Below are 72089 nucleotides of genomic sequence, written 5' to 3'. Positions count from 1 at the left end.
TACCAAGGTGCTAGTAATTGATTCTGTTTTGTTCATGTCTATTGTTACCATCATTTCGGTAATGACTAAGAAGATGATTGTTATTCTGATCCTAGTGGTCATATCAAATCGAGTCCGACTAAGATGAGTGTGTTACGTGGTTTAGATAATCAAGTTCGATGTAGTATCCAAATTAAGCCAGAAGATTGAAGGGAAAGATAATCGAAGCAATCAATAGAAGTACCATGATCACCGATAAAGTAAGAAGCTTGTAGCTAGAAGTACTACATGCTAGAATGTGATTATATTACATTAGAACATGAAGGAAGGTATCATTCATTTTGGAATCTGACTCAAACAGACTTAATTCTAAGCAGTGCATCATACGATGAAAGGTCATTAGAACATGACCCATCGGCCTTTTACGATAATCGAAGTAAAGAACTTATCTTAATTTAAGAAGAAGCAGGAATCTCCAATAAGGATCGATTTTGTAACTGAAAGGTTACCATTGAAACTCCAACGCGATATAGAGAGCGGGTGCAATATTGAGCATCACCTGCAGTCAAGAAGTCCTAGAGTTAGATACTCATTTGAAGGGACATAGAAGTTAAGATTATTACCTGGGATAAAGATATATCGTATGGAGTCATTATATAAGCCCTATTTCGTTGATGATTTCGGGATGTAATCATCCGAAGCGGGAGATAATTGTAACGTCTACAGATTCGAACTAGTCAATTTAGAGACAATAAGCATCAAAAATGATTGTTTGATAGAAGATTATTTAGAATGAATAATCTTGACCAAGTTATAGTATATGTTATAAGGGTTCCTTACATATAAAGAACGCTGAAATCCAAGTTATAACGAAGAAGTTATGACATGTCGAAGTTTTACGGCAAAACCGGCACGACACCGGTAATCGTAAAAAGTGAGTTTATGATAAATTACTTTTTAGCCTTAATCTAAATGAATTCCTAGTATATGTTAAACTGAGAACGTACATAAAAAGAACATCTAAATCTAACTTCGTATAAGGAGGTTATTATTTTTCTAAGATTTAGCATAATAGTGTACACCCGGAAATCGAATTTTAGATCGGTCGATTTTTAGCCGACACAACCTAAATGAGAATTGAAGATCTCATTAATAAAAGCTCACAGACATAATGACAATCGAAAACGGACGTCGGATGAAAAATTTATGAATTTTTAACGGACTTTAACTGTCTAATCCTGTTAAAATATAACTTTAAAAATAAGATCAAAATTAGCCGACAGAGTCTAAACGAAAGTTATAGATCATGTTGCTGCCTACGCGTTGAGGTAGGTCATTTCCGAAGATAATTATTTTTTGGAGTAATCTGCGAGTGACACGTGGCATAATCCTGATCATTGCTTCCTCCCCACGCCTTGCCACCAGATGGTGACACTTGGCACTCCAACTCGACGAGTTGGAGGCTCAGAACTCGTTGAGGTAGGTAATTTCCCAACCTATAAATAGAGGCGCAAATCTTCTATTTCCTTCACACCTCTGCTATTCTTTCTCTCTCAAACATCTCTTTAAACCCCTTCCAAGCCTTAGTACCTCCCAAGTGCTAAGAGTTGAATCGTGGAGCGCTAGAAGGCTCCGAGAAGAAGAGCTTTTGGCTCGGAAGTTCTGCCCCCGTAGAGCCCGGTTCCTAGCCAAACCTCCTAATGCTTACCCTACTTTAAGTATAGCTTATGTTTAAGTTCAATATTGTTATTATGAACTTATAAACAATAAATATATTATAAAATATAATATACAAAGTGTTATTATAATATATTTTAACTACTCGCGGTACGGGGAATCTGGTTTGAAGGCCTGCATAGGGTTGTTGGATTACAAAAGTGCTATAATACCAAAATGGTCCTGCCCTCCGATGTTTCATGATTGGCCCCTGTCTATACATTGTGGTTGAAAAGTATTATTTAATACTTATAAAGCAACATCACTTGTAAATAGTCTCAATAAATATTAGACTAAAATCTAACGATAATAATACTAGGTTTCGTCGAAGGAAAATAGAATCATTAAAAGCAAATCGCCGCCCGTGTTGGAATCATCGCTTTAACAAGTGAGTGCATAGTTACTTTCATCTTACACATAGATATGAAGTATTTAATATAAATTACATGCTATGTGTGCATATTATATGTGTTCTTGATATCTATGCAAGTTGAACTAAATATACATTTTTATTTGATTTAAACTGTATATGTATTTTATACCTATGATTACGATGGGTAAATATGGGTAGATTCAAGATGATGATGAGAGGTGAAAGATGATGAGAAGCCTTAACCCAAGCAGTTGCCCAGTCATCTGTTGGATAAGGTGTCTAAGTCCATAACTATTTCCGGTATGTACTTGACCCGGTTTGGCATGGTCCATTTGGGTTGCATGGCATCATGATAATTGGATATACAAAATGAGAAAAATGACACTTATGATTTGTTAATATATTATAAGTTATAATATATTAATATGAAATCATATTATTTAATTACTATTGATCAAGAATTAATTTGGAATCAATTTGGTGATCAAAAAAAGACTAATTAAATATATGGGGATTGATTGTGTAAATCATCCACTCTTATATAGTGGGCTTATGATCTACTGTGTATTGGATTGGGCTAAAACCCATAGGGTGCTCCATGGATGCTCCATGGAGGTTAAAATCCATGGATCATGGAGGAAATAAAAAGCCATGTCAATTAGGGTTTACATGGTGTAACCCTAGTTGTGACACACTATAGAAAGACCCCATAGGTTAGCAAAATCGGCACTAATACAAGAACAAAGAGGGCTAGCCGATTTTGAGTGATAGTGTGCTTCTCTCAAGTTATTCCAAGAGTTGTGGTGTTGTGTGAAACATTTGAGGCATCACATTTGGGGTGTTAGGCTCTCAAAGTTCTTAAGGAATCCAAGCAACAAGAAAGGTATGTTATTCTACTAGCTTTTATATTACAAGTACCCCATGTCATGCAAGTTAGGATAAGAACCTTGGAAAAATCAAATTTGCGTGTACCTTAGTAAACCATAAATCCAAGGTTTCTAGGGTGGCATGTACACCATAGGAGTGTTGGAATGCTCAAAACCATCAGTGGTATTAGAGCCTAGGCTTGTTTTCTTGATATTTGATGCAAACTGCTTGAAAAAATCGATTTTTCTGTTCACTGTGCAGTGGACTCGCCGAGTCCATGGGGGGACTCGACGAGTCCAAGTGTAAATGCATCCTACTCGTCGAGTAGGTTCTTGCACTCGACGAGTAGGAGCCCCTGTATGTAGAATTTCGAGTTTTGCTCTTCGAAATGGACTAGAATCATTACCCTAAACTGTTTTGGACTTGTAAAACCTATTTTTGGTAAGGTAATGATTATGCTAATCCATTTCAATGGTTATTATCAAATTTTCAAGTTTTATATGTGTTTATATGATTCTTGAAATTGTTGATATGAATGTTCATACACTTATGAGTTTGGTAGATCATAAGAATTATTTGCAAATTGTTTGTTTGTTTAATTCTTGATCTAAATGTTTTTAATGGAGTTCTAAATTTGTCCTCAAGTTATGAATTACCAAAAGTCTTTTCTATTAAAGTCCATTGAAGAACTCATAGGTTACATAAAATGAAGAGTCTTCATTTTAATAGGCCATTAACTCATAAGTTATGAAGTTGAAATGTTTCGAATAGTTACAAAACTTTCCCTTAAGTTTTGGAACATGTAAAGTCACCTTAGAAAAATTTAGTTCCAACCCCTAGAATTTTAAAAGTTAAAAAGTTAACCCTTATACTTTATAGTATTATAAGTTAATAATATATATATATATATATATATATATATATATATATATATATATATATATATATAAGATGAAGTCGTTTTACCATTAGTAGGCCTCATTCACGAAGTCGGTCTATAAGGGGGTATAAGGTTGTTGCCTATAAAATGGAAGCTTAATGGGTGTACACTCTCACCCACCGCTTCCTTGACTGCTGGAGGGTTGTTAGCTGAACGGGTAGGACAATGACTTTAATTCTCATTAAAAGTATAATGATAAATTAACTAAATGTTTTATAAATTCCCAATCTTAGTTACTTTAGGAAAATGTGAATTTAGTGCTAACCCATGAAATTACACTTTGCACATTGTTTAAGTCATTAGTGGAGCGTGTTCGGTTAACCGGCACACTAACTTGGAATTAACAAGGTTGGAAAAGGGTAGCTTAAGGTTTATCATAGATCGGTGGAGCGCGTGTGGTTAATCGGCACATCGATTCAGTGATAAAACTTAAGAGTACCAAGTTAATTTGCATGGTTATTCACACCTTGTTTTGTGATCCTCGGCATCCCAGTCACAAAAATTGAAGAGCACAATCGATATTGAAAAATGCCACAGAAAAGTTCAATGAATCTCAAAATAATCTAGGAGTTTCAAAACCAATTAAAACCTAATAATACATTTCGTTTTCATAGTGGAAACTGGTGAATCGTCATTCATCTACCTTCAAATATTTTATAGATTAGATTACGACATCCCTTTTCTAAGTTATAAGATATTGTGTTGGGTCCTAACCTTAATATTACATTTGGGTGTTTTATTAAGGATTACATATTTAATCTAAACTTGTATTTCTTCTTTTTCACATGTCTTCCAACAATGCTGCTTATGGCTCAAACCCAATCGGCTCCTTCTTTCTCACGAAACTTTGTGGGAGAGTCATCTTTGATGGGACTAATTTTAATGATTGGATTAGGAACATAAGGATGGTCACTCGCTATGAGGACAAGGAGTATGTCCTTGACAAGGAGATGAAGGAACTTGATGAGTCTTATGCTACTCCAGAGGAGATCGCTGACTTCAAGACTCATGAGAGAGATGTCACTAAAGTGGCATGTATCATACTGGCCACGATGACTATGGCAACCCGATATTTTGAGACAATAAAATGTAACACCGGTCAAATTTAGGTCAAACTATAACTTTCCTAAAAATCTTATTGGGATAAATAAAGTAGTAGGAATCATATCAAGGTTTTCGTACATAGAAAGAACCCTAAAATCCGAGTTATAACGGAAAAGTTATGACCAACCGAAGATTCTCGGCAAAACCAGGCAACACCGATTAAGCGAAAAACGTGAAGTTTCAATACAATAATTTTTAGCCTTAGGTATCTAAACGAAAGTCGTAGATTTCGTTAAACCGTGATCATGCATAAAAAGAACGCCCAAAACGGACATCGTATGAAGAAGTTACAAATTTTCTAAGTTTCGTAACAGCGGTAGACAGCTAAAACCTCAAATTAAAAATCGAACGGTATTTAGCTAACACAACCTAAACGAAAGTTGAAGACCCCGACAATAGGAGTACAACAGTAAAAAGTCTGACGAAAATGGACACCAGATGAAGGAGTTATGGAATTTAAACGGATTTTTACAGGCCCAACATGTTAAAAATAATATAATAAAAATAAGTTCAAAATTTGCTGACGGAATCTAAACGAAAGTTGTAGAGCACAGTCTCACCTACGCGTGGATACAAAGAACGCGAAAAATGGAGCTCGTACGTGAAAGTTACGGAATTTAGAAGATTGAAGCCGGAATTACGCCCAATGTAATTTAAGAGTACGCCCAGCGTACTCAGGTGCAGAGTCAAGTCCCATCGGCTGCAAACTCTACGCCTAGCTAGACCCGAGTCGTAATCCATGACGCAAAGTTACGCCCAACGTACTCACGCCTTCAACCCTACAAATAGAGGGCATGAGCTCCGGATTTTGGCACACTTTTCTCAAACTCTCACACTTTCACACACTTGCAAGCACCAGAGGCCATCCCGACACCCTTGATTCCACACCCGATCCCCCGATGAAGGTTCTACGCTACCGAGATCCCCAAGAAGCTCGAAGACGCAGCTTTCCGCAGTTGAAGTTCTGCTCGACTCTAGTCTCACTCTCTTCAAACCGAACAAGTGAGTTCATACCCCTATAAACTACATTTTCAAATGTGTTATCAATGCTTTTTATACACTTTTAAGGGTGGAATACAAGTAAACACATGGTTATTATCGTGTGTAACCTAAAGCTTCACTATATACTCTTTTTATCAAGTAAATCATATGTGATTCATAACTACTACATGGAAACTTTCGTATGTAAAATATATCACGATAACATCTTGTCTTTTGAAATTAAATATGTTGTTATATATTTACGAATCAAACACTTTATTTATACTTTAAGTATATGTGTTCATTTATGTCACTACAAAAGTTACACTTTCCATAACAAGTGAGCATTTCACTAGGGTTTACTATACAAACGAAACAAACTTTTGGAAAAACTGTAATAGGTATAGTTTACGACAAACATTTTTACATGTTAAAAAATCTTTATCAAAATGTCTTACATACTTTATGTTTCCTTTCAAACGCTGTTAGAATCGTGTTTCAAACAAAGGTCTTCTTATACTTAAAATTGTTCTTATCAAACAAACTACCTTCAAATCGTTTTATAAACTGACATCAAGTCGTCATTTCTAATTTATTAAACTTTTCAAAGGTTTTACAAAACTTCTTTTATATTTTTATTGTCAAATGCATGCCTATATATGTGTAGTTATATATCATGTATACATATATAGACATAAAAGTTTCCATCAGTTGGTTCAGTACCTTTGGGTAGCAAAGGCATATTTCGGTTATACACGTACAATACTAGAAACTATAATAGGTATAGTTAGGAGATACTACTTACCATTCCAAGTACAAGGAATCACACAAGAGTCAGTTTATTCATAAGTCTATACAAATACATTACATACTATATGAAGAGATACGATTACATACAATTACAAGGCATACAATTTCAAGACATACAAATTACAAGAGATATGATTACATAAGATAGTGTACTACAAGTACCATATCAAAGATACATTTTCATATACAAGAACAAATGGACATTTTCATACGTAAATCTATTTTATACTAGGTTTTGTGAGACATTTCACGTACTTTCAAGTATGCATTATTAAGTCCTGTATTATATACCATAATCCCTTGTAGGGGGAGCGTGATACTTGTGTATAGATCTATACGAGATTGACAATCCCACACCTAAGTTGTTAGCTACAGCTAGGCCGGCAAGCCTGGGGTGACAAACGTCATAACATTCCAACGCCTGAAGAACGTTGTTACAGGCAGTCTGGGTCATTAGCATGGTTATAAAACTCACATGGAGTATTAAAAACACGTTGATTTACGGGATTATCAAATACCTTAGCGATTTTATATGTACACAAATCTACTATTTTAAGCATGAAAAACACCATTGTAGTTCATTTTTGGGACTTTTAAACTACCACCCACTTATGGGCAAATATTGGATTTCTAATAGCAAACATTTAAAACAGTCGGGTCTTGGTAGAAGGCTACTTTTTATACTAGTAGAAAATATGGGATTTTCTAGGGTTTCAAACGTTTACAATTACTTACAAACATGTTCATTAGTACAAACTTTCCTTCAAACATTTACAGGTCTTTCTTAACAGCTTTACAAATCAAAGTCACATAAATACTTATGAATTCACCAGCACTATTGCTGATACTCGCTTTCAAAATAACTTGTATTCCCAGGTCACAAATAGACAGGTATGACTACCAGGTTTTGTGAAGACGGAGCGGTCAAGACTCGTCTTTTATTTTTTTAATATTCATTTTGTAGAATTATACTATGAAAGAACTCACATGTAATTAAAATTATACTATTAATGCAATGGATGATGTTGTTGCTTTTTTACTACTTTGCATTGTTGTGATACATTACATGACGTCCTCCGCACCAGAACATTTCCGTCGTTCTTGGTTTTGGGGTGTGACAATGACAGCCAAGTTCCAAAATTCCTATGAGGACTTTTATCCTTTTGAGATGCACCGGGATTTGATGGAAAGATACGATCATAGTGCTCATCAAGAGCGATATGAAATAATCTCCTCCATGATAACAACCCAAATGAAGGATGGTGAACCCATCACGGGCCACAAGCAGAAAATGCAAAGGTTTGTAGACCATCTGATGAAGTTGAATGTGAACTTCCCCGAGGAGTTGGCTATTGACATCATATTGCACTCCTTACCTACTTGTTATGATCAGTTCCGAATGACCTATCATATGAACAAGGAGAAGGTCACACTCAGCAAACTGTTGGATAAGGTGTCTAAGTCCATAAATTTATTTGGTATATACTTGACCCGACCCGGCATGGTCCATTTAGGTTTCACTTCACCTGAACTATTTGTATGGTTAAACCTTTGAGAGTTGTATGTTTATGATTTGTTAATATATTATAAGTTATAATATATTAATATGAAATCATATTATTTAATTAGTATTGATAATAAATTAATTTAGAATTAATTTGGTGATAAAAAAAGGTGACTACTTAAATATGGGCTCTTTTATTTATATAAGTGTTGGCTAATACTCATTTGGAATGGGCTTGGCATGCATGGAATTCCATGGATAGTCCATGGAGAATTTAACCCGTGGATCCTTGGAAAGGAAGAGTCATGGGTATTAGGTTTTACATGGATGTAACCCTAGTCCTCCACACTATATAAAGGAGCTTATGATGCTTGAAATGGCACTAAGTGTGTGTGTTTGTGTAAGAAGGTGGCCGATTTCTACAAGCAAACATACACTCTCATAGTTTTTCCAAAGTTTGTGGTGATTTGTGAATTCCATTTGAGGCATCCACATTATTGGTGATTGGCTCTCCAACTCCAAGGAATCAACTCATTATTGAAAGGTATGTAATTCTTCTAGCTTTTATGTTTAAAGTTCCTCATGCCATTCTATATAGGTTATGAACCTTGGAAAAACAAATTTACATGTATTCATAGTAAAACATAAATCCAAGGTTTATAGGGTTGCATGTACACCATAGGAGTCTTAGGATGCTCAAAACCCAACACAAACTTCAAGGAGTTTTGAAGACCGCCGAAAGTGGTCTTAAAGGTAAATTGGTTGTTACCACTCCTACTCCTACCACCGCCCTGTTGGGTTTTGAGCATTCTAACACTCCTAAGTGTACATGCAACCCTAAATACCTTGGATCTATGTTTTCTCTATTATACATGCAAATATGAACATCCAAGGTATTATCCTAATCTAGCATACAAAACAATGAATATAACAAGATAGAATACATACCTCTTTGGTGTAGAATGTTCTCAAGAAGCTTGAGTGCCTAGTGCCCCAAGTGTGACACCTCAAATGGTTCACACAACATCATATGCACTTGGAAGACTTAGAGAGAAACACCACACTTCATGAAAATTGGCTAGCCCTTCTCTTCCTAACTTAGTGGCCGATTTTGTCAAAGAATATGATCTTATATAGTTGTTACAATTAGGGTAAACCCTAATTGTCATGGCTTTCCATTTCCTTGGATCCATGGGTTCAAATACACCATGGAGCATCCATGGAGCATCTTATGGGTTTTAGCCCAACTTGATAATCCATGGAGCATTAGCCCACTATACAAGTATGGATGCTTTACACAATCAACCCATATATTTAATTAGTCTTCTATTGATCACTTAATTAATTCTAGATTAATTCTTGATCAATACTAATTAAATAATCTTATTAATATATATTATAACTTATAATATATTAACAAACCTTAAGTGTTATTTCTCTCATTATAGTCTATCCAAATGCATGATGCCATGCAACCCAAATGGACCATGCCGGGTCGGGTCAAGTCTTACCAATTATAGTTATGGACTTAGACATTAATCCAACAAGCCCTTGTTATGGCCATCGAGCAAGGTAAAGGGAAGAAGAGGGAGACCCCTTCAAAGGGTACCAAGGGAAAGTCTCTTGATGGCTCCTCTTCAAGTAGAACCAAAGGTGGTTCTGTCACTCCTTTTGCCAACCGTAAAGAGGCTTAATGCTTTTATTGCCATGAAAAGGCGCACTGGAAGCGAGACTGCTCAAAGTACTTGCAAGATGTTAAGGATGGGAAAGTGAAATTCAACCATGCAGGTATTTACACTATATTGTCTAATAACTCACCATATTCTAATTCTTGGGTCCTTGATATAGGTTGTGGTATTCACATACGTTCTTATTTGCAGGGACTAAAAAGAAATGAGAATGTGGAGCACGAGAAGATAAACTTGATCACGGGGAATAGGAAAGCTTCACATGTCACCAAGATTGGGGTTTATTCTTTGTTGCTAAGTAGTGGGTTAAGGTTAGATTTGAATAAATGTTGTTACTCGTCTGAAATTGCGAGAAATATTATTTCCTTTCACGGTTTGTACAAACAAGGATTTACTTTTTCATTTGATAATGAATGTGGTGGTATTCATGTTTTTTATAATAATGTTCTTTATTTTAAAGCATTACCTTGTGATGGTGTATATGAAACTGTGTCGGTTGTAGATAACCTAGGAAATAATGTGTTGTGTATTGATTCTTCCACTAGCTTGGATAAAGCATCATTATGGCATTGTCGTCTTGGACATGTTAGCAAGAAACACATAGGCCAACTCCAAACGGATGGAGTCCTGGAGTCATTTGACCTAAAGTCGGATGATAATTGTGAATCTTGTTTACTTGGAAAAATAAAAAAGTCACCCTTCACTAGTACATGTGCTAGGGGTGAAGGTTTGTTGGATCTCATACACACAGATGTGTGTTGACCCTTTAGAACTGCCACAAGGGATGCTAACCACTTCTATGTGACTTTTACTAATGATTATAGTAGATATGGTTATGTCTACTTAATCAAGCATAATTCAGACACCTTTGAAAAGTTCAAAGAGTTTAAACAGGAAATGGAGAATCAGTTGGGAAGGAACATTAAGATGCTTCGATCTGATCAAGGTGGTGAGTATCTTAGTACATAGTTCCTTGACTATCTTAAGGAATGTGGAATCGTTTCACATTCGACACCTCCTAGGACACCACAGTTAAATGGTGTGGCTGAGAGGCGCAATCGAACCTTGCTAGACATGGTTCGTTCCATGATGAGTTGAGCTTTGTTACCAATCTCATTCTGGGGGTATGCCTTAGAGACTGTCACCCATATCCTTAATCTAGTCCCTACCAAGAAGGTTGTCAAAACACCTTACGAGATGTGGACTGGGAAAGTTCCCAATTTAGACCATATCAATATTTGGGGTTGCGAGGCTTTCATGAGACGTGAGACATAGGACAAGCTCGAACCTTATATTGAGTTGTGTCTTTTCATCGGCTATCCATAGAAATACTTTGGTTACCTCTTCTGTAGACCCAGTGATAATGTGGTCTTTGTGGCAAGGAGAGGCGTCTTTCGTGAGAGAGAGTTCATAAGCCAAGGAAACAGTGGGAGGAAAATTGACCTTGAATAAATTCAAGAGTCAAGTGGTGAAGGAATCTCAAACCCTAGCAATCAACCTGAGGAGGAAACTCTTGTTGATCCAACTGACGAGTTTGTACCTATGAGGCGTTCCACTAGAGTTAGGAATGAACCTGAGCATTACTATGGTTTCCATATTACTACGGAAGGTGATACACTTATCAGTGACAATACACTGGTAAGTTTGGATGAACCTAACAGCTACACGGAAGCCATGGCAGGCCCTGATTCTGCTAAATGGAAAGAGGCTATGGACAGCGAGATACAGTCCATGTATGACAATCAAGTTTGGAACTTGGTTGACAATGTACCAAGTCGTAAGACAGTCGGGTGCAAATGGATCTTCAAGAAAAAGACCGATATGGATGGGAATGTACACACTTATAAGGTGCGACTGGTTGCAGAGGGATTCTCTCAAACTCCAGGAGTTGACTATGATGATACCTTTTCACCAGTAGTGAATATTAAGTCTATTAGGGTTATGCTAGCCATTGCTGCATTTCATGATTATGAAATATGGAAAATGGAAGTCAAAATTGCTTTCCTTAATGGAAAGTTGGCTGAGGATGTTTACATGAGTCAGCAGAGGGTTTTGTCAGTACAGAGTACCCTAATAGAGTGTGTAAGCTTGAGAAATCCATTTATGGGTTGAAACAAGCACCTCACAGATGGAATCTTTGTTTCGATGAGAAAGTCAAAGATTTTGGTTTTTCGAGGAGCGAAGATGAGTCATGTGTATATGTCAAGGCTAGTGGGAGTATAGTTATCTTTTTGGTATTATATGTGGATGACATACTACTCATAGGAAATGACATCCCAACTCTGCAGGAGGTGAAGTCTTGGCTTGGTAAATGTTTCGCTAGGAAAAACCTTGGAGAAGCTGCCTATATCCTAGGGATAAGGATTTTGAGAGACAGGAGTAAGAGACTAATTGGACTTAATCAAAGTACCTACTTGCATAAGGTGTTGAAAAGGTTTAGCATGCAGGATTCCAAGAAAGGGGAGTTGCCGATCCAGAGTAACGCCAGATTGAGTAAAACTCAAAGGCTGAGATAGATGAGATGAGTCGAGTACCGTATGCTTCCATTGTAGGCTCGATCATGTATGCTATGACTTGTACTCGTCCTGATGTGGCTTTTTCTTTGAGCATGGTCAGCAGATATCAGGGGAGCCCTGGAAAGGCTCACTGGACTGCGGTAAAGAACATTCTCAAGTACCTGCGGAGGACTAAGGATTGGGTCCTTACCCTCGGTGGGAGTGATGAATTGAGAGTATTAGGGTATAGTGATGCTAGCTTCCAGATTGATAGGCATAACTTCCGCTCTCATTCAGGCTGGGTCTTTACCTTAAATGGAGGAGCAGTTACTTGGAAAAGTTCCAAGTAGGAGACAATGGCTGATTCAACTTGCGAATCAGAGTACATAGCAGCAAGCAAGGTAGCAAAGGAGGCGATATGGCTGAAGACCTTCATTGGAGACCTTGGAGTGGTACCAGCTATAAAGGAGCCTATGGAGATTTTCTGTGATAGTGAAAGTGCAGTTGCCTTAGCCAAGGAACCAAGGGATTATGGGAGATCCAGACACATCGACAGAAAATACCATTTCATTAGACATTGAATGGAAGAAGGACTCCTCATGGCAAAGAGGGTATCATCGGATGAGAACCCAGCAGATCCCCTCACGAAGGGACTAAGTAGGGTTAAGCATCTTTAGCATGTGAGGCGCATTGGGCTAAAGGATGATATTAGTTTTAGAAATTAGATAGCCTTTGAAATTTAGCAATCACTCCATTGCAGCAAGACAAAAGTAGCATATGTCACATGGTAGATCATATCCAAGCAGAGGTGCACAAGAACGAGCACAACTTCACTCAGAACTTGTGACAAAGACTTGGTGTGCATCAGAACACGACTGAAAGCCCTTGCTGCTTCTTCATTCCAGGTGAAGCTATCTTTATTCAATTTGTTATTTATTTATAAGTAGAGTGTTACTATCTTCTGTCAATCGTTTACTATCATTTCAATTTTGCATGTTTTGACTTCCAAAATAATTATGTTATGGTATATCATATTATTCAAAGGGGTTGCAGTGTTCATGAGTACTCCTGAAATAATGATTCGAGTATTGGATTCAACCTACGCTTACTTGTATCACTTCATGGAATTTATATCGAGTGATCGTGAGACAGTAATATCATATAAGTCTTCAAACCTAGATATATGAGTTGCTGACTATGAGTTGGTTATACACTGATTGTACGAAAACGCATTGGTAACTCGATGTATAAAATGTGTTTTTGTGTATGTTTCAACAAGTACTTAGTAAAAGCATATGAGTCGAAGTTTATATGTTCCTTCTATTCCATGGAGGATTAGAAGCGATATCTCGGCCCCTCGATGATTTTGTTTTGACCTATGTACCGGGCCCAGTCAGAACTAAATTGATGTGTTCGATTAAGTTCTATGTCAAACAAATCGGAAATCGGGAAACAAATTGTTGGACTATAAGTACGACATTGTTCCATGTATTTGTCCTGCTGATATCTTGAGAGCAAAGGATTATATGATCACTTATCTTAAATGGCAGGTCATCTTAGTTCCGCGAGACTTTGAAAGAGCTACGATTGCTGATCGGTTCCTGAAGTCATACTTGTAGTTATAGTTATTAGAATTATCCAAGTGGGAGACTGTTGGATAAAGTGTCTAAGTCCATAACTATTTCTGGTATGTACTTGACCCAGTTTGGCATGGTCCATTTGGGTTGCATGGCATCATGATAGATGGATAGACAAAATGAGAAAAAGGACACTTATGATTTGTTAATATATTATAAGTTATAATATATTAATATGAAATCATATTATTTAATTACTATTGATCAAGAATTAATTTGGAATCAATTTGGTGATCAAAAAGAGACTAATTAAATATATGGGGATTGATTGTGTAAATCATCCATTCTTATATAGTGGGCTTATGATCCACGGTGTATTGGATTGGGCTAAAAACCATAGGGTGCTCCATGGATGCTCCATGGAGGTTAAAATCCATGGATCATGGAGGAAATGAAAATCCATGTCAATTAGGGTTTACATGGTGTAACCCTAGTTGTGACACACTATAAAAAGACCCCATAGGTTAGCAAAATCGGCACTAATACAAGAAAAAGGAGGGCTAGCCGATTTTGAGTGATAATGTGCTTCTCTCAAGTTATTCCAAGAGTTGTAGTGTTGTGTGAAACATTTGAGGCATCACATTTGGGGTGTTAGGCTCTCAAAGTTCTTAAGGAATCCAAGCAACAAGAAAGGTATGTTATTCTACTAGCTTTTATATTACAAGTACCCCATGCCATGCTAGTTAGGATAAGAACCTTGGAAAAATCAATTTTGCATGTATCTTAGTAAAACATAGATCCAAGGTTTCTAGGGTTGCATGTACACCATAGGAGAGTTAGAATGCTCAAAACCCATCATCATCTAGCTGAGTATAGATGACAACCACAGACTATTCTAGATAGTCCAGTGGATCACTAGCAGGCTCGCAACCTGTAGGTCTTGTGAACGATATGTTCATCAGATGTACTCTAAAAACCCATTGACATGTATTGTGGGTGGATTCCCTAAAATAATATTGTCAATAAAAGTGATAAATCCTGGAAACTATGGTTATAGTGCCTAAAAAATAAACTCGGTAGCTATGGACTTAGTGCTTGCTATACAAACCTTGGCAACGGTGGACTTCATGCCTATTCCTTAGGAGAATCCTTAGCAATGAATGATTTAAAAATAGTTGATTCTTAGGGTAGATCCTTAAGAAATAAAGAAGATAATGGGGATGGGTAATTGGGTTAATTCTTTGATGATGAAACATAATAACTTTATTATTGTGGGTTGGAAATCCTATGTACTCACCAGGTTTCCCAACCCGACCCACTCAGTTTATTTGTATCACAAGTGTCGATACGAAGTTGCATTACACTAAGAGATTAAAGGAGATGTAGATTACTAATGTAAATGAATTTAAGGTCTCTTTATGCTTATGTTTCAATTGTAACAGCCCAAATTTCCAATAAAATTTTTCATTTTTAGTAACAAAATCATTTTCATAAAATATAGCATTCCAATCACATTTGTCTTTCAAAAATCCATGACATCAGATAAATTATTCAAAACATCAGAGTTTCCAACCTAAAATGTCGGAGAGTACACACCGTGTCATCATGTTGGGCCCTTGCCCTTAGATCCTGAAGTAGCTGAAACAACCAACTAACTGTAAGCTAATGCTTAATGAGTTCCCCATAACATACCCCACATAAACCACATAATCACATAACCATATAAACCACATATATATACTACATAACCCATGCATACAAACATATAAGGATGTGGTAGACTCCCTCCAGGGTCTTACTCCAAGATGTCATGGGCTCCCCCAAAGGATCTTATACCTATGTGTCATGGGCTACCCGACATGGTCTTTAATTAGAATGCCATATGGTCCCCCACATGGTCTGACATCCAGCTCCCACAGGCTCCCCCATGGGGTCCGTATATCTAACCAATAAGGTACTAACACATTCACATACATACATACTAGGCATATCCATAATGATTCCACAATAATCATCACAACTAACTGAATGGGTCGGCCTTGGTGCCTTCGACCCATTGGTATGGTGAGGAGACTCACCTCAAATGTGAATTGTATATGAGTAGGTCCGAACTCCGAGTATCAGCTCTGCCACCTCCCTAATCATAAACAAATCCTTAGATACAACTCAATCCTTCAAACCCTTAAAAGTCAATCCTGGTCCAGGTCAATGTCAAAGTCAAAGTCAAGGTCAACGCTCTGAGTTGACCTAACTCATCGAGTCATCCCTTTAACTCGTCGAGTCCACCCCCAAGTCAAAATCGTGATATCGCGGCCCAGCTCATCGAGTTTTCCTATAACTCGTCGAGTTTCTCCGTTTCCTAACAGAATCAGGGTCACTCCAACCCAACTCGTCGAGTTCCCCTGTGAACTCGTCGATTTCTTCAGTCTATCAACCTACTTAATGCATTAAGCCCTTTTTCTTGAATCCAAAGGTTCCAAACTTCAGATCCCCGTCCCTGGAGATGTCTAGAAGGGTAAAGTTTCTAACTTTACCCACTAGGATCATCCAATAAGCTCTAAACTTAAACCCTAGTTCCTTTAAGGAAGATCTTGACTCATTAAGCCCTTAAACTCTCATCCCATCGACCCAAAACACAAATCTGATTTCCAAATGTGGACAAATCAGGTAAAGTTTCTAACTTTACATCCATGCAAGCTTGAAATACTCTCCAAGGTCCATTTTAGGCTTCATAGTGGACATATTGCATGAATGGGACATGGAGGCTATTAAAGTTTGCAACTTTAACCCTTTAGAGATCTTATAGAGGCCAAATCTACACCCTCAACCTCTAGAAACCTCTTTTCATTGGACATCCAAGCCAAAATCCCAAAACCAATCCCTAAACTAAAAAAGATGAGATCTAATAAGCTACATGTCAAGGTTGTCACTTTATACCTCCAAGATGAAACCTTTGATGTAGAGTTTTTGGATCCATTTTCACTCCTCCAATATTGATAATTCTCTCTTCAAAACCTCCTTCAAAGATCTCGCACAATCACTCAAACACTCACAAAACTCAATGAACAAGAAGGAAAACCATTCTAGGGTTTTCTCTTGGCACGAGGGCTGGTAAGGAGGCCAGCCCTAGGAGTTAATGCTCTTTATATATGGTGTCATGCCCGAAAATTAGGGTTTTCATTTCCAGTGTCAACTCGTCGAGTAGGTCCCTTAATCTACGCGGTTGGAAAACTTTCTACTTGTCAAGTTGGATCCTCCCAACTCGTCGAGTTCCTTCCACCATCTCATTCATAGTTTTGCACCCTGAAAAGCTCACGAACTCATGAATATCATCCCTTAGCATGGAATGATACCTCTTCCTCCTTATATCCTCATCCATAGCATACTGCGGAACTAATTGTGCTCGTTCCCGAAACTTAGCGGTGATCTCCGCCACGGTCTCGGTAGTCTGTTGTATCTCCTGAAACTCCCTCACTAACCGTTGCACCTCAATGGATGGTGCAAACTCCAAGTCAAAATGCCTGAAAAACTCCTCCCATGACATCTCAGCCACTCCAGCTGATCCCACCTAGTGGGTCACCTCCTCCCACCAATCCCTGGCTCGGTCCCTCAACATGCATGAAGAAAACCCCACTTTTGTCGCCTCGGGGCAAGAGCTCGTGTGTTGGGCATTCTCCATGTCTGCCACCCAACATTGACTAACTATGGGGTCCCTGAACCCAAAGAACTCAGGCACCCCGCACGCCTTGGACTCCCGGAACGAGGGAGTTTGGGCCCTGATCTGGCCTGCAGCAACCTTTGCTCCCCTCGATTTGCCCCTCGTAACCTCGGCTGCGATAAGCTCGCACAGCCTCTCGTCAATGGGCTCCATAGCATAGCCCACCCCAGATCTAGATCCTGATCCTGATCCTGAACCCCCTGCTCCATGTCGTATCACCACCATTCTTATCTAAAATACCATAAGACATAATGATCAAGATATTCAAAAAGGGGATCCTTCCACGCCGGTCTCCTTAGAGCTTCCAGATCTAACATTAGTTCGGCTACAGGTCCTGTGCTTTCAGTAGTACGGGCTCAATACTACCTTCCACACCTACTTGTACCTTCCCCAAGGCTCTATCTGATAACTCTGATTCGTCCCAGAACAAAACATATCTCACAAACTACCACATAACTCAAATCCTAGGCTATCCTAAGATTTTCTCCATTCCTATCAAACCAGAACTCAAATCAATCATAACAACGTTGCCTTATGCATGCAAATTATACACAGAACGGGATCAAATAAATTGTTGAATAACAGACTCTACCATAGGAACACAAACAAACAAGGAACAGGGAATAAGGCCAAACCAATTATTCTAAGGCTATAAGATCCTAACCGTATACAATTTTTAAAGCATACACATAGCAAAATCCATACGGCTATCACATTCCAAATATCAATATATCTTGGCAAACATATTGGGAAAACACTTACTGATCGGCCGATTACGCATTTCACTCTCCCTTTTTCTTACAAGAAAATGGTTTTAAGAAGCTTTTAACTTTGATTTTTTAGAAAAACAATTTTACTATTTCCTCAGTTTGAGTTCTGACACACTCGAGAGTGTGTCCGAATCCCTCAAACCAAGGCTCTGATACCAATTTGTAACATCCCATATTTCCAATAAAAATTTTCATTTTTAGTAACAAAATCATTTTCATAAAATATAGCATTCCAATCACATTTTTCTTTCAAAAATCCATGACATCAGATAAATTATTCAAAACATCAGAGTTTCCAAACTAAAATGTTGAAGAGTACACGTCGCATTATCATGTCGGGCCCTTGCCCTTAGATCCTGAAGTACCTTAAACAACCAACAAATTGTAAGCTAATGCTTAATGAGTTCACCATAACATACCACACATAAACCACATAATCACATAACCATATAAACCACATATATACTACATAATCCATGCATACAAACATATAAGGATAATGTAGACTCCCTCCAGGATCTTACTCCAGGATGTCGTGGGCTCCCCCAAAGGTCTTATACCTATGTGCCTTGGGCAACCCCACATGGTCTGACATCCAGCTGCCACAGGCTCCCTCCCCCTGGGGTCTTCGCATATCTAACCAATAAGGTACTAACACATTCACATACATACATACTAGGCATACGCATAATGATTCAAAAATAATCATCAAAACTAACTAAATAGGTCGTCCTTGGTGCCTTCGACCCATTGGTATGATGAGGAGACTCACCTCAAATGCGAACAGTAGTTGAGTAGGTCCAAACTCCGAGTATCATCTCTGCCACCTACCTAATCATAAACAACTCCTTATATACAACTCAATCCTTCAAATCCTTAAAAGTCAATCACGGTCCAGGTCAAAGTCAAAGTCAAGTTCAACGCTCCGAGTTGACCTAACTCGTCGAGTCACCCCTTTAACTCGTCGAGTCCACCCCCAAGTCAAAATCGCGATATCGCGGCCCAACTCGTCAAGTTTTCCTATAACTCGTCGAGTTTCTCCGTTTCCCAACAGAATCGGGGTCACCCCAGCCCAACTCGTCGATTTCCCCTGTGAACTCGTCGAGTTCTTCAGCCTATCAACCCACTTAATGCATTAAGCCCTTTTTCTTGAATCCAAAGGTTCCAAACTTCAGATCCTCGTCCTTAGAGATGTCTAGAAGGATAAAGTTTCTAACTTTACCCCCAAGGATCATTCAATAAACTCTAAACTTGAACCATAGTTCCTTTAAGGAAGGTCTTGACTCATTAAGCCCTTAAACTCTCATCCCATCGACCCAAAACACAGATCTGATGTCCAAATGTAGACAAATCACGTAAAGTTTCCATGCATGCTTGAAATACTCTCCAAGGTCCATTTTAGGCTTTATAAGGGACATATTGCATGACTTGGACATGGAGGCTATCAAATTTTGTAACTTTAATCCTATAGAGGTCTTATAGAGGCCAGATCTACACCTTCAACCTCTGGAAACCTCTTTTCTTTGGACATCCAAGCCAAAATCCCAAAACCAAGCCCTAAACTACAAAATATGAGATCTAATAAGCTACATGTCAAGGTTGTGACTTTATACCTCCAAGATGAAGCCTTTGATGTAGAGTTTCTAGATCCATGTTCAATCCTTCAATCTTGATACGTCTCTCTTCAAAACCTCCTTCAAAGATCTCACACGATCACTCAAACACTCACAAAACTCAATGAACAAGAAGGAAAACGATTCTAGCATTTTCTCTGGGCAAGGGGGCTGGTAAGGAGGCCAAGTTAATATTATTTATATAAGGTGCAATGCCCGAAAATTAGGGTTTTCATTTCCAACGTCAACTCGTCGAGTTGGGGCTTGCCAACTCGTCGAGTAGGTCCCTCAATCTACACGGCTGGAAAGCTTTCTACTCGTCGAGTTGGAGCCTCCCAACTAGTCGAGTTCCTTCCAGTATTTAAAAATAATTAGAATAAATTTTTACCTAAACCAAGCATTACATCTGTATTAACGATGACATCCCAAAGTTTTAATATAAATAAAATACATTTTCTTCGGAAATGCTTTGATAATATAAATGCTTTGATAATATATTTATTATGTTTTTCTGGGAACAAATTTCACAATATTAATCTTTAAAAAGGATACTCTGATTTTCAAATAAGCATAAATAAAAATTTTAAAATGACCTTAAAATTGGGGATGTCACAGCCTTTCATCAATCGGTTCTGAGCCAGAGCCAGAACCTAAATTTGGACCAGAGCCAAAACCAGTACCATCCAATCCCGAACGAGTGACCACCTTCCTCAAACTATAACACAAAGATATATACAATCAGCAAACACTCAAGGGAAACTCGAAACACATAGGTACCCTTAGAGTCCCCAGTTATGTTCTTCTTTCATGTACATGTCATGTGTTTCCAGTAGTATGGGCCCAATACTACCTTCCACACCTACCCATGCCTTCCTCAAGGTCAATCCTGATTCCTTTAAGTTACCATACTACATAAATAAACAAAGCTTATGCTACACAGCATACATATCCTAGACTCTTATAAAACTCTCCACCCTCACCCCTCGCAATACCAAGAACCTCTATCCACCCCGTCGGCTGCCTTATGCATGCAAGTTGTACACAAAATATGATCACATAGATTGTCGACTGAAGATTCTACCCTAAGTCCACAACCAAACAACGAACAGGAAATGAGGCCAAATTGATCATTCTAGGGATATACAATCCTAATCATATACAACTTTGAAAGCATACACTTAGCAAATAACTAAGGCAGTACCACTTCTAATTAATACACGGCATCAAGTTCTATTGAGCTATAGGGCATCACACAAAATAGGCAATTCTATCATATGATTCCTAAAGGTATCCTTAGCCCTAATCTAGCATGCGGTTCACATATCAAGCACACTAATCACAATACGTAACTATGGGTAACTTGGGAAACACTTACTTGAGCTCGGCTGATTGCACGCATTGACTCCCCTTCTTATTTAAAAGAATCTCTTACAAAAATTCAATTTCTTATTCTTTTGAAAAGATTATAATTTCCTCAATTTGAGTTCTGACACACTCGAGAGTGTGCTCGAATCCCTCAAACCAAGGCTCTGATACCAACTCGTAACAGCCCAAAAACCAGGATAAAATTTTTCATTTTTGTAAACAAGAGTTACAGTCATCAAATTGTTCCAAAAACCATTGCATAGTAACAATGTCAAATCATCATAGTAACAATATCTAAAAGTGTGAAAATGGTGAGGGAAGAATGTTTTGCCATCACGTCGGGCCCTTTCCCTTAGTACCGGATGTATCTGAAACCATAAATATAAATTATAAGCAAAAGCTTAGTGAGTTTCCCCAAGTGCCACATACCAAACATAAATAAGTTAGTGTTATGGGCCAAAACGTAATCCTACAAGTAATTTCCTGCCGATGGCCAAATCTCGATCTTCCATACAGTTGCCACGTGCCAGATCCTGGTCTTTCATACAGATGTCAAGGGCCATATCTTGGTCTTTTGTACAGTTTCCAGGGACCAAATCTTGGTCTTTCATACACATATCACAAATATAGCTAACATCCTATATCACAAATAATGCGGCCTTAGTGCCTTCGACCCATTGATATAATTAGAAAACTCGCCTCAGTCCGTTGATAAATAACTAGATGCTCGATTGCAGAACTGGAAGATCCCGCACTAACACAAACAGATAACCCTAATCAAAATTAGGTTATAAAGCATATATGTGGGTCTAAATCTATAACGTCCCAAAATTAAGACCAAAAATTTTCTTTTTAAAATTACTAAAATTGTAATCCAAAACATCATCATAAAACCAAAGTGGAAAAAAGTGTATCAAATACGTCATAAAATATCATTCATCATAAAATGAGGAATAGGGTGGTGTGTGTGCACTACAATCATCTTGTGGTCTTCCCTTTTGAACCAGAAGTACCTAAAACATAAACTGAGAACCGTAAGCACAAAGCTTAGTGTGTTTCCCAAAATACCACATAACATACATAATAAACACATAATGGTCCCCGCCCGTCATCGGGCCTTGCTAATCACAGTGAGGAAACTCACATCTAGCTACTGAATCACTCGAATGAATCTTTGACTATTGATCGGGAAAATCTCGCGCTATCAATATCAAATAGTATTCGATTATTAATTGGATTTTAACTCATCACCAAGAGTCTAAGCTACTTGGCCCATAACCAAGGTAAAAGAACATTTTACCCTTTACCTAACTTGGCCCAAAGCCAAGGCCCAACTCAATTACTCAAAAGGCCCAAATCCTAAATGGAAACCCAAAGCCCAATATATAGCCTAATCTTCCAAATTGGGCCTAAATCCAAGGAAGCCCAACGTGCTAGCCCCAAGTCCAAAATAGAATCCTAATGGCCCAATACCGAGAACGTCAAGCCCAAAAGCCCATCTATTAAGTATGTGAGGCGTACTCAGCTCGTACGCTTAGCATACTCCTTTTGGGCTAGTACCGAGAACGTCAAGCCCAATAACAAAATAATGACCCCCAAGTCCCATAAATGTCCAACTCATGCAACTTAAGGTTCACTAATAAAATTTTGAGGCCCACTAACAGTCTAAGGCGCAAAACCTAACTAAGGCCCAAAATTCTAAACCCAACCAAAGTCCAAAAGCCCATGAAGAGCCACAACAAGGCGTACGCGTTGTACGCTCAGCGTACACGATCACTTGCTAGTACACGCTGCGTACCCCTTGGTACACTCAGTGTATTGGGTTGTTTGCCACCTTAAGCCATTTAGTGCTTAATACATTCAGCCATAAGGTCCAACTTCCAGATCTAGTCCATTTTAGGGTTCTAATACATAAAGTTGGCAACTTTAATCCTTAGCATGTCTTAATGGAATCCAACATCCATTTTTGTCCACCAAAGCTCATATTAAGGACTCAATTCATGCATGGACTCATATCAACCATCAAGATGACATTTTTATGCATCAAGAGCAACTAGGAGGATAAGATCTAACATATCTAACTCCTGGAGTTGCTCAAACTCACAAGGAGAATCCATGGGACCAAATAAAGCTCATAAAAACCCTAAAATCAAACTACCATAATGAATCACCACGGTAAGAACTTTATACCTTCTCTAGCTCCCAAAATTGATGAAGACTATGGATCTAAAAGCTCAACCTCAACAAATGCTTGGTCTCTAAGTTCCTTCTTCTTAAATACACACAAAAATGCCACAAAATCACTTCCAATGCTCAAAAACACTTAAAGGATGAATTAGGGTTTCAATGGGACATAATGAACAGTGGAGGATGATGAGGATAGAGGTCCAAAGGCTATAATGATGTTTAAATAGGGCTTATGCCCTAAAAATTGGGGTTTGGTCTTGGCTGTCGTACGCTCAGCGTATGTGGTTAAGCTCCCCGACTCCAAAACGCACATGTACGTTAAGCGTACCTAAACGTACGCCCAGCGTACGAGGGACCATTTTAGCATAATTTTTCAAACTTAAAGGACCAAGGAAGAAGTACCTGAAATCGAATATTACATATATCAATTTAGTTAAGACCTTAGACACCTTAATACAACAGTTTAGAGTTTGGTTCCATCGTTTATTTGCTATTGCTTATAATATAGACGTGTTGGTTAGTGATCTTTGAAATGGTTCCAACTGATATTTTCAGTGGACATTGGAGTCATACTATAAATGGTGGAGTGTTAGCCACACAATTAGATCAATTAATGACTTTGATTGGTTCAATACGAATGTCTAACAATCATGATTCTTGGAGGTGATCTTTCGGTGTTGACAATATGTTCATGGTTAAAGAGGCTAGGTTATGGTAGGATAAATTGAAACTCCCTTCAAGTGACTTTGATACCAGGTGGAAAAGATTCCTTAAAATTAAAATTAATATTTTTATTTGACGAGTGTCTCTTAATAGACTTCCTATGAGATGTAATTTGGATAGATGGGGTGTTGTGCTTGAGTCTTTGTTGTGCCCGTGTTGTGAACAGGAGATGGAGGACGTAAACTACCTCTTTCTTAAGTGTTCCTTAGCCCATCAACATTGGCTTAAAGTTGCATTGTGGGTTGAACAACCGATTCCTATGTTTTCTTCGTTATTGGAGCTAATGCAATGGATTGATGGCCTTCGGTCAGTTTGTTTCCATAGAATGATTATGGAATCGGTTTGTGTTACTTTATTTGGGTCCTTTGGACGTATCAGAATGCATTAGTTTTCGGTTCCGTGAAGTACAAGAAAGAGTACATGTTTGATTTTATTGTCTTTTTGTCATTTAATTAGTTTTGTAAAAAGAATCGTGAGTCTAAGAAGAATCGGAATTAGTGGATGCAAACCTTCTTCATAAACTAATTGTCCTTTTTCGCTAGCTTTTTCAATACATATAGTCGTTCACAAAAGAATGATATGTATGGTGCATGTGGATATGATGTGTGAGGTGCATGCAAAGCGTTTGATGAATTATCTTCATGAAATATAGTAAGTTTTAACTTTTAACTTTTAATTCCATAAGAAAATAGGCTTACTGACACGTTGGAAAAAAAATATATAAAAGAAAACAAAAAATAAAAAGTATTATGAACAGGTGTTTACTACAAACCACAATATTATACCATTTTTTTGGCATGTTTGGATAACTTTTAAAGGTACTGTAAAGAGATTGTCTTTATGAGGTTAGGAGGGATGCACATAGTTACAGTATTTTTTGTGCGACAAAACATGACTATTTTTGGTATTTTTGGCAAGCGGTGAGGTGGAGGGATGATATTTAATTTTCTGGATTTGATGGGTGTAAACTGTAAAAGAAAATATCATCGATGGTGCCCCCACATGTTCCCTCCCAGCCGAAAAATATCTTATTGAAAACATTTTCAGACCACAAAATCCACTTTTATCTGGTTGAAAACATTTTCACTCGCCTCCCCTGTGCTTTTCCATATGTTCTATTCACACACTTCTAAATGTAATAATATATACAGAAAACGAATACTTTAATTTATATAAATTCTTTTTTGTTTTGAAATGTAAATGTCTCATCTGAACTTATAAAATAAATAAAGTAACAATGTATTTTTTTCATATAGTTGATGAATTTTGTTTTTAGTTATAATTATAGTGATTAAATTTCTTTTACTTAAAATATAACTTTATTGTATCTAAAATCAGAAGTGCAACGTGGTAAAGAATGTGGGTTTTTTTTCTTTTTCTTTCATAATGGGTTGATTAATTCATTATTGTTCTTTATATAAAACTTGTTTTAGAATATGGTATCATAACACTTTTTATACTGTTTTGGAAAACGATATAAAGTTTGATTTGCATGGACACTAGCTAAGTTAAACATCATTATTGAACATTTTTTTATTATAAAATTTTAATACATAGAAATCAAAAAGTTGTATTTTGTTTTTCAAAAATATATTTTTTGTTTCTTACTTATTGCTGCAATTGGGACCAAAGGGTATTCTTGGGATAACATAAAATTTGACTCACCTGGTATAAGACAAGAATGTATGATGTACTGGGGTTCTGCCACGTGTCAGGTACGATATTTGTTTTTTACCTTGGCGTTTTTATATCCAAACCCCCACCCTCCTCATGTTTGTCTTTTTGAGACAGGTTTGTCAAAGCAAGATAACGACGTCGTACCACGAACGTAGGCACTTTCTTTTTCTAACAATTATTGTACACTTGATAAATACAGATTATAGTGTTTTAAATTATTTTCTATATAATTTGAAGCACAACGAATAAAAATGGGTTGTGCGAAGTCGATATCTTTAAGACTTGGATGGATTATTTATCAAAATTAAAAAAAAAAAAAATTAACAAAAGATTTAAAGCTGCATGTCCTGTTGAATAAATGATGATATTCTAATAATATTGATTGTAACTTTTGAGTGATTTGAGTTTTTTTTTTTTTCTAGTAGCAGATATTAAAGTTTGATATATATGAGATTAGAACATACGAGAAAATTAGACGAATGGTGTCAGGATTTAAACTATGAATATTTTGTTGAAATTCAACTCATCAACTATTAGGATCCTATCGTAGTAGGTAGTCATTTTATGTTTAATAGATATAAAGACGTACAAAATAATAAAATAGGGACCATCCAAGTTTTTATTAAAAAAAAATATGAATAAAACATGCAAATTAACCCATACCATAAAGATCATTTATGATTTTATGTAATTCCAATTTCATTGACTTTGACCGATAATTTTGAGATTTTGGCGATATGTTTTGATTTTTGCCATATTTGGTTTGAAATTTATTTTAGAAAAGAAAGAGTTAATGAATGAGGTGGGATTGTTGCCATATTTGCTTGGGGAATTTTTTTATCCATGAGGTACAAATTCTTTTATTAATAAGGATTTCATATAAATAAAGAATATTTACTTTGAAGTTCCATCTTTTATATTTATCATCATCATATAATTCTATACAAATAAATATATGGGTCCTACAAAATAATATCCAACATTTATTCCCAACTTGCTTCCAAGCTCCATCTTTGTACTTTGGTTGAGCAAATAAAAGGGGATTTTAAGTTATGATTACAACAAACTGTAATCTAAAGGAAATATCATAAATTGTTTTTCTAAACGAATTAATGACCTCGCATGTTCATTAACTACCTTTTCTCCACATTGTTTCCAATAATAACTTTTTTTTAAATCACAATAATAAATTCATATTTAATTAATAGTTGAAATAAGAATTTACATAAAAACAAACTATATAAGCTTTTAATTGTGTGTCAAAACTTAATAGATAATTGAATCGAACCCATACAAATATGTATATTTTTAACATAGGACGAATAAAAAAACAGATGATCCTTTAACTTTTGCAATTAGAAGATAAAGAAACAATTTTGAATTGTTATTTTAACGTAATGACGTGAAGACTGAGATCAATATGTTATGTAAAATATTATGTGACAAATAATGAATTAATTCATAGACTAGTATAGTAGTATAGGCTTTTTTTTTTATTTTTTTTTTTGGTTGATACTTGTGTTGCTCACAGTTGCTAAATCTTTTTGTTTTTTTCTTGAATAGATAATGTTGGTGTTATTGTGAACCCCAAAGGAGTGTGCAATGTGTGGCTAAGGATAGCAAGTGCAGCTAATGCTATTTTCTATCGTGGAAATCGCAATTTTTTAATAAATGATTTGTTTTTTAATAATTACTGAAATGTGTAAATACTGTACCTGTTAGTTATTTAGTTTTTAATTTGAAATTTATAATGGCTCTTTTGCACTACGAAAAAAAGGCACCTATGTATACATAAATTTTCTAGGAATTTGTTTCCTAAGAAGTTCTTATGCATTTCCGAGTGATCCCCTAAATATGAAAATTAGTTTTTATCGGGAATTCGTCGGAACGTATTTCTAAAAGAATTCCTAGCAAAATAAAATTTAAAAAAAAAATGCGATTAAACGGTAGTTCCTTAAAAATCCTTCAAGGTTCCTATACCTCTAAGGAAAATTTTTGTTGGAGGTTTTTCCTCATAAATTCCTAGCAAATAGTGTTTTATCGTTACACGAAGATCATCTTCGTCTTCATATGGAGGGAGTTTCGCAACATTTGCTGACTACGAACGGACGCAAGAACGGGTATATTGTTATAATCATAATAAACAAAATATGTTGTTATTATAGATATAAATAAAGTATGTTGCTACTATTAATAAAAAATCAAATATGTTGTTATTGCGAAGTACATTCCCTATATTATGTTGGTGTAATAAGAATATTAATATATATATTTTATCTTACTAGCACTAATGCTTCCTCCCTTTAGGTGAAAATTGTTCTCCCACACTACCTCCCTCTGCCGTTATAACCATTGATGCCACCATAACCAACCATCAGGTACTTCTCACCACCATCGCCACCGTCAATGTAATTTTTCCTACCCTTTTATTACATTAACTTAATTTAATTTTTGGAAATCAAAATGTTAAACCCTCAATGTAATTCTTTCTTGTTCCATTGATTTTTTAGAGTTGTAGGTACAGTACTCATGTTTATTTACTACTCTTAAAGTTTAATTTGGTTTTTTTTGTTGATTTTGGTTGCTTTTAGGGGTGTAGATTTTGAATCGGAGTTTCTTAACCGGAGGGGATTATGATGCTTGCTTCTTGTTTAGGCAAAGACATGAGAGAAAATGGTGCGATGGCCTGAAATGCCCTTCTCTTTTTGTTTTTCCATTGTTTTAGCGGGGAGATGGTTATGGATGGCGGTGATGGAGGTGGAGAGAAGGAATTTACACATATAGAGGTGGTGTGACGAGCATCGCACAAAGACAAAGTGTTCATGTGTAGCCGGAGAATGGAGGTGGGGAGATCTTATTAGGCTCTCAAATGATTTGAGGATTTTTACAAAAAAGGTCCTTGCAATTTAATATTTTAAAAAACAAAAGGGCAAGTGGAAAGATGAAAATACCTTTTTTTTGGACAAAACTGCAAATTTGGTCCTTATAGTTTGCAAAAATCTTTGGATGGGGTCTAAAAAGTTTTCAACTTGCATAGAAGGTCCAAAATCGAGGTTTTTCTAGATTTTTAGTCCAAAAAAACTTGAAAAGACAGTTATACCCTTATTTATTTACTTTTACATTTTTTTTACATTTTATTAACATTTCAATAATAATAATAATAATAAGAAAATGGGTAAAACTCTCTCTCTCTCTCTCACACACACACACAGTGTATTTTCATCAGAGAACTTTGCATTCTCCCTGTACCTTCAAAAATCATCTCCTCAAGAACACACACTCACAAAACTCTACACACACACAAAGAAAATTAAACACACACACGTAGTGAAAAAAACCCAGTTTTGCTAAACCTTATATATGATTTCTCCAACTCTGACGATTAAAGACCCATCGATGAATTCCCCTTCTCTGTTCTTCGTGCCACTGAGTTGTGCTTCTTCGACTATTACTAGGGTTTCATCTCTGGATTCAAGACCCACTGACGAGTTCTCCAACTCCGGCGATAGCTCTAGACATGTATCTGTGGTGGAAGCTCCGACATGTAGCAGTGGTGGGATCGCAAACAGAAGGATGAAAACATGGAGCAATAGTGGAATCACTATTAAACCATCTTTTCAATGATGCATCCTTCAAAATCTCAATACACTTGAGTCAATCCAAACCGCAATTTCTATGCAAACCGTCTTATTGTAGTGAAATTATGGAACCCCCAAATGAAATATGGTTTAGACTGAACATAATCACAACAAATCGAGAAAATTTTGAAAACCCATATCTTCAAACGCTCAGAGAAGATGATTAGTTGAACCCCTTCGTGAAGCAATCTTGCCACAATTTCTCAGAAACGACGATCTCAGTCATAGTTTGTTTCCCCTTCTACATCACTCTCTTGTTGATTTCAAAAGTTCTTGTAGTGTACTCAGTTGAATACATTTATTCTTGAAAGAAATTTGATTCATCAAAGTTCTAAGTGATTTTACAAATGATCTAAAGATGAATTATGTGAACATACCAAGAATTATGTGGGTGGAGTTTTGCATTTTTGATGATGAAATGCTATTTCCAAGTTGTAGATTGGTGTGTTGGAGAAGACGAATATATATATATATATATATATATATATATATATATATATATATATATATATATATATATATATATATATATATATATATATATATAGAGAGAGAGAGAGAGAGAGAGAGAACGTATGGGTGGGTGGGGGATAATACATTTCTTTTCTTTTTATTTTTAAGTTAAAATGGTATTAGAATAATTGTAAAAAAAATAAAAAAATTAAAAAAGTATAATCGTCTTTTCAAGTTTTTTGGACTAAAAACTCAGAAAAACCTTGATTTTGGACCTTCTATGCAAACCGTCTTATTGTAGTGAAATTATGGAACCCCCAAATGAAATATGGTTTAGACTGAACATAATCACAACAATTCGAGAAAAATTTGAAAACCCATATCTTCAAACGCTCAGAGAAGATGATTAGTTGAACCCCTTCGTGAAGCAATCTTGCCACAATTTCTCAGAAACGACGATCTCAGACATAGTTTGTTTCCCCTTCTACATCACTCTCTTGTTGATTTCAAAAGTTCTTGTAGTGTACTCAGTTGAATACATTTATTCTCGAAAGAAATTTGATTCATCAAAGTTCTAAGTGATTTTACAAATGATCTAAAGATGAATTATGTGAACATACCAAGAATTATGTGGGTGGAGTTTTGCATTTTTGATGATGAAATGTTATTTCCAAGTTGTAGATTGGTGTGTTGGAGAAGACGAATATATATATATATATATATATATATATATATATATATATATATATATATATATATATATATATATATATATATATATATATAGAGAGAGAGAGAGAGAGAGAGAGAGAACGTATGGGTGGGTGGAGGATAATACATTTCTTTTCTTTTTATTTTTAAGTTAAAATGGTATTAGAATAATTGTAAAAAAATATAAAAAATTAAAAAAGTATAATCGTCTTTTCAAGTTTTTTTGGACTAAAAACTCAGAAAAACCTTGATTTTGGACCTTCTGTGCAAGCTAGAAACTTTTTGGACCTCATCTAAAATTTTTTGCAAACCACAAGGACCAAATTTGCAGTTTTGTCTTTTTTTTTGCTAGATAACGGTGGTTTCTAACAAATGTTAGTTTGAGGAACCAAAATTAATAAAAGATTCAATTTTTGACCATTGGTGCACCACCAACACTTTTTGGACCAAAACCAAAATTTTGCAAGCCATAGGGACCATTTTTGCAATTTTGTCTTTTTGAAACAAGGGTTTTTAATTTCTTTCTCTACCTCTAGCCATTTCGAGCTACACAATACAATTTTCAAAACTCCAACATATTTGAACGACTTCCCTGTAATTTTCAAACCGATGTATTTCTAAAGTCGACTCAAAAACAATTTCATCATTTTGTCTATTTTGTGTTGCATTTTTAGGTTGTACAACCTGTTGAACTTTGTAACGACCTTATTCATAGTTCAAACACATTGTCGTCAATTTGTATTTTGTATGGTACTAGTTGTGATCCATTTCCTTGTGAACACATTTCATAACGCGTCTCAAAAAATGGTCATTCACTTGCACATTTCTGTCCAGTCCTTCCATGTGTCTACCTACAAACGGTCCAACACAAATTTTTTCTTCAGATGTCCACATTTGAGCAAGTTGCTTTTCCTTTTCCTTTGACTTGGGATGGTTCAGCAACAAGTTGGGTCCGGGTTTCAAGGATGTCTTTGGGCTTAGAGTTGCGTTTCCGAAATGAACTCGACTTTTAGCTATGACGAGGGTGTGTTTCTAAACCATATTTGGGAGAGACAAGAAGTTGTTGAATAGGTTTGGGGTAACAATTGGCTTTGGATAAAACTATTGCATATTTTTAAATCGAATGGATGGAGAAATAAGGGTGTCTAATTGTGGTACGTAAAGTGGTGTTGACAGATCAAAAGCAAAAAATATATCTAATATGTGTGCTTGAACTTGTGGCACATGATTTTTTTCGGCCATATCTTGGAGTGAGATTGTGAGATTGTTAGAAGATTTGTTTGAATCTATTTTTATTTTAAAATAAAAAAAGATTGAAGGTTGGAATGATGATAAAAATAAAAAAATAAAAAAATAAAAAAATAAAAAAATAAAAAAATAAAAAAGAGGATTGAAAGATGGAATGATGATAAAAAGGTTGTGTGAAATTGAAGGTTAGAATGTTAGTATTTATAAATGTAAAAGAGGTTTTAAAAGGTTAGAATGTAGTACTCACCACAGCCAACACACCAACCAATGTGGTGTCACCCTGGTAGGCACTAACCGTAGTGTTTGTGCTGATACACCAACCGGACACATAAATAAAATAAAAATAATTAAAAAAAGAAAAAACAGCCTAAAAGCAAAATAGTCTTGCAAACAAAAACAACCACAAGTGGTTAGAAAAGGGCCCATAATGTAAGCCCAATATCCAAGGCGCACCCACCGTAGTCTCCTGAGTCTTGACAACCAATTATGAACTAGGGATGTTATTCGGGTCGGAACCGAACCGAACCGACCCAAACCCAAATAAACCGAAAACCGAATAAGGGTAATTATATGAACCGAAAACCGAACCAAATAAGCAATACGGGTTCGGTTCGGTTCGGGTATTATTCGATTCGGTTCGGTTCCGGCCCGAATAACCCATATAACATGTACAAGATGATTAAGGAGCCGAATAACCCAAATAACATTTACAATGTTATTATAAATAATGTATTTTGTATGATTTTTTTAGCTTATGATAAACACAAATAACACGGATCAACTATTCTTGATATATAAAATGTAAAATCCAACCACCACATTCTTAAGATATAGTTATTAAGCAACCTACTAAACACTAATATCTAAAACACCCAAAAATCTATCTATAAGTATATAAGTTAAACATTAAACATTACTTGGGTGTTTTGGGTAACGATTAGACCGAATAAGCAATCGTGCAAGTGGAAAAAAATGTAACTTTTCTTATTCGGTTCGGTCCTTTAATAAGCCCTTATTCGAGTAACCCGGACCGAATAACCCGAAAACCGAATAAGCCTTATATAGATATCCGAAAACCGAATCGAATTGCTTATTCGGGTCTGATTCGGTTCGGTTCGGGTTTTCGGACCAAATTCTCATCCCTACTATGAACTACGATATGCATCATTGCATGATATGACTTTGGCCATATTAGTATACTACTTTAAAGGATAACACGTTTAGGAATAGTGAATTTTTATGCTTCATAGTTTAGCCACAACAGTTTCAAAAAGTTGTCACTTTTGGTCCCTTATTTTTATGATTCATAGTTTAGCCACAACAGTTTCAAGAAGTTACCACTTTTGGTCCCTTTTGTTCTATGTATTCCACTTTTTGTCCCTTGTATTTTATGTTCGCCACTTTTGGTCCATACATTTTATATATATCCAAAATTTAGCTATAAAAGTTTCATGAATTTGCCACTTTTGGTCCCTTGTATTATATGTTTGTCACTTTTGATTCTTTGTATCTTATATATATTAAATATTAGTCACAAATGTTTCAAGATTTTGCTACTTTGGTCCCTTGCATTTATCAAATATGACCTCTAAATTTTTTGTTGTTTTAAATGTACCGATTTTTGTGTTTCTAAAAAAAAAAAAAAACATCTTGGAGGAAGGCCGTGATCACCTACTAGTTATTATTAACTTCTCTATAAGGATATGCATCATTGCATGATAAACTTTTTTTTTTGTATGATTCAGGGACTGTTTGGTAGCCTTTTAATTGACAAATTAAAAGGCAAACTCTTAATTTTTCAGATTAAGAATGTTTGGTAGCATAGGAATAAAAGTCTCCTAATTTACTTTTTAACAGGTTTTTTCATTTATTTTTAGATTATATCTGTAATTTAATTAAATTAAACACATCTTGATATATTTGACATTTTGTAACAATAACACATACAAACATAAGCATCGAGACATTTCATTCATCTCATTTTTCAAACTATCTAAACAGTTTTGCTTCAAACTCAGCCTACTTTACGTTCAGACACCATTTTCAAATTCCAGCATTAAAAAAAACGTTATACCACCTATAAAAGGGCATTACTTCAAGATTAAGCTATATAAAAAAATAAATAATAAATAGATACAAAAAAACAAAAAGGAAGATATTAGTACATGTCACATGTGGTCATGGTTCATGAGCAATGATTCAGTTCATCCAAGCCAAGCCACACATTGATGCTAAATTCTATCATCAACAGATTCCTCATATCTTAACCTATCTCATACACACCAACAATGTCTATTAATATAAACTATACTATACCTAACATAATTTCTTAAACAAAAAATATGAATTCTTCTAAAACAACTACTCTTTTCATATTACTTAATCTAACTATTTTCACATGTGTCTCATCCACCAACCCACCATGCCCTCCAACATCTCTCCCTAAACCACCAACCAGTAGCAAGTGCCCTAAAGACACCCTAAAATTTGGTGTTTGTGGTGACTGGCTAGGGCTAGTTCATGAAGTCATTGGAGCTCAACCAGATAGTGAATGTTGCACATTGATTAAAGGTCTAGCTGACCTTGAAGCAGCATTGTGTTTATGCACAGCAATTAAGGCTAATGTGCTTGGTGTCCTTAAGGTTAATGTCCCTATTGCTCTTAGTTTGGTGCTCAATTCTTGTGGAAAGAAGGTTCCGGAAGGGTTTAAGTGTGAATGACATTTTTTTTAGTTTTAGTTCCTTAATGTTGGTGTAGTGTCAACTGTCAAGTGTGTATTTGTTTGGATAATAATCAAGCAATTGTTTTAATATTGATTTAGAATCAATATTTTTTGTATCCCAAATAGAAAAAAAAAATTAAAAAAAGTGATGAAGGACCTGTGCTCATTGAGGTCTTAATAGAATGAAGACGCGATGATGGCCGATTCTGCTCTCACTTATGCGACCAAGGTGACGAAGGACCTGCACATTATGTAGATACAATGTATAATTATGATTTTATTCTATATATTATTTAAAGTTTATAATTAATGAACTTTTGTTACAAAAAAGGAAAAAAGTAAACATGATAGAAGCTCATCAACACCCAAATAACTTATTATAAAATAATTTGTTTAGTTATTTTCGAAATATAAAATTTGAGTTTTAGACTATGTTTGATGGGCTAGTTGATAGTTGAAAAGCTAGTTGCTGGCTAATAAAAAATAACGTGTGAAAAGTCATTTTTATTTTTTGTTTGATAGTTGAAAAGCTAGCTGCTAATTGATAAGCCGGGCTGAAATATGTAAAATGACATAAAAGGGTATATTGAAGAATGAGTTTTTTTTATAATTTATAAAGCGTATATTTGGAAAATAAAAACTCAACAAGCTCATTGAAACGCTAGTCTAAGTAACCTTTTAAAAAGCTAGCTTATAAGCTACTTTTTGGTTTGCCAAACATTATTAATTAAAAGCGAATGGTATTATTGACCAAAGAAAAAATAAATAAATAACGAAAACTCACAGTTAATATTGCTTTTCCAGTAATATCAAGCTTCAATGAAGGTCCTTTAACATCAGTTTCCAAAAAGAAGTGCTTTCCCTTCACTCCTTCCGCCATTCCAATCTCTCTAACTTCCTGCAAGAATACAAAAGGAGGGGTATAAGCGTAATTAAGCTAAAATCCATTACATGTCAAAGTATCAACTTTATATGCTCTAACAATGTAATAACATCACTAAGTTCAAAAATATCACTCACCAGAGCTTTCTCTATGGTGCTTTCAGTCAGCTTCAAAAAGAAAGAAAATTATTTAATTAGTGATTGTGAAATTTGTGTTATAATTTAGGACCAAAAATGTACAAAGAAACATGTTTCAGAAACCTTCTTTCTTGGGGCTGTTATAAGTTGGGAGTTTGCCTCAGCATAAACAGCCATGTCATTAATGGCTGCATTGATCTTATCAAGTGTTAGCCTTCCTCTCATATACCTGCAAATGCATTTTAGAATTTTAATTAAAATATGGCCCACAGGGTTACAGTATGAAGCTTCACACAGGATGATTGAAATTGAACTTACGATGACAAAGAGTCTAGTTCATTAGCAGTAATGTACCACAAAGGTGGGGACCCACGACCCTTTTTCTCCTATAATGTGAATAAAATGTTGTCAATGTCAGTAAGATTATAAATTTATAATAAAGAAGTAAATTACAACTTTGGTCCCTGTGTATAGCTGATTTTTGCAATGTTGGTCCTTATATGTTTTTTGTTGTTGTTCCAAGTAAAACGACTATATTTTTGGGGACCAATGTTGCAAAAATCAGTTATATAGAACCTCAAATAAGGACCAAAACTACAAGAGAAAACTATTGGGGATCAAAGTTGTAAAAAGCAGTTATACTCGGGGACCAAAAATGTGATTAACTCTGCAATAAATGTCTTATATTTTGGTATGACAAGGTCATAGATAATAAAATATACAGGAGGGAAAGGGGTTCTTACTTTGATTAATGGTGCAGGCTCCTCTTTGGGCTCTTGAATCCCAAAAGAATAATCTTGTTTTATAGGTTCCTCTACTGTGGAACTGGAACAAAATGTGAGCAAAATTAGGACTTTTAGTGCTGGAGTAATTAATACCAAAGAGAGCTGTGAACAATATTCTATACAAGATAGACAAATAGATTAAGTCACCATGTAGTATTATCATGATGCATAACTTTCCCCCTTTCAGGCATATATGATGGAGCATACACAGACATACTCTGCAACTTCTGCTGCTGTTGTAGAGATGCTTTAATCAGCTTCTACATATAGAACAAAGAGCATGAGTCAGTTTTAAAAGGATTGTAGTTAAGTAGGTCAACTTATACTGTTATACAGTGAAAGAAATGTTAGTGTTCCCAATACTTCTAAAAGACTAAAGCTATTTAGTACAGTGAAAGTGTTGTTAGTAATCACAAGAATTTGAATATGCATAACGAGTTATCTCATGGTTACATTCTAAAAACAGATTTTCAAAGCTATTATCACCCCTCCAATGTATCATTTGCTTCAATCAAACTAGTTAAGAGTTCAATGTTATCAGTTCTTGGTATTAAATTCTTTCATATATCTTGCTATTCTTGTTTTGTTGTAGTTAGGTTGGACTTCTAGCCTTGAATTCAAAATATTACTTTTATAAACTTCTTATGTTACCTATGCATGTTTATTTACAAATTACATAGATTAATCACTTAATTGGTTCGAATCCTACAGAGTACCCCAAAGAAACATAGGTTTCATCAAGTCCGTGGTTAACACCAACGCATAGGCAAAAATCTATACTCAAGAGGCATAGAACTGTTTTACTTTTGGATGAGCATTAAAACGAAAATGAACGAAAATCCCCTAATATCACATACAAAAATCCTTTTAAGCAACATAAACTAGGGCTGCAGCCAAGCCAAACTTACTTTAGCTTTCGGAATGGCTAGGGTTTCTTCACGCAAGCGATCTTTGATCTGCTGTAATTGATGTTCCATGGCCTTCAGAGTTGTGTCAACTGCTGTCAAATCCGTGATGCTGCTCGCAGGATACACTAACCAAACAGAGTAAAAACAACGTGAGAGCTGAAATTGAACGACGATTAAGAACTTAAAAACGAAATTTTCGAGAATTTAGCTAGATCCAGTTTCTAAATACATAACTAAGCATACATACAATTTTTGTGGTGGATTGGAAGGAATTTTTAGGTTTTACACAAACCGTGACTCCCATTGGGGAACCTTTTGTAGTTGAAGTGGACTTACTGTTACGGGCAACGACGAGATCTTGGAGCTCTGCAATGCGAGTGTTGAAGGATGAAACTAAAGAGTCCAGTGATAAGCCTGCTTGCTTGACATCCATGGCGATCTCTCCCTCTCTCTCTCACACACACACACACAGATGTAGAAATGGCGGGAATATAAGTTGAGGTTTTTGGATGATTGATGATGAATTGATGATTCGATGTCACTCTAGGGCGGGGGCGTGTTTGGTAAAATCAATAATGGCTTTTTTTTTCTAAAATTTTCTACAAAAAAGTCAGCAAAATAAAAAAATGTTGAGTTGACTGTGACAATCTTACAACTTAAGGCCCCGTTCAGTTTCTACTTTCTAGTATATAGAAACCAATTTTTTTCTCATTTTAACACAGCTTTTCCCCAAGTGTATATAATTTCTTTCTAAAAATGATGGTTGTAAACCAAGAAAATCTACCCGTATGAGTTAGTTATTTATCCCAATCTATGTATTTTATGTTTATAACCCCGAAATTAGAACCTGTAACAATTTGTAACGACCCAAAAATCACGACAAAAAATTTCTTTTAAAACATTACTAAAACTAGATTTATAAAAAACGTATCATAAGTCAAACATAACTTTCGAGTATTAAATTCCAAACATAGTATCATTATCAGAGTCAACATTCCCAGGCTAACTGACTATGGTGTGTGTTCTGCAATCTTCCCGAGCTCCTCTTTTGAAAACCGAGTACCTGAAACCAAAACTGAAAACCGTAAGCACGAAGCTTAGTGAGCTCCCCCAATCTACCACATACCACACAATAACATATAAAGCACATACTGGGCCTTGCCCATTGCATCGGACCGAAGTCCGGACTAACTGGGGCCTTGCCACCTACATCGGACCGAAGTCCGAAGCTGACTGGGACCTTGTCCCCTACATCGAACCGAAGTCCGAAGTCCGAAGCTGACTGGGACCTTGTCCCCTACATCGAACCGAAGTCCGGAGCTGACATCGGACCGAAGTCCGAAGCTGACTGGGACCTTGTCCCCTACATCGGACCGAAGTCCGAAGCTGACATCGGACCGAAGTCCAAAGCTGACTGGGACCTCTGTCCCCTACATCGAACCGAAGTCCGAAGCTGACTGAACATAGCATAAACATATCAACTAGCATAAACACATAAATCTTGTCTGAGTCACGAAGGCATTAAACATACTAACTACTACATCGGACCGAAGTCCAAAGCTGACTGGGACCTCTGTCCCCTACATCGGACCGAAGTCCGAAGCTGACTGCTATCTAAACGGGCCAGCATTGTGGCCTTAGACCTTGTTCCTACTGGAAGGAAACTCACCTGAACTGTTGAGCTCTGCTGATAAACCTCGGGCTGCTACTCGACAATCCCCTGAACCGCTGCTCCTCTAGCTCTCCGAGCTATCAATATACATATAACACTTAGTCTGACAGTCAACTAAGTCAACTCTGGTCAAAGTCAACCTTCCAGGTCAACCCTACTCACCGAGTCCTCCTAATGACTCGCCGAGTTCATAAGCTCAGGGTCTTTCTATTCGCGACTCGACTCGCCGAGTCATTCTATGACTCGCCGAGTCCAACTAGTTCCAAGTCCTGCCCTGACCAACTCGTCGAGTTGTTCTTCCAACTCGCCGAGTTTATGCCTAACTTCATCCGACTCGACGAGCTGTTCATCCCACTCGTCGAGTTCCTCCTCATCTTCAAGATACTCGCCGAGTCCACTCGAAGGACTCGCCGAGTCTATTCAGTCCTTAATCCATGCAGTGGCTTTTCGAGCCAAGCAGGGCTTCCAACTCATAGATCCATACTTCTAAGGCCTATCCCCCACGTAAAGTGGCAAACTTTACGTGTAGATCAAGAGATCTAGGCTTAAAACACATTCAAACTAGGGTTTATGGCAACATACTTCTTCAACATACCAAGGGCTGATACTTTAGGGGATTCTAGACCAAAATAAACATGGATCTGAGGTAGCAACCTCAGATCTGGACCTCTAACTCGAAATGGTTACTTATCATGCCAAAATGTCCAAAACTCACACACACGAGAATAAATCTAGGTGCAAAGGGATTCCAAGCAACAGCTTATTACCTCCAATTGGTCTGAAATGTCTTCTCAATCCCGGATCTACAATCCCTTCTTGCACCTCCAAAGCCTTTCTTCCTTCACCAAGCTTTAGTGCACTCTTCAAGGCAAGATCTAGCTCTAAGACGGATATGGCGGCTAGGGTTTGGTGTTTTGGGGTAGAGAGGCGGTAAAGGAACCATAGGAAGGAGAATGAGACGCTTAAATAGGCTCCAAGTCCCAGATTTAGGGTTTTCCTCGTTCAGACCCAACTCGTCGAGTCTCCTTGGCCGACTCGCCGAGTCGGTCGCTTACACCTCGACCCGGGTCCCGCTCGGACTCGCCGAGTCCCTCCATGGACTCGCCGAGTCTACCCTTAAAATTGAGGTCTTCTCTCTTTTCTTGACTTTCCAAACTTTGGGGTGTTACAACTCTCCCCCACTTAAACTAAACTTCGTCCTCGAAGTTTGCTATGACCAACTGTCCTGCGAACTGCCTCCAATTCTCTATCTGGAAAGCTAACACCCTTTTGTCCATCACTCCAACCACTTACAGTGCTGGTTACTACTGTTGGTACATACTGAATTCTTCTCCTTTCCTTAATTTCCTCAATGTTACTTCCTCCGACTGAGAATTCTGTACCCCTCATCCGCCTACTGGATGCACTGAGACCACTCTGGTCCAACTAATCTACCGATATCTAAGTTACCGGACTCCCACCGGTCACTACACTCCATCGCAATCTCCTAGTCGCTTCCAGCGACTCCTGAAGATACTTCGACTATCTATAACTGTTCTATCCATTCTGCCGCTCATACTGAAACGATGTTGCTGGAATCAGCTTGCTTATATCCCATCTGATTACTCAACTCCTACTAACTCGAGCCTTCCCTCCTGAAAGAAAAGCTACCTGCCTAGCTATCCTTACAGATCACTTACACTTGGCAGAAGGCTCAACTGATCCTGATGAGAGAGACTTGCCATTTCCAAATCAACCAACTATACCGTCAGCACTTGCATTCCAACACAAATACTAATACTGTCCCAAAACTCTGAAACCTTCCAAACACTGAACTGCCTGCGATACTGAACATGCCTGAAACTCTAAACTGCCTGAAACGCTGAACCGACTGAAACGCTAAACGGCCTGAAACACTGAACTGACTGAAACACTGAGCTGCCTAAAACACTGAACTGACTGAAACACTGAGCTGCCTGAAACACTGAACTGGCTGAAACATTGAGCTACCTGAAACACTGATCTGACTGAAACACTGAGCTACCTGAAACACTGAACTCCAACCCAATTGTGGAGTCAAAGGACTCCTCACTTAGTCGCTTCCACGACCTCTGAACGAAATCTTCCTCTGGGACTAGTTTCCACTAGTTATCCTGTCACTGCGGCTCTAACCATCTTCCGATCCAACCGATAGGGTCCATACGTCACATCCTGACATCATCAATTCCACGACTAACAACATGATGGCTCCCAGACTGACGGTAGCCCTTAACATATCCGAACCCCAACGGTCCACTGCTACTCTGATCTCATAACTGATGTGACGATCTATAGCCAAAATTGCTGACTTAGCCATATCTGAACCATTTGGGAAATCCGAAATCTAACCCGTGGATTCCCATATCCTCACTGCTGCACCTGAACTGGTGGGTACTACTGCTTTCCCGCGTCTAACATGCGCTCATGCTACCTACCAATCTGATAAAGGCTGCGACTACTCTCGCGGACTTACAACTCTCTAATACTATCTGGCTGCTAGTGAATGCTACGGCTACCCCGGCAGACTTACAACACCACTACTACTATCTGACTGCTAGTGAATGCTACGGCTACCCCCGCAGACTTACAACACTACTACTACTATCTGACTGCTAGTGAATGCTACGACTACCCCCGCAGACTTACAACACTACTACTACTATCTGACTGCTAGTGAATGCTACGGCTACCCCCGCAGACTTACAACACTACTACTACTATCTGACTGCTAGTGAATGCTACGGCTACCCCCGCAGACTTACAACACTACTACTACTATTTGACTGCTAGTGAATGCTACGGCTACCCCCGCAGACTTACAACACTACTACTACTATCTGACTGCTAGTGAATGCTACGGCTACCCCCGCAAACTTACAACACTACTACTATCCCGATGACATCCTGACTATCCCTAGTCCCACTAGTGATTCCTCATCCTGATTTCCCAAAAACAGCCCTTATTCTTTGAATACTGCATCATTCTTGACATCTTATATCCTTGATATACTTAGCGCTTCGTCGAGGAACTCTTCGACTTGGTTCCCAAACCAACCGTCTACTAATCCAGATACAAGAAGCTTTCGTTGGGAAGTTTCCAAACTCCCAACTCCTGAATCCACGCAATCCTGCATGTTGACTCTGCCACTGGCTACTAATACGAAAACATCTCTTGCTAACCGATCTCCGGATCCTCATTCCGACTCACTTGAGCCTCTACAGGTGGTCCTCCAATCCTGGATTCTCAACCAGCTTCTACCCATCTCGATTACATGAACTAACTGCTGGGAAGGTCCTCGAACTCCCAAACCTGAACTCCTCAATCCATCGATCACTGTGCTACAATCACCTCAGAGGCCGCGCAATCATTATGAGTCTACGTGGCTCTTATTCTTGTATACTTGGAAGGGTTCTCCCCCACTTGGATTCGACTAGATCCTTACTGCTCACTGGTCGAAAGGATTTCCAACCTTCCCTTCATTAGAGGGCGATATGCTGACCGCCGACGTTTACCCTTGCCAGCGCTCCAACTAACTCCTACCAGGTCCGCACCCTTCCTGCTATCTGACTGAGCACCCTTCGATCCTTAACCGTAATTGCTTTAGGGACTACATCCCGAGAATCCGCGTTTAGGGTGCACCTCCCTAACCCACTTTCTTACTGACCGCTAGCTACTCCACTAAAAACTCTGAACTATCACAACTGAGAATATAACTGATCATTACTCGACTAAAGCCTTCCGCAAGTAGTAAAGCACTACTGCATCTTACACATACATGCTACAGATACTGAATCCGAAATAACCTGATCTAGAGGGGACGACCTCCAATTCACCATTCTAATCCCATGGTATGCAGATGGCATAAACCTCCAACACAAGCAGATAACATAATACCCAACACATAAGCTTATTGACATCAATGCAACAACATGGCAATAATATCATGAATAATAAAATAGAAGGAAAAGAATCATACCCGCAACCTGCTCTGAAGGATCCTCAAATCCCTCTGACTTCCGAACCCTATTATGACGATGAGGCTGTCCCAACCGCTGAATGGGGTAGTTCACCCTAACATGGCCAGGCTGATGACAACGATGGCATAACTCTACTTCTACTGTGCATTCTCGACGTTTGTGACCCCTCCATCCGCATCTGCCGCACTTAGACTTGCTGCGCACGCCAGCCCGTGCTCCCTTCTCCCTCGTGCAACCATCTCGACCCTGCGGGCCCCTGACACCAAATACTACAGTGTCCGACTGCCCATCTTGCCGAACTAGACTGGAAGACCGCTTTCTCTTCCCAAGCTGACTATCCGAGCCAATCTCCCGTTCATGGGTCATAGTGACCATTTCACCCATTGCCTGGACAGCTGAGGTCCGCCTTTCAATCCCGTCGACCACTCTATCGGTGATACGCCCAATGGTGCTCGGTAACTCTTCCTGGAGAGCCCGCGAAACCTCTGCAGCAATCTAATCCTGCAGGGAACCCTCTTGGGGGTAAGGTGGACCACTCACTCCCGACCCCGGATGACAAGTGCTAAAAATGGGACTCCCCTCCGTGATGGATCCCTGGGATCCATGAGAATCGGGCTCTAGATGAGCCCCAAACTGTCCTGAAATTGCCCCGGCCCTTAAGGCCTTAAGTCGGTTGTCCATAAGCTCCATGATGGCCTCTCTAACCGAACCGAAAATCACTAGAGTCTGATCGATGATGTTGCGCATGATCTCTGCGGAAATGAAATCCCTCATCTGATCCTCAAGCTGCCCGGCTCCAAAACCTGAGCCAGATCCCTCCTCGACCCCTGAACTGCTAACTGGTAGCTCGCGCAATGTCACCATGCTGAAAATATAACAAAATCCTGATCAATTTACACACTACTGCTGAGGGATTTCTCACTCACTACACCATTCCCTGGTTTCGTCTTGGCCCCTCTTGAATCGAGTGCGGATCCTCTGCTTTTAGTAGTATGGGCCCCTACTACCTTCCACATTTATCCGTACTTTCCTCAAGAGTTACCTCAACTCCACCAAATCCTTTTTTCTCTACTACTGATCTCTGCTACTCTCATCCTAGGCTTGCCCTAGGGGACTTCTGACTCTACCCAACCAGTCCTCAGCTGCTGAAGGCCTCCTTGTAATGCCAATTAGCCACCACCTGAATACCATCACATGCGATGAGGCTCGGATAATCCTTCGAGTAAAAGTTTCGTCCCTACAACGGTTAGACTCAAACGAGAGCTGCGCAGTAGGGCCAAATCCAGCACTCTGAGATTATTCAACCCTGATCACATGTGATGTGACGTATTCACCTAATGGCTAGCTCCCATCACTCAAAGTCCCACAAAGCACAAAGCAAGCAGCATTCGGATAAAGGAAACATACTCAGGCAAAACTATTCTCGAACAAGAAACTGCACTAGCATACAATGCTAAGCTCATACTATCAGGCATAACCTACACAGGCTATCCCGCTACTGTCTACTCATTACTATCATGAAATCCTTATCAAGCTGAACACATAAAGCAGACACATAAGGCATCATCCTAGATCCTTAGTCCTATTCTAGCATGCTGTTCTACTGAAGCCGGAACCAAAACTGAAACTGAAACTGATACTGATAACATAACTTGTATGGGTAAATTGGGAGTACTTACTTGAGCTCGGCTGATTGCATGCACCACACCCTTTTCTCTTTTCAAAACTCTTTTTGCTTTTTCTAAAACTCTTTTCTTTACACTTTTTCTAAAATTGTTTTTTTTTTTTTAAATTCTTTTGTAACTACGATTTTTCTTTTGAACACTCCATACCACTTCCTTAGTTTGAGTTCAGGCACACTCGGAAGTGCGCACAAATCCCTCAAACCAAGGCTCTGATGCCAACTAGTAACGACCCAAAAATCACGACAAAAAATTTCTTTTAAAACATTACTAAAACTAGATTTATAAAAAACGTATCATAAGTCAAACATAACTTTCGAGTATTATATTCCAAACATAGTATCATTATCAGAGTCAACATTCCCAGGCTAACTGACTATGGTGTGTGCTCTGCAATCTTCCCGAGCTCCTCTTTTGAAAACCGAGTACCTGAAACCAAAACTGAAAACCGTAAGCACGAAGCTTAGTGATCTCCCCCAATCTACCGCATACCACACAATAATATATAAAGCACATACTGGGCCTTGCCCACTGCATCAACTGGGGCCTTGCCCCCTACATCGGACCGAAGTCCGAAGCTGACTGGGACCTTGTCCCCTACATCGAACCGAAGTCCGGAGCTGACATCGGACCGAAGTCCGAAGCTGACTGGGACCTTGTCCCCTACATCGGACCGAAGTCCGAAGCTGACATCGGACCGAAGTCCAAAGCTGACTGGGACCTCTGTCCCCTACATCAAACCGAAGTCCGAAGCTGACTGAACATAGCATAAACATATCAACTAGCATAAACACATAAATCCTGTCTAAGCCACGAAGGCATTAAACATACTAACTACTACATCGGATCGAAGTCCAAAGCTGACTGGGACCTCTGTCCCCTACATCGGACCGAAGTCCGAAGCTGACTGCTATCTAAACGGGCCAGCATTGTGGCCTTAGACCCTGTTCCTACTGGAAGGAAACTCACCTGAACTGCTGAGCTCTGCTGATAAACCTCGGGCTGCTACTCGACAATCCCCCGAACCGCTGCTCCTCTAGCTCTCCGAGCTATCAATATACATATAACACTTAGTCTGACAGTCAACTAAGTCAACTCTGGTCAAAGTCAACCTTCCAGGTCAACCCTACTCACCGAGTCCTCCTAATGACTCGCCGAGTTCATAAGCTCAGGGTCTTTCTATTCGCGACTCGACTCGCCAAGTCATTCTATGACTCGCCGAGTCCAACTAGTTCCAAGTCCTGCCCTAACCAACTCGCTGAGTCACCACCCGACTCACTGATTCGAGTCTCAACTCGAAGGGTTTGAGGTTTCGCGACCTGACTCGCCGAGTCCACTAATAGACTCGCCGAGTCCAAGGTAATCTTCAACCAACTCGTCGAGTTGTTCTTCCAACTCGCCGAGTTTATGCCTAACTTCATCCGACTCGACGAGCTGTTCATCCCACTCGTCGAGTTCCTCCTCATCTTCAAGATACTCGCCGAGTCCACTCGAAGGACTCGCCGAGTCTATTCAGTCCTTAATCCATGCAGTGGCTTTTCGAGCCAAGCAGGGCTTCCAACTCATAGATCCATACTTCTAAGGCCTATCCCCCACGTAAAGTGGCAAACTTTACGTGTAGATCAAGAGATCTAGGCTTAAAACACATTCAAACTAGGGTTTATGGCAACATACTTCTTCAACATACCAAGGGCTGATACTTTAGGGGATTCTAGACCAAAATAAACATGGATCTGAGGTAGCAACCTCAGATCTGGACCTCTAACTCGAAATGGTTACTTATCATGCCAAAATGTCTAAAACTCTTACACATGAGAATAAATCTAGGTGCAAAGGGATTCCAAGCAACAGCTTATTACCTCCAATTGGTCTGAAATGTCTTCTCAATCCCGGATCTACAGTCCCTTCTTGCACCTCCAAAGCCTTTCTTCCTTCACCAAGCTTTAGTGCACTCTTCAAGGCAAGATCTAACTCTAAAACGGATATGGCGGCTAGGGTTTGGTGTTCTGGGGTAGAGAGGCAGTAAAGGAACCATAGGAAGGAGAATGAGACGCTTAAATAGGCTCCAAGTCCCGGATTTAGGGTTTTCCTCGTTCAGACCCAACTCGTCGAGTCTCCTTGGCCGACTCGCCGAGTCGGTCACTTACACCTCGACCCGGGTCCCGCTCAGACTCGCCGAGTCCCTCCATGGACTCGCCGAGTCTCCCCTTAAAATTGAGGTCTTCTCTCTTTTCTTGACTTTCCAAACTTTGGGTTGTTACACAATTGGTGGTCAATTTCTGCAGGCCTTAAAATGTTTTAACAGGCTGATACCTGGGAAAATGTAAATTCTCAAATCGTGGTCTATAAAAATATAATTTTTCACATGTCTTAAATATTATCGAGCTATCAAATTGAATTTGGGCTTACCAGGACACACCGATGAATAAAATATTGTTGGCCTTGTTTAAAGTCTTTTAGAGAGTTAGAGACCTAGAGTACATCTATCCAAAATGTTGGCCTCGTTATGCTTAATATTTGTACATCCGGAGGAGGGTTTAGCATGTTTTCTGGCTAATAAATTATAATAATTTTTGAATAAAAAACTAATATGTATACTTATATTTTACCATATGTCAAGTAGTTTTTCATTTTAGAATAGATTAAGAGAATGGTCCATGTAATATACAAAATTACAAGTTCAATCTATTTGTTCTCTCAAAATCATTTTAAAGTTTGGGTTTATGTTTAAGTGTTGGTCCAAACCTATAAAATGACCTTATCTAAGTCGTTTATTTTTATTGTATTCTCATTCTTATATATATATATATATATATATATATATATATATATATATATATATATATATATATATATATATATATATATATATAATACATAAAAATAATTAATGAGGGTAATTTAAAATAAAATAAAAAATTTTCATACAGATCCTGTGAGAGTATAAGATAAAATATTGTATTTGATATTGCATGTAGCATGAAGCATGGTGATGTTATGAACAACTAATAAGCCAACTTCTTTGAAAATTTTGTAATTTGGATGAAGGGGAGTACATTTTCTTTATCTTGCTCTTTTAACAATTTGGTTCACGATCTTTGACAACACAATCCAATCTTCTTGAGTAGGTTTGTAAAGGTTTATAATTTTTTTTTTTGTAATCATTAGATGTGCATTTTCTTCTTCATCGTTTGATCATTACGACGGTTATTGTGTTCTGATTTTTATTATTAAAATACTATTACAAACTATTATCTAAAGAACACAAATTCCATCAATGAAAGCTAGAACCATCAAGGCATCTACCCAAAATTTTGAACGGAATCATTAACTTTGCCTTAAAATATGGTTAATCTTTATAAATAGACAGGAAAGTCTCCTGCTTTGAAGAGTAGCTATAAATAGACAAGAAAGTCTTTCAATTTTGAAGAGTATGCATGCCAAGTGTTTGACGAAATGCCAACAATCAGTAATCTCTTCACTGTGCTCTTCTTGTTGGTTTCAAATGCTTTTGTTTATGGAATTTGTGATGCTTCCTCTTACTCTAGTCTCGTAAGCAGTAGTCTCGATCATCAACTTCATGCTCCCAATCCCATTACTGAACAACCACTCGCCAAGATCGCCCTTCACAAAGCCATTATTGCTCTCCATGCATCAGCTTCTGTTCGTGTTAACCCTACCCTTCTTGGGGCTAAGGTATAAATTAAAAATTCAAGTAAGTTTGCTAATTGTTATACATTTATCCTCATGTATTTCTGTAAGTTTGCTAATTCAAGGTCAGGAATTGAATCTTGATTTCATAATTTCAAACACCCGTGTTTCCTTCTTTTTTGGGGTAACTTTTGGAATTGATATGGTAATAGGGAGATGATACTGAATGGGTGAATGTAGAACTGGATTACCCTGAAGCAACTCAAGCTGACTGGGTTGGAGTTTTTTCTCCAGCAAAATTCAAGTAATCTTATCTTTTAACACCTATAATCCCATTAACATCATTTTGTTCAAACATGAATGATTTTTCTGGATGTGACAGCTCATCAGAATCAGAATATTGCTCCTCTGAAACTCCATTCATATGTACAGCCCCAATTAAGGTATTAATTAATTACTTCCAATCTTGAAGGCGATTTGTTTGTTAACATGTAATCTTTTAATTTACATGACGTATGTTTTTTTGTGATAGTATAAGTTTGCAAACCACTCCACTTTCGATTATATTCAAACAGGAAAAGCATCACTAAGCTTCCAGATTATAAATCAACGTGCAGATTTCGCATTTGCACTATTTACAGGAGGATTGGAAAATGTGTGTGAAGTCACTATTTCCACTAAATTATTGATTTTATATAAATTCTTCAATCCATGCATGAAATTAATTATATTATCTTAATTACAGCCAAAGTTGGTTGCTGTTTCGGATCCCATATCATTTGCAAACCCCAAGGCCCCTCTATGGCCTCGTCTTGCCCAAGGAAAGACTTGGGATGAGGTATATTTCCTCTTTCTTGTCTTAACAATACTAAATGACCATTTTACCCTTACATTCTCACAAAACATTTTAACAATATTAACGTGAGAGGAGTTTGATATGGAAATATGTGAAGCAATAGTGTCTTAGTCTTAATACATTAAGCGATGTTTTTTTTGGCTTAACCCATTAAGTTATTTTGTCCAAATTAAATAAAAAAGACAACCATTGACCTCATTAATTTTGTCTAAATTAAGTACTTAACCAATTAAGCTCATTAAGTCAAAAACAATGTGTTATGATTAATGGTTGTTACAGATGACAGTAACTTGGACCAGTGGATACAACATTGATGAAGCCACTCCAGTTGTAGAGTGGGGTTGGAAGGGTCAAAGTCAACTTTCTTCCGCAGGAACATTGACCTTTACACGTGGCAGCATGTGTGGTATGCATTGCTACTTAGTTGACCATCTTACCTTAAAATTTGCAAAATTTACATTTGTTTTTTTTAACTACTATGTAGGTCCACCTGCACGTACAATTGGATGGCGTGCTCCTGGTTTTATCCACACTAGTTCCTTAAAGGAATTGTGGCCAAACACAATGTATGTGTGCCACCTTTACTTACATTCAGACACTTATTAAGCACTCAAAAGAAAACAAAAAATAAAAATTTATGACTGGGTCAACTTTTTCAGATACGATTACAGAATGGGGCATATGCTTTTAAACGGATCGATTATTTGGAGTAAAACATATACATTCAAATCATCTCCATATCCAGGACAAGATTCATTGCAACGTGTTATTATATTTGGAGACATGGGAAAGGTATTATTAGCACTTAAAAATCATTCAATATGACAATTTCATAATCACAACTAAAGTTGAAGTTTATGTTTTATTAGGCAGAACGTGATGGATCAAATGAGTATGCCACTTATCAGCCAGGATCACTTGTTACTACAGATGAATTAGTCAATGACCTTGACAACTATGATATAGTGTTCCATATAGGAGATTTGTCATACGCAAATGGATTTCTTTCACAATGGGATCAGTTCATAGCACAAATCGAACCCATTTCATCAATAAAGCCATACATGATTGCGAGGTTCGGATGGATTTCTATTTCTAACTACTTTTTCTAATTTCCAAACAAATAATAAAATGACAAAATCACTTTTATTACACAGTGGGAACCACGAACGTGATTTTCCCAATTCGGGATCTTTCTATGACACGCGTGATTCAGGTGGGGAATGTGGCGTGCCTGCCCAGACCATGTACTATGTTCCAGCAGATAACAGAGCTAAATTTTGGTAAAAATATTGTCTTAACCAATTAAGTTCTTAATTTTTAAAGAATGTTGTTGATATTTTATCATGTTTACAGGTACTCAACAGATTATGGGATGTTTCACTTTTGTATAGCGGATTCAGAGCATGATTGGAGAGAGGGTTCAGAACAATATGCATGGTTGGAGAAATGTTTTGCATCGGTTGACAGGCAAAAACAGCCATGGCTGATTTTTGCTGCTCATCGTGTTCTTGGCTATTCTTCCAACAACTGGTTAGCCAATGCGGGTGCCTTTGAAGAGCCCATGGGACGTGCAAACTTGCAGAAGTTGTGGCAGAAATACAAGGTGGACATTGCATTATATGGACATGTTCATAATTATGAAAGAACTTGTCCTATTTACCAGGTAATTGCTTGATAAAACTGAACCATTTAGTGTTGAATGATTCCAACCTCTTATTAGTTTAGAGAATCGAGGGTTTCTCAATTTTGATGACTGATTCAGAGGTTATCAAACAGCCCCTATGTTTTAAAAATCAAGAAAAATGTTACTAACTTATTCTTATTGGTGTAGAATCAATGTGTAAACTTGGAAACGTCTCATTATTCTGGAACTGTGAGAGGAACAATCCATGTTGTTGTTGGTGGAGGAGGGGGGCATTTGTCAGATTTTACTGAGATTAATACGTATTGGAGTTTGTATAAAGATCACGATTGGGGATTTGTGAAACTAACAGCGTTTAACCACTCTTCACTCCTATTTGAATATAAGAAGAGTAGAGATGGTTTGGTTTATGATAATTTTACAATCTCAAGGGATTATAGAGATGTTTTGGCATGTGTGCATGATGGATGTGAAGCTACCACCTTGGCAATTTAGTAAATGGTATGTCAAAAATTTAAGTTAACCTGGTCAAAAAAATAGATGTAAATTTTTTAGATTTTGTAGCCCCTTAGAGGTCGTTTATGTGTCGATGTAACTTGCTTATGCACACCCTTGTAGTGTCTTGCTAGTTGCTTATAAACTTTTCTCTATTCAAGAAAAGCCTATTTGACTTCCCTTGGAACTATTTGTTTCCTTGTGCTCTTCGGTTAATTTAAGTACACACATGCACATCATACTTTTCTCTATTCAAGAAAAGCTTATTTGACTTCCCTTGGAACTATTTGTTTCCTTGTACTCTTCGGTTAATTTAAGTACACACATGCACATCATACTTTTCATCGGTATTAGTTTTCTTTTAATAAACATGATACAACAACCCTAATCATTTCCGAGATACTTGGTGTCCTCATACACCTTCTAGTAGCTATACTACTTTCATGGAGAGGATGGTCACTTCATTCAAAATCATTGATATAACATGCAAGTTTTGTTAGGGTTTTCTTATAATAAACACACAATAAAGATGTGAAGGAAAAGTTAGAGATCGCACATGATTTATATGGTTCACAAATTTAGGGGGTATGTGATAGTGCTTATTTATAAAGTATTTAGTTTATCGTGTTTTGGTAATTTGAGTGATTGGATTGTACAGAATAACTTGTGCTTATTTTGGTTTGTTACCACTAATAGTGAATTTTAAATCAGTTTTTTCATTTATTAATCATCAAAAAAAACCAAAATTGTCAAATGTGATTGATTGATTTCAAGGAAATTAATTTCCATACACTCTGAAAACCCAGTTTGTTTATGTTTCTCACTATAAGCTTTGCTTTAAATCTTAGAGTCTAACTGTAATGATTCCTTCCTTCATGAATAATGTCAAGACATGGCACTAAAATCCGATTTGATCAAAAACAATATAATGTTTTCATCATATTCTCGATAATTTATTTTGTATTAACCAGTTTCCATTGTACAAACAAGTGCAAGTGTAATTAATGGGTACAAAATACAAAATTAATAATAATAATAATCTACAGTCACCTTAACTGGGAGCACCTCTTGAGCTGTGACTCTCCTTTTTGGTTGTTAATATTTATATCAATGTCCATTTTATTTACATTCAACATGGAACAAGAAGAGGAAGAGGAAGAAGATTCTTCTACTTTCTCCATTAAAAGTTTCAGTATTGGAACATACGACAGTGTTCTATATGACCCAACCATAATCAGCTTTTTCTGCCACCCAAATAAATAAATAACCATTAAAATTATGCACACTTTTATCTTTAAAAACAAAAGATAAAATTATGCACAAAATAGTATCAAGTGTCAAGAATTAAAGTAGATTGCTAACCTTGGCACGTGTAAGGGCCACATTGATCCTGTGCCAATCCCCAAGTAGTGAAGATTTGCAATTCTTTGGATTATTGCTTGACCTTACAAATGACACCAATATGCAATCTTTATCCCTTCCCTACATTATGGGAAATACAATTACAAATCATGAGACTTTCTTTTAAGTAGATGCCAAAAAGATTATTATATAAAAATGTGTTTGTTACCTGGTATTTGTCAATGGTATGTATCTCCACTGATTTTGGAAGATACTGTTTTATGAGGTTGGCCTGAGAGTTGTAAGGAGTTATAACACCAATATCTTCCCCCTTGATGCCTTGACAAGTCAAATTCACAGTTATCTGCAAAAAAGACAGATGGAAAATACTGATTGTGATTGACAAGATTTGTTTAATTAATTTTTTTTTGTGTCACATATTTGCATTATATTTATACCTCTGTGATTATGTATGCTTCAAGTGGATTATTTACTGTCTTGAATTCTTTAACCTCTAAAGCAGGCAAAAGATCTGTGAACATGAACAAGTATTTGTAAGCAGCGTGTAATGTGAGAATTAACAAAATGAAGAATCATGGGAATATGACTATCTATACAAACCTGTATTAATGAATACTACTTGTCTGTCTGGATCCAAAACCTGAAAATTAATAATGAAGTTCAAAGTTATATGTTATTTGAAACAAAGATCTAAAATAAAAATAATCAAAGTGTAAGAATTGTACTTTCATTACTTTATATTTATTTTGTATTAAGAAGTTGTACTTTAAAAACTCGACCCAATTACAATGCTGTAATAGGGTAGGATTTAGGAAGAAATAAAAGTGCATAGTTATTTTTTTATTACCTTCTTAAGCCATGAAGAAGAAGAAGATGTAGAAGTTGTATACTCAAGTTTTGCATTTGCTACATCAGGAGAACCACAACGTAACCTATCACCATATATCAAAGCATTGGATAGCTCCATAATGGGTGCACACATACGATACTGCAATTACAAATACATTTATCAAATAACATAAAAATTAAATATTATTTTAAGCTATAAAAAAATAAAGTTAATATAATATAACACCACACCTGGCTTTGCAAAGCTGAAATGGCTTGGGGATGTGCTTCTGAAAGTCTGCAAAAGAGACTAACACCCATTCCATTTTCCCTAGCTTCGGTACTCTGGAATAGAAAATCCCTTAGTTATATTCTATATGAGTAAATTACATTTTTGGTCCCTGATTATAACGGTTTTTTGCAATTTTGGTCCTTGTTCCAAGAAAATGACTGTATTTTGGGACCATAATTTCAAAAAATTGGCTATACACAAAATAGTCATTTTACTTGGAACAGGAACCAAAAAACATTGCAAAAACCTCCAACATTGCAATTGAAAAAAAAAATTGGGATCAAAATTGTAAAATCAGCTATACTTAGGGACCAAAAATGTAATTTACTCTAAAATAAAAAATAAGTACCTGAACAAGTGGGGGCAATTGATAATGATCTCCCACTAGTACAAACATTGATGCAAACATCAAAGGACCCAATGAAACCTAGCAAAAAAATCCCATTAATCTTAAAGAAAATAACAAAAAGAAAATGTCATAAAGAGTTATATAACAATTAGCAACATACAGGAAGTGTGATCTGTCCAGCTTCATCCATAATGCATACATCAAACTTCTTGTCACAAAGCAAAGGGCTAGTAATCCCTAAGCATGTAACTGCAACCACTTTGGCTTCATCTAATCTCACCTTAATATCTTTGGTGCTTTGCATATCAGCAGCTGTAAAAATGATCAATATAATTTCAATTTATATAATTCAACTGATAAACAAGTTAGACTCTTTTTTTTTTTCTGAAATCTTGAAGTAAATCCAACCATTAATGCAATGGCCACGGATTTCCTCATGCACAGCTTCTTCTCTACCAATACGTATAAAATCAATGCCCTGTAAGTAGTAGTTGATGATTTAGGTTCAGTTTTTGAACAATTGTATAAATGTTGAAGAATGGTTGAGGATTTGAAAAGACCTGAGATTTTAATTTGATAAGTAAATTATCAACAGCTGAGTTTGTGTAAGAAGTGAGCAAAATTGTGGCACCTCTCATCAACAATGCCTTCACAGCATGAACCATGGTGGAAGTCTTCCCTGTGCCTGGCATTCCTAGGATAAGTGTATAATCCTTAGCAGTAAGTATCTGAAAAATTACAAAAAAACAAAATTCATAACTAAACAAACAGCTTCTTTCATTCCAATGGAATCAACCATTCCATTCCCTCAAACCAAATACTGCCTAAGTTAACTATTGATGGATTCCTAACCTTTAGTATTGCTTTGCGTTGATCATCATTCAAAGTCTTCTCTGACCAAATGTATGATACAGCAGGATCTTGACTGAATATACAACCACCATCATATCGAGGAGCCTACACAAAATATACATGAGAATAAAAATACCTAAAAATACAATTTGAAGAATTTTTCATACTCACATGAAGATCCACAATCATGCTTCGAAGGTGTGAGCTCCTATCATCTTGTAGAAACATTTGAATGAGGTTGAACCTTAAGACAAACAATACAAGGTCAAAAATTATACACTTCATGATTCATAAGATAACATAGACATTTTATGTTAGCAAGTTGAAATTAATAATTAAGAACCTCATTGTTGCAAATGATGCTGTAAATTCATCTTTATCAATCCGCCAAACCTCTTGACAAAGATCATGGATGATTCTAGAAGGACTACTCCCTGGAAGCCTTAAGCGCTTTGAGAAAGATGCCTGTTTTGTGCATTTAAAAAAAAAAATTATTTTTTGTAAAAAGAAGCTAAAAAGTATTGAAATAAACAGACATACAGTGACATTGGTGTGAGTGATGTCCATTATGACACCTCTTGCAACCACAAGACGTTCAGGATCAGTGCTCAAGATCTAAGAACAAGTAAAGATGAAGTTATTAATTTATTAATTCTGTTAAAGGGAGAAACAGTTGAGGTGTAAAGTTATATAAATTACCACATAGTCCCCAGTTTTAAGAGAGCATTCCAAATCATTCCCTGAAGATGAAAGATTTGAATCATTCACATCATGGCGTACAAAGCGATAAACAAATCGGTTTCCTTGAGTGAAGTTTTTCAGTGGAATTTGATCTGAAGTGTCAAGAACAATGGAGGGTAGACATGTACTTGAATGTTGACTTTTCAAACTTTGTGAGCCCCACATATCTTTCTTCACAACCTGAAGATAACAAAAATATAAAAAACAGGAAAACATATTCAAACAAGAAAAAAATATATATAAAATTAGGAACTGTTTGTATTTATATTTTATACCTCCAGTTCATTTGCTTCTAAATCAATCAACCTTTCCCATTTCTTAAGAAAGATACAATGAGCAGATGTCAAATGGCTCACAAGTGAAGTGTAAACATCACCCAATCCACTTCCCTCAACACTTCCATTATTTGCCTTCAAAATATAAACACAACTCATTTAAAAAACTTCAAAACTGTAAGTATTTTAAGCTAATGGTGAAGAAAATGTAAGGTGTATGTTAGCACACTGTACCTTATGGTAGACTGTACAAGCGTTAAGGTGTCTGCAACTTTTGCACATGTTTGGGACCTGAAACATATAAACCATTTATTTACTTAAAAAATAAACCTCACATAATTTTAAAATTGATAGGATAATGGATAACTAAAAACCTGCAACATTGGTGGAAGCTGTTGCACCATTGATGCTTTCAAAATATCACTTGCAAGTTCATTACGCCTCATAATTAGCCCCACTAAGTCGGATCTTTTAACCGAAATTCCCTTTACAAAAGTAAATAAATTGAGAAACATTTTGGGTAAAAAATCTAAGAAACATTTTATGTGATGTTTTTTTACCTGTGTTTGATCTGTGTGGAGATAGTATAGTAGACCATGATCTATATTCTTTTTGTACCTGAAAGGAAGTAAACAAAAAGAACATATAAGAAATTCACAGAGTTAAGAATTACTAATTTTGTTATAATATAAATATAGAACACCTTTCAGACATGAGGAGAGTGTACAACATGACTTGAGCACTATGTTCCATGGCTGCCTGCATTATAACAAGGTAGAAATGAATTGATACAACAGAAATGGTGTAAGATATTTTATAAAGAATCTTGATGAAAAATACCTGTCCATTTGTTGCTTTTCCAGTTTTGAATTCTAGAGGCATGATGAAATCACTGGTTTCATTAGTTTTTGAAGTAACTTTTACACGCATAGATGCATCTATGACTCCTTTCAACCCGTATTTTGGAGCCCATGCCATTTCCTCAATATCAACAACCTGAATACAGAAGAAATGCATTTAAAGAACTTGTTAACTTAATCAATGCAGCTATGGTTAAGCTATTGAATCTCAACTTATGCATAAACAAATGTAGTTATTCACAAAACAAATGAGACTGCATGAGATACCTACCTCAGTTATTTTCACCTTCTTAACTCCATCACTAGAGCCAAAATCAACATTAGGATTCATAGGGCCCTACACAAGTTTATAGCATCAATATATGAGTACAAAATGTATCAATTAAAAGAAGGCTCTTATTTCATAACATGGAACACAAAATTAAAATTAAAATTTTTAGCACCTGTGAATCGCGAAAGAGTAAGATCCAATTTAATAGCTTTGGGATTGCCTCAATCATGGTCTTGTGAACATCACCTTCATATACTGCAATCACCAGTAAAAGAGAAGTTCAGTTTACATATCTGACAATTCTGAATAAACTAATTCCAGTGAATTTTAATAGATATTCACCTCCACAAGCATACAAACTCTCGTAATTCTTCTGAAGCAAGATTCTTGCATACTCCTCAAGGAACACTTTGGTTGGAGTTTCTTTAACAAGTCCAGCCTATCACAAAAATGAAGTTCCATTCAGCTAAAAACACAAATGCAATGAAAACAAAATGGGAATTTCAGTTTCAAGTAATGGAGATTATAAGTTATAAAGACCTGAAATAGTTGATGAAGTAAGGTCCCAAGTAGTGCTGCAGCTGACTGTTCATTGCTCTTTAATCTTTCATCAAGAACAGTGCGACGTGGACAGCTGAAACTACCAGCTACCTGCCACCATGGCAATTATTGGTAGATAAGATATAATGAAATAAAATATGATTAATAAGATAAGATATAAATTATAAATCATATAATGAAAATGATAAAAATTACCCGAGTTCCAGACACCAATATATCAGGGTGAACAATTAAATAACCTTTGTCATGATTCACATCACATTTTCCCTCATCATTGAATTCACCAATAACATGTACAGTGTCACCAGGTGCTATCACACTATAAAACCTGTAAAAAGTATATATCAAATATTTATCCAAAACCCGAATTCAAAAATAAAAAAAAAAAAAAGCAACAAATTTCCTATTTTATGTTCAAAGAATAAAATTTATACCACTCATCTGACAAACAAACAGACCGTTCTTCTCCACATTGCTCATTCAGTAGCCTTAAAACCTGAGAATAACAACATATTAATATATTATAATAGATTTATAATACAATGGATTACAAATTTACAAAAAGATATATTTTAGAATCAAACCTTTGAAGAGCACTGGGAGCCATTTGATCCAACAAACTGTTTCTCTGATACCTAAAATACAGAATGATGCGACATAACAGATCAACAGTGGCTTCTATTATTGTAAAAAAAAAATAAGTAGATAAAAATGTGAAGCATACCTCAAAGACAAGAAAATAGACATTAGAAGGCTCTATCTTGACCTTTTCTGTTGAACCCATTGTTGTTCTTTCCACATGTATTCGATTCTTGTGTTTATTTTGATATGATTTTAATGAAGTTTTGGTGTCTGTACATACTTGATCTTCAACACATATTACATCTTCTACTTGATCTAGAAGTTCTAGCAATGCCTAAAGAAACAAAGCACACATGAGCACCATAATACCATATTACAATTGGTTTAAACAGGGTTGCTTAAAGATAAAAGTATAACCTTTTTGTGTTGCTTTGAACCCAACTGAGTTGATTCTCCATTAGTATCAACACTATCAGCATTCTGTATTTCATTCATGAAAATTAGCCAAGGAATAAAACTGTAAAAGAATAGAAGAGAGGGAATCATGAAAAAGAAAAGAGATAGATAACCTTATCGTGGCATGATGGTGGAGTCTTAAAAGGACTCCTAAAGTCCACATTATGCTTATCAATTGCTTTCTCATTACTACCATATGAAATCAAATCTTGCTCAAGGTTACGTTTTTCCAAATTTATCCCTTTTATGAACTTCAATGAATTTTCAGCCCCTTTCAAAGGAGGAGAAGAAAGAAACCTTTCTAGCTTGACTGCTGAACAAGGAGATAACTGCATTTCAAACATTTGGAAATGTCACAAAGTGGCAGAAATTTAGTAAAAGTTAAGTGTCATCACCAAAGAAACATTTCACATGCCTTGTTATCAGAACTTTGTTTGAATTTCATGATGTTGAACCTTGAAGATTCTCCTAATACTTTTCGCACATCCACTAAATTCTTTGTTAATGCATGAAGTCGCTCATTTACTGGTGAAATCCTCCATGTGACCTCATCACCTCCATCATCCTGGCTTTGGTCTATCAACTGTCATAATATGAGACAATACAAAGAAAACATGTCACATCTCAAGTTATATTCAAGAAAACATACTAAGTAAAAAAGTAAATGAGGAATATATTTTTTCCCGCATAATCAATGTTACTGCTCATTCCCATCACAACCCCAAATGGATGTTTTTTTGTAAATTTTATCTGTGTAGATGTCTACAAAAGATTCCAAAGCAACAAATCCAATTCTTAAGTTCCTTTATTTCAAAGAGTTGAATATATCTTAATTCTTTTAGCAGAAGAAATGCAATGAAACAGGTGTCAAGCTAAACGATACGGGAATTGTACAATAAAAGGCTACACTCATAATGTTATGTGTTCATACAGGACCAAAGAGGATCCATATCTGAATGTGGTTAATGAACAATAAAAATTGTAAATGTCTGTAAATAGGGTATTGCAATGCCCAAAAAAATGGAAGTGAAAGACTTCTATGCAAATCTTGCAAAGGGTGTTGAGTTGAAGAGCAGAGTTACTAGAATCTTACCATCCCAGGGGAAAACTTTATTCGTTTGCGAGAAACAGATTTGCAGAACTCGGGTGAAACCTCCAACTGATTTCCACTAGCATCACCCCTAACAACCGATATAAGCTCCTCAATAGGTGTACTTTGAGAAGCATTTTTGTTACCTTCTTTATTGGCATCCCCCGAACCCAAATCATTTCTAGGGTTTATCCCGGAATCGGAACTACCAGCAGTAGTAGTACTGGCAACCGGTTCGTTTAGTCTTACTGGATCCGGCCCGACATCAACTGATGCTACTTTTGCGACGGTGGGTTGCTGTTTTTGTGGGTTTTGAGATAGAGAGTTTTGAGTGTGGCGTTCGAAGAAATGTTGGATGCCAAATTTGGAGGGTTTTTCGGAGGATTGTTGTTGAACTTGATTTGATTTCTTCGACCCTCCGGTGACGGAGGCGGCTTTCTTCCTCGGCGGCATTTCTTGAAGAACTCGTGTATCCGAGACAGAAAATTAGAGTGCGATTGTTATTGGTGAATGAAAACGGAGTTCCCGCCAGAAATAAAAGAAAAGGAATTTTAATTGCTCGTTTGGGGGGAAGCGAAGGTACCCTGTATTTCTTTCGTTCCTTTCCCGTCTACGAAATAAAATGACAAATATACCCTGCCTACCTCACTCTATTTATCTAATTAGTTCTTGCGATAATTGATTTTTGATAAATCCAACAAAACACCATCGAAACCAGAATTCTTATCTATTGCATCTAAAAAAAATCATGAGACTTTCTACAATCTGAAGAGCTTTTGAAGAATCGCTTATGACGTTGCTTACAAATATGTAGAGAAATTAAATTGACTTAACTTTTCGTGCTAACTAAATACATCCGTGCTTAGACGATAAATGCATAGTTACTTTTTGGGGTTTTGCATTTTTCATGTTTCGATAAACTATTGTTATTTTGATTATATGGAATGTTATTTAAACTATAAATTATATGTATTGTGATTTATGAGGGTATTTTTGTCATTATCAATTAATTTCATTCCATTCATTTGTTCTTTTGTGTTTTTCAAACATGTATGAATAATGCAATCTATTCAATGAGGCTAACCAAACATGACAACGGAATAGTAATGATCTATTTTATTGTATTATCCATTTCATTCTTTTATCATTCCATTTCATCCAACCAAACATACACTTATAAAAATTGCTTTAGCAGGGTAAAGTGTTATTCATTTTGTATATGTTTAGTCATTGAATTTTTTTTATCCATATTTGACAATTTAACTTGTTTTTTTTACACATTCAATATTTATAATCGGCTAATTCAAGTAAAGCTGCAAAAAATCATGTAATAAGGTAATATAATTTTCAATTTGTACATATTTGCTCCTTAATTAGTCATTATGACTGGTTTCTTCAAGTTTTGCTCACAGCATCCTACGTGTGACAATCATTAACTAGGTGTTCTCATAGATGGTTGGTCGCTCGTTTATATCAGTAACCTGTTGGATTAGTGTCTAAGCTCGTAACCATGACCCGGTTGTGCATGGTCTTTTTGGGTTGCCTTCACCAAAGCAACTTGACTGGAGAAATAACAGAGAAAGAGGTAATTATGATTTATTAATATATTATAGGAATAATATATTGAAGGAGAAATCATATTTGATTACTTAATATTGGTCAGTAATTAATTAAGAATTAATTTTGTGATCAAATGTAATTAATTAAACTACATGGGTTGAATTGTAATTATGTGATAGTTGTAAATTAGGGCAATGGATGCCCTAAGGGAGATGTGGACGAATTCAAGGGGATAAGGCCCTAGAATTCGTCCAAGGATAAAGATATAGACTTATCTTATGGATTGCTTGGTGGGCAAACAACTATATAAGGATAAGGACTAAAACCCTAATATCTACCCTATATAAAGACCCCTTGGCTGAGGGAAATCGGTCACTTGTTTCTAATAAAGCCTAGAGCCGATTTCTAGCCCTTCCCCCTCTCTCTCTCTCTTTCTCTTGCCTCTTCATTTACTTGTGGTGTTTGTGAGCCATTAGAGGTATTATATTTGTGGTACTTGCTTTCCAAGACAAGAGATTGAAGACTTGTGTTGTTATTACAATATAACAACAAGAGGCATGTAGTCCCTTCTAGCATATAAATTTCGAAATACATAGGTACATGCTAGGGTTCTTCTTATGTTCATAAAGTTGTGTATCTAATAGAGAAAACATAGATCCAAATCTAGGGTTGCATGCACACAGTTTGTACAAAACCCATAAGTGGTATCAAGGCATATGGTTTAATTGTTTTCAATTAGAATTATACAATTGTATGAATTTGACAGTTTAGGGTTTATGGCCAATAAACCCTAGGAGGCAAGGATTTCGATTTTAGGGTTCTTGAACCATAGTGTTCGAAATTTTGAGAAGGGTTTTCAAACCCTTTTCCTTGTTGCCCAAGATTTTGAGATCTAGGGTTTGCAAACCCTAGATTTTCGAGATATGCCTCCTCCCCAATATAAGTTCCTAAAATTTAGGCATAATCGAACCTTGTTGGACATGGTTCGTTCCATGATGATTCGTGCTTCACTACCTATCTCATTCTGCAGGTATGTCTTAGAGACTGTCGCCCATATCCTTAACTTAGTCCCTACAAAGAAGGTTACCAAAACACCTCACGAGATGTGGACAGGGAAAGCTCCCTCATTGGCACATACCAAGGTTTGGGGTTACGAGGCTTTCGTAAGACGAGAGACTCATGACAAGCTCGAACCTCGTAGTGAGCGATGTATTTTCATCGGCTACCCGCAGAAATCCTTTGGATATCTCTTTTATAGACCGAGTGACAATGTTGTCTTCGTTGTGAGGAGAGGGATTTTCCGAGAGCGAGAACTCATAAACCAAAGAGACAGTGGGAGGCAAATCGATCTTGAAGAGATTCAAGAGTCGAGCAATGAAAGAACCTCTAACGTTGGTGCTCAACCTGAGGAGGAAACTCCGGTTGAACCGATCGATGAATCCTTACCTCTTAGATGTTCCGAAAGAGTTAGAGTCCCAGTTGTATGGTTTTCATATTACTACCACAGGGGACACATATATTAGTGATAGTACACTAGTAAATCTAGATGAACCTAACAGCTATAAGGAAGCCATGGCAGGCCCGGCGTCTGCGAGATGGAAAGAGGCAATTAACAGCGAGATTCAGTCCATGTATGACAACCAAGTTTGGAATTTGGTTGACAATGTGCCCGGACGTAAGATGGTTGGGTGCAAGTGGATCTTCAAGAAGAAGACGGACATGGATGGTAATGTGCACACGTATAAGGCGCGATTGGTTGAGAAGGGATTTACTCAAACTCCCAGAGTTGACTATGATGAGACCTTCTCACCAATTGTGAAAATTAAGTCTATTAGGGTGATGCTAGCCATTGCTGCATTTCATGATTATGAAATATGGAAAATGGATGTCAAAACCGCTTTCCTTAATGGGAATTTGGCTGAGGATGTTTACATGGCTCAGCCAGAGGGTTTTGTCGATACGAAGCATCCCAATAGAGTGTACAAGCTCGAGAAGTCCATTTATGGACTTAAACAAGCATCTCGCAGATGGAATCTTTGCTTTGATGAGAAAGTCAAAGAGTTTGGATTTGTACGAAGCGAAGATGAATTATGTGTATATGTCAAAGCCAGTGGGAGTATAGTTAGCCTTCTCGTATTGTATGTCGATGACAGATTACTCATAGGAAACAACATCCCGATACTGCAGGAAGTTAAGTCCTAGCTTGGGAAGTGTTTCGCTACGAAGGACCTCAGAGAGGCTTCCTATATTTTAGGAATAAGGATAGTGAGAGACCGAAGTAAGAGACTAATAGGACTTAGTTAGAATACTTACTTGGACAAGGTACTAAAACGTTTTAGTATGGAGAACTCAAAGAAAGGAAAATTACCGATCCAGAGTAATGCAAAGTTGAGTAAGACTTAAAGTCCGAGTACCGAAGCCGAGATAGCAGAGATGAGCCGAGTACCTTACGCTTCCGCATTTGGCCCAATCATGTATGCTATGACTTGTACTCGCCCTGATGTGGCCTTCTCTTTGAGCATGGTCAGTATATATCAAGGGAACCCCCGCATAGCACATTGGACCGCAGTCAAGAATATCCTTAAGTACCTTCGGAGGACCAAGGAATGGTTTCTATTCCTCGGAGGGGGTGATGACTTAAAGGTGCGAGGGTATAGTGACGCCAGTTTCTAGACCGACAGGGACAACTACCGTTCACAGTCGGGCTGGGTCTTTACCCTTAATGGAGGAGCAGTGACTTGGAAAAGTTCCAAGCAAGAAACCGTAGCTGATTCAACATGCGAATCAGAGTACATTGCAACGAGCGAAGCATCGAAGGAGGCAATATGGCTGAAGAACTTCATTGGAGACCTTGGAGTTGTACCTGCCATAACGGAGCCTATGGAAATTTTCTGTGATAATGAAGGAGCGGTTGCCTTGACCAAGGAACCAAGGGATCATGGTAGATCTCGACATATCGACATAAAATATCACTTTATTAGACATCGCGTAGAAGAAGGACTCCTTGTAGTTAATAGGATATCATCAGAGGATAACCCAGCAGATCCGCTTACGAAGGTACTGAGTAGGGTTAAGCACTTACAGCACGCTAGGAGCATTGGGTTGAAGGACGATATTAGTTTGGATTAGATAGTTAAGAAACGTGTAATAGATAAATGTAATTGACATTTGATGATTAAATAAAGGAGTATTATTTATTAGTATAGTTATTGTCTTATGTTGATTGGTTAACTATTATTTTGCTTTGCATGTTTTGACTTCTTGAATAATTGAGTTAATTAAGAATAATCGAATTATTCAAACGGTCCACAGTCGTTCATATGTTGGAAGTAGATATGAATGAAGACTGTCATGAATTGGTGTGTAGATTGTCTGAAAGGTATTAGACATAACAATGGTTTGTTACAACATTCATGAGTGCTTATAAATAAGTTTTTGAGCATTGGAATAAACCCGCGCTTACTGGAATCAGTTCATGGAATCTATCTCGAGTGATCGCAAGACGATAATATCATATGGTCTTAAAACCAAGATACATGGTTTATTGGTTGCTAATTGATTGTACATTGATAATGCGAAACTGCATCGGTAAATTGATGTCATAAAACGTGTTGTTGTGTATAATTGATTAGTGAGTAGTAAATGCATATAAGTCGAAGTTTATCTGTTTCTTTTATCCTAAGAGGGTAAAAGCAATATCAGGGCCCCTCGATGATTTGATTTGACTTATGTGTCGGGCCCGGTCAGGACTGAATTGATGTGTTTAATTAATTTCTATGTGAAATGAATATGAGATCGAGAAACAAACTGCTGGACAACAAGTATGACTATGTTCCATGAGATTGTCCACACGATATCTAAAATAGAGAACTGTACGATCCCTTATCTAAATGACAGGTTACTGATAAGATCAGAGTTCGACAGCGTCTTTGAAAGCTACGATTGTTAATCGAGTTATACTTACATTTGTGATTACTAGACTTATCCAAGTGGGAGACTGTTGGATTAGTGTCTAAGCCCGTAACCATTTTTGGTAAGTACTTGACCCGGTTGTGCATGGTCTTTTTGGGTTGCCTTCACCAAAGCAACTTGACTGGAGAAATAACAGAGAAAGAGGTAATTATGATTTATTAATATATTATAGGAATAATATATTGAAGGAGAAATCATATTTGTTTAATTAATATTGGTCAATAATTAATTAAGAATTAAATTTGTGATCAAATGTAATTAATTAAACTACTGGGGCTGAATTGTAATTATGTGATAGTTTCAAATTAGGGCAATGGATGCCCTAAGGGAGACGTGGACGAATTCAAGGGGATAAGGCCCTATAATTTGTCCAAGGATAAGAATATAGACTTATCTTATGGATTGCTTAGTGGGAAAGCAACTGGATAAGGATAAGGACTAAAACCCTAATCTATACCCTATATAAAGACCCTTTGGCTAAGGGAAATCGGTCACTTGTTTCTAAGAAAGCCTAGAGCAGATTTCTAGCCCCTCCCCCCCCCCCCCTCTCTCTCTCTCTCTTGCCTCTCCATTTGCTTGTGGTGTTTGTGAGCCATTAGAGGTACTATAGTTGTGGTACTTGCTTTCCAAGACAAGATATTGAAGACTTGTGTTGTTATTACAATATAACAACAAGATGTATGTAATCCCTTCTAGCATGTAAATTTCGAAATGCATAGGTACATGCTAGGGTTCTTCTTGTGTTCATAAAGTTGTGTATCTAATAGAGAAAACATAGATCCAAATCTAGGGTTGCATGTACACATAAGATTGTTTGTACAAAACCCATCATAACCTAATTCACGAATATGTCAAATAATGTTGGTACCCTAATTTTTTTCTAAGCAGAATATGTATTGGACTTCGGTTTCATCTATCTTTGTAGCAGACAACGAGATTCTTTGTAATTGCATCCTAACTCGGATTTGCACTTTAAGGAAGACCCTAAAATATTTTTCACTTCCAAGACAATGAAACACTTTGGCAAAAAGTTTCATCTATCTCATAGCAAACAACGAGATTCTTTGTGATTACTTCCTCCCAACTCGAACTTGTACTTCTACGACAAAGAATACCGTTGTATGTCGAACTTGTACTTCTAAGACAAAGAATAATGTTGTATATTATCTCCACAAATGAAACAGAAGCCAAAGACATATTTTGCTTTGAGAAAACTAAGGTACTAACGTTATTCAGTTGATTCGTGAATTAGATTACTAATATAAGTGAGGGAATAGTCACCTATGAAAACACATCATTAATGATTGTTCCACGTACGATGTCGTAAGCAAAACCTAAATAAATCAGTCATAAAGACTAAATATATATAAAAAAATTAAGGATTAAATATGTATAAACTAAAATTTATATTACCATATTAAGTCATATTACCGGCTTAACCTAGAGTAGTCGATTATAATGATTGAATGTGTACAAAAAAACAAGATAAAATAAAAAATATATTATTCTATTAAGTCATTTTCCCAAAGTTTTAATATGTTTCATACTTGATATTTTTATGACTTTTTCCATCCATGTAGTTGATGTTGGAACCAATATGAAACAAATAAGGAACATGTCAAAGTTTTAAACAACTTGACTCATGGTGTAATGATAAGGTTGAAAATCATTTTTTAGATTATAGTGTAAAACCACAACATTTAATTAGATGTGGCTTAAGATGACAATTCTATACATAATTTATAATTGTATATATAAATGTTTATTTTTCAATTATTTTAAGTTTTTGTACAATCACTTATTCATTGGTGATTAAAAACACAGAAAAAATCATAAGGCATTTTTGAACTTTTATCAGGATCTTATTTTTTTGTTTTTGACCTTTACCTGAGAGTCTTCTAAACCTATCACCCAAAACATCTCGATGAAATGGCCACAACTTTTTCCTGAATTTGAAAAAACAAATTTATATTACAAAAAAAAAAAAAAAACCTCTATTCATGAATGAATCATGTTACAAACATGGTAATGGAATGTATAAAATCATTGATGAGGAAAATCATATTACAACCACACCCTTATAATGTTTACTGAACTTTTTTAAAGTATTAGCAAGAAATCCTCAAAATTTATACAAAAATAAGAGAAAACATGGTTAGATTGAAAAAGAATAATGTGTTTACCTTAAACAAATGAAAACATAGTCATGATTTTGATTTCATACACCATATGTATGATTTTGATTTCATATCGGAATAAAATACCTCATTATTTTCATATACCATTTATATAAGTAAAAGAAACGAAAAACACCCCTCTTATTTGAGATTCTAATTTTGATTTTATTGTTTGGTCAAACCCCTGAAGTGTAAAAGTTACATTTGATATTATAATACACAATAAATACAAGATTCACATGATTATAAACTGCAACACATATTATTCTTAATAGTAAAAATAGCCACATGCATCATCGGTGAGCAATGCATTGGTTGTACCAAGAGGCTTAACGGTAGGGGAACTACACCGGGTTCAAACTGGAAGTCGGCATAGGACGGCGGTGGAGCCATCTTAGTAGTAAATTGATGGTGAATCTAGCGACTAAGCTGGGGGAAACATCGACGGTCGTTGGTGGTGAATCAACAGTTGAACCATAAACACGTGAACAAGAAACGATGACCGACCCAGAAACACTTTGAGCTGGCGACTTACAATGGTCCGATTAGGGCTGCAAGTTTGTGACAAACAATGGTGGTGTTAAGGGAGGCTGAAAGAGAAATATATTGTGACGTGCAGATGATGAAGGCGGTTTGTTATAGATTTAACCCTAAGTGTGTATGTGTTTGTGTGTGTATATCATGCTATATTATAAATGAAACATTTTTTCTTTCACCACATTCATTTAAAACTCCAATGCATTTTTCCTTTCATCACATTCATTTGAAATTCTCATGACTTTTCAAGTTATTTCTAATAATAATTATAAGTTAGTTAACAAGGTTAAATAAATATATACTATATTATAAAGGAATTTTTTTTCATCATATTCATTTGAAACTCTCGTGCATTTTTCCTTTCATCACATTCATTTGAAACTCCCATTACTTTTCAATTGATTTCTAATAATAATTATAAGTTGGTTAATAATGTTAAATAAATATAAAACCAAAAGTGTAATCATATATAAACTATATTTCAATATTAAAATAATATTACTTCTACTTATAAAGTTATATTTTTTTAACTTTTAACATATTATACTTAATTTATTAGTTTTAATATATTATTTGGTGTAGACAACTATCATTTTAAAGATATAATTTTTAAACAATTTGTATAAAATACTAAAATTATTAATTTGAATATAACATTATAGAGTCAACTTAAATATAAATTTTAGCTTAACTTAAACAACCCAAAGAATATTTTGTAAATAGTTAAAAGTGATTAATTGTAGTGTCTTTCTAATAATGATTATAAGTTGGTTAACAAGGTTAAACAAATATCAAACCTAAAGTATAATCATAAATATACTAAATTTCAATTTTAAAATAATATTTTTACTTATACTTATAAAGTTATGTCTTTAACTTTTAACATATTATACTTAATTTATTAGATTTAGTATGTTGTTGTATATAAACCATTATCAGTTTAAATCTACAACTTTTAAACAGTTTTGACAAATTACTTAAATTGTTAATTTAAATATAACATTACAATGTCAACTTAAATATACATTTCAGTTCCACTTAAAAAAAACAAATAATATTTTGTGAATAGTTAAAAGTGATAAATTGTAGTGATAACTGAAAAAAAAAATTGTAATCTCAATTTAATTAAAATATTTTCTAAATATATTTTTATAATCGTTAAAAGTTTTCAAATAAGTAACTAATAACTTATAATAACAACAGTTAAAAATAACTATATATAAATGATTGTATTGTTACCTTTAAAATAAAAAACAATGTTTTGTTTTTGAAATAATTATAATGATAAAAATTAAAACATTAAGCAAATAAATTTTAAAAAATTAATTAACAATAACAACAACTATAAATAACATTAAACCATATATTATATTTAACTTTATTAATGTGTAACTCACAGGTATATGTTATTAAAACAAATGAGATTATGTTGTTACAATAGATGTATATATTATCATACAATTCAAAATAATCAATATATTATATCAATTTAGTATACAAATCGTTATATCAAATTTAACAACAACGCTATTGTTATATTTAAAAAAAGTTAAAAACATATATTTTTAAAGACTATACTATATAGGTGTTTTTGCGCGAGCAATTTCTTTCTAATAGTTATTATAAGTTGGTTAACAATAATAAATAAATATAAAACATAAATTGTAATGTAAACCATTATCATTTTAAAGTTACAAATTTTGAACAATTTGTATAACATACTTAAATTATAAATTAAATATAACATTAGAAGATCAACTTAAATATAAATTTTAGTTTAGCTTAAACAACCCAAATAATATTTTGTAAATAGTTAAAAGTGATAAATTATAGTGTCTTTCTAATAATGATTATAAGTTGGTTAACAAGGTTATATAAATATCAAACTTAAAGTGTAATCATAAATAAATTTAATTTCAATTTTAAAATAATATCTTTATTTCTAATTATAAAGTTATACTTTTAACTTTTAACGTATTATACTTAATTTATTAGATTTAATATGTTGTTGTATGTAAACTATTATCAGTTTAAAGCTACATCTTTTGAACTATTTGGATAAAATACTTAAATTGTTAATTTAAACATAACATTACAGTGTCAACTTAAATATAAATTTCAGCTCTACTTAAAAAACCTAATGAATATTTTGTGAATAGTTAAAAGTGATAAATTGTAGTACAAAATGCAAAAACTAAATTATAATTTCAATTTAACTAAAATATTTCCTAATGATATTTTTATAATCGTTAAAAGTTTTCAAATAGTAGCTTAAAATAACTTACGATAACAATAGTTAAAAACAACTCTATATAAATGATTATATTGTTACCTTTAAAATAATAAAAAAAACAATGTTCTATGTTTTAAATAATCACAATGATAGAAATTAAAATGTTAAGTAGATAAATTTTAAAAAATTAATTAACTATAACAACAACTATAAATAACATTAAATATATTGTATTTAATTTTATTTATGAGTAACCAACGGGTAGAAGTCATATAAAACGATTGAGATTACACGGTTATAGTAGATGTATATATTATCTTATAATTCAAAATAATCAATATATTATATCAATTTAGTATACGAATTATTATATCAAATTTAAAAACAATGCTCTTGTAATATTTAAAAAAAAATAGATATTTGTAAAGATTTCAACAATATAGGTGTTTTTGTGCAACGTGCGGTCATTCGCCTAGTATGCTTATAAAGGAAGCATTTTTCCTTTCACCACATTCATTTGAAACTCCCATGCATTTTTCCTTTCACCACATTCATTTGAAACTCCTATGACTTTTCATTTTCTCTCTAATAACGATTATAAATTGTTAATAAGATTAAATAAATATAAAACCTAAACTGTAATCATATATAAACTAAATTTCGATATTAAATTAATATATTACTTCTACTTATAAAGTTATATTTTTTAACTTTTAACATATTATACTTAATTTATTAGTTTTAATATATTGTTGGATGCAAACCACTATCATTTCAAAGCTACAACTTTTGAACAATTTGTATAAAATACTTAAATTATAAATTTAAATATAACATTATTGGATCAACTTAAATATAAATTTTAGTTTAACTTAAACAACCCAAATAATATTTTGTAAATAGTTAAAAGTGATAAATTATAGTGTCTTTATAATAATAGTTATAAGTTGGTTAATAAAGTTAAATAAATATTAAACGTAAAGTGTAATCATAAATAAAGTAAATTTCAATATTAAAATAATATCTTTATTTCTACTTATAAAGTTATATTTTTAACTTTTAACGTATTATACTTAATTTATTAGATTTAATATGTTGTTGTATGTAAACCATTATCTGTTTAAATCTACAGCTTTTGAACTGTTTGGATAAAATACTTAAATTATTAATTTAAACATAACATTACAGTGTCAACTAAAATATAAATTTCAGTTCCACTTAAAAAACCCAATAAATATTTTGTGTATAGTTAAAAGTGATAAATTGTAGTGCTAAATACAAAAACTAAATTATAATCTCAATTTAACTAAAATATATCCTACATATATTTTTATAATCGTTAAAAGTTTTCAAGTAGATAGCTTAAAATAACTTACAATAACAGTGGTTAAAAATGTCTATGTATAAATGATTATATTATTACATTTGTGGCTTATTAATATGATAAACTTAATTTGTTAACTTCAATATATTGTTAAATAAATAACCTACATTAATATATCAAATAAGCTTAAAAATTTTA

General features: G+C 35.9%; 4 protein-coding genes across 4 annotated transcripts; 2 read left to right on the top strand and 2 right to left on the bottom strand.

Annotated features, from left to right (window-relative positions):
• Positions 1 to 34445: 34445 nt before the first annotated feature.
• On the top strand, positions 34446 to 34949 carry LOC111891823 (putative lipid-binding protein At4g00165). Its single transcript, XM_023887887.3, has one exon. The coding sequence runs from the start codon at positions 34480 to 34482 to the stop codon at positions 34855 to 34857; it is 378 nt and encodes a 125-aa protein (XP_023743655.1). The 5' UTR covers positions 34446 to 34479; the 3' UTR covers positions 34858 to 34949.
• On the bottom strand, positions 34842 to 38110 carry LOC111891822 (spindle and kinetochore-associated protein 1 homolog). Its single transcript, XM_023887886.3, has 9 exons — positions 37909 to 38110; positions 37573 to 37697; positions 36812 to 36924; positions 36623 to 36704; positions 36198 to 36265; positions 36003 to 36108; positions 35880 to 35909; positions 35644 to 35757; positions 34842 to 35100 (listed from the first exon to the last, which is right to left on the bottom strand). Exons 1-9 carry the CDS (start codon positions 38003 to 38005, stop codon positions 35023 to 35025), a joined length of 813 nt encoding a protein of 270 aa, XP_023743654.1. The 5' UTR covers positions 38006 to 38110; the 3' UTR covers positions 34842 to 35022.
• A 10268-nt stretch (positions 38111 to 48378) lies between these two features.
• Positions 48379 to 51569, top strand: LOC111891821 (nucleotide pyrophosphatase/phosphodiesterase). The gene is made up of 12 exons (XM_023887885.2): positions 48379 to 48618; positions 48786 to 48877; positions 48956 to 49016; positions 49106 to 49228; positions 49319 to 49411; positions 49709 to 49835; positions 49914 to 49995; positions 50089 to 50221; positions 50299 to 50504; positions 50587 to 50712; positions 50786 to 51095; positions 51264 to 51569. Exons 1-12 carry the CDS (start codon positions 48379 to 48381, stop codon positions 51567 to 51569), a joined length of 1899 nt encoding a protein of 632 aa, XP_023743653.1.
• A 942-nt stretch (positions 51570 to 52511) lies between these two features.
• LOC111891830 (DNA replication ATP-dependent helicase/nuclease JHS1) lies at positions 52512 to 60819 on the bottom strand. The gene is made up of 34 exons (XM_023887894.3): positions 60092 to 60819; positions 59414 to 59581; positions 59112 to 59327; positions 58960 to 59022; positions 58685 to 58876; positions 58545 to 58595; positions 58395 to 58456; positions 58156 to 58288; positions 57940 to 58050; positions 57742 to 57838; positions 57572 to 57654; positions 57400 to 57465; positions 57109 to 57264; positions 56972 to 57027; positions 56829 to 56886; positions 56643 to 56753; positions 56503 to 56559; positions 56269 to 56403; positions 55952 to 56173; positions 55793 to 55867; positions 55596 to 55717; positions 55424 to 55496; positions 55253 to 55357; positions 54961 to 55128; positions 54809 to 54878; positions 54561 to 54712; positions 54401 to 54478; positions 54012 to 54104; positions 53779 to 53919; positions 53532 to 53571; positions 53369 to 53442; positions 53140 to 53274; positions 52932 to 53051; positions 52512 to 52813 (listed from the first exon to the last, which is right to left on the bottom strand). The coding sequence occupies exons 1-34, from the start codon at positions 60539 to 60541 to the stop codon at positions 52616 to 52618; spliced, it is 4131 nt and encodes a 1376-aa protein (XP_023743662.1). The 5' UTR covers positions 60542 to 60819; the 3' UTR covers positions 52512 to 52615.
• Positions 60820 to 72089: the final 11270 nt, after the last annotated feature.

This window comes from Lactuca sativa, chromosome 4, assembly GCF_002870075.4.
Source record: "Lactuca sativa cultivar Salinas chromosome 4, Lsat_Salinas_v11, whole genome shotgun sequence".
In the NCBI taxonomy this organism is placed as follows: domain Eukaryota; kingdom Viridiplantae; phylum Streptophyta; class Magnoliopsida; order Asterales; family Asteraceae; genus Lactuca; species Lactuca sativa.
This window is presented reverse-complemented; position numbering and strand designations above follow the sequence as displayed.

Excerpts from the sequence above, each read along its gene's own strand:
- LOC111891823 (XM_023887887.3), top strand. The coding sequence starts at position 34,480 with ATGAATTCTTCTAAAACAACTACTCTTTTCATATTACTTAATCTAACT.
- LOC111891822 (XM_023887886.3), bottom strand. The coding sequence starts at position 38,005 with ATGGATGTCAAGCAAGCAGGCTTATCACTGGACTCTTTAGTTTCATCC. Across the intron at positions 36,705-36,811 it reads CATCATGATAATACTACATG|TTCCACAGTAGAGGAACCTA; the intron begins GTGACTTAATCT and ends ATTTTGTTCCAG. Across the intron at positions 36,109-36,197 it reads GAACTAGACTCTTTGTCATC|GTATATGAGAGGAAGGCTAA; the intron begins GTAAGTTCAATT and ends ATGCATTTGCAG.
- LOC111891821 (XM_023887885.2), top strand. The coding sequence starts at position 48,379 with ATGCCAACAATCAGTAATCTCTTCACTGTGCTCTTCTTGTTGGTTTCA. Across the intron at positions 49,017-49,105 it reads TATGTACAGCCCCAATTAAG|TATAAGTTTGCAAACCACTC; the intron begins GTATTAATTAAT and ends TTTTTGTGATAG. Across the intron at positions 49,412-49,708 it reads AAGGAAAGACTTGGGATGAG|ATGACAGTAACTTGGACCAG; the intron begins GTATATTTCCTC and ends TGGTTGTTACAG.
- LOC111891830 (XM_023887894.3), bottom strand. The coding sequence starts at position 60,541 with ATGCCGCCGAGGAAGAAAGCCGCCTCCGTCACCGGAGGGTCGAAGAAA. Across the intron at positions 59,582-60,091 it reads TAAAGTTTTCCCCTGGGATG|TTGATAGACCAAAGCCAGGA; the intron begins GTAAGATTCTAG and ends ATATTATGACAG. Across the intron at positions 56,754-56,828 it reads TCCACACAGATCAAACACAG|GGAATTTCGGTTAAAAGATC; the intron begins GTAAAAAAACAT and ends ACTTTTGTAAAG.